The 72089-nt window shown below is 36.1% G+C and overlaps 1 protein-coding gene across 4 annotated transcripts; it reads right to left on the bottom strand.

Moving 5' to 3' along the window:
* Positions 1 to 22380: 22380 nt before the first annotated feature.
* On the bottom strand, positions 22381 to 44434 carry LOC114384277 (transmembrane E3 ubiquitin-protein ligase FLY1-like). 4 transcript variants are annotated; one of them, XR_003660646.1, is made up of 5 exons: positions 43809 to 44434; positions 43032 to 43104; positions 42852 to 42919; positions 42357 to 42500; positions 22381 to 22519 (listed from the first exon to the last, which is right to left on the bottom strand). XR_003660646.1 is itself a non-coding variant. In XM_028343939.1 (4 exons), the coding sequence occupies exons 1-4, from the start codon at positions 43968 to 43970 to the stop codon at positions 42486 to 42488; spliced, it is 318 nt and encodes a 105-aa protein (XP_028199740.1). In that variant the 5' UTR covers positions 43971 to 44430; the 3' UTR covers positions 42161 to 42485. The 4 variants fall into 4 exon arrangements, 1 of the variants encoding a protein (XP_028199740.1); XR_003660644.1 differs by lacking the exon at positions 22381 to 22519 and adding an exon at positions 25952 to 26314; XR_003660645.1 differs by lacking the exon at positions 22381 to 22519 and adding an exon at positions 26326 to 27369.
* Between the last annotated feature and the right edge of the window lie 27655 nt (positions 44435 to 72089).

The following is a 72089-nucleotide window of genomic DNA, read 5'->3' as shown; positions in this document are numbered from 1 at the left end:
TTCTCTCAAGTCTCAACTAAATGGAAACACAATTTCTAAATTTGATCATAACACATACATTGAATATACATGCAAGGTTTCCCTAGAAATGCTGAGAGGGATGATAAAATCCAATCACTATTGCTTTCAATTTTGTTATTAATGTCGGTTTATCCTCATCTATCCTTATATCCTATTTGGATCTTGTTCTTGGTATCTATGATTGTAAAATGATCACTTTGTTGTCAACTGTTCCGTGTTGTCGAACAGTGCATATATAGGGATGCTAGGATTATTCCAAGCCTTGAGCTATTTTAGATTGTGTCATACCCTAATTTCGTCCGGGGATTATTATTTGATGATATACAACCTTTGATTGGCCGCTTCGAGATACTTGGCACCCTTTGTTGCACAATATGTGAAGTCCCGAGACGTGCCGAAAATCAAAAGGAAGCAGGCTTACGCGATCCGTGAAAATTCCGTAATGTGACGGAAATCGAAAGGAGGTGTTTTTCGCAATCCGTGAGTTTTCGTAACTTCTTCGAAAGCTAAAAAAGAGTAAATACATAATCCGTAAGGATTCGTAACCCTGCAGAAGGAAAATAAGTATCGTTACAAAATTCGTAAAGTTTCATAACGTTACAGAAAAAGAATTACCAAAAAAGGTAAAGGGGGGTGCATTTAGTAAAAATGGGGGTATGAATAGCAATCAGGCCCACTTGGGCCTTCCAGATTCTTCCTCCTGAAGGCTGTTGCTTCTGGAGGAAGCAACCTTGCTCGCCTGGGCGAGCTGAGCTCGCCTGGGCAAGCTGGGTGGCAAGTTCCTCCCCTATTTTGCTATAAATAGGGGGAGGAATGAAGGGAGAACGGGTTCAGCCTTCTTGGCACTTCTGATTCTCTCGAAATTGCTGAGGAAAATTGTTTCCATGAAGAAAATCCAAGCCGAGGCGCTTCCGTAATGTTTCCGTGAGTAATTACGCGAAGATTTTCAGCTGTTCTTCGACATTCATCGTTCGTTCTTCGTTTTCTTCAGTCTTCAACTGGTAAGTACCCCAAACCGAGCTTTTCAATTCATTCTATGTACCCGTGGTGGTCCACATTTTGTTTCATGTATTTTTATTCTCGTTTTCATTCGCTTTCTATACCCCCTTTTGACGTGCTTCAGTCATTTATTTAAGTCAATTCTCGCCTAATCAAAAAATAAAATAAATTTCCACCGATCGTTTTAATCGTATCGTCCGTTAATTTCTGTTAAAATGAATTCCGACAGTTCGGTCGTGCCGTAACCACGTTGGAAATCAAAAAATAGGTAAAATAATAATATAATAATAAAAAATATCTTTTAGTAAAATGAAGCGAAAAAAATCAATCGGACGTTTTCTCTTTGGGATTTCTTATTCTTAATTGAATTGACTAATAACTAAAGTGAAACTAAGGCTGAAATCAACTTGCCTAGTCAAGCTCGTCCACAAAAAATAGGGTTTGAAAGTTTATCATTTCAGTTTTCCTTACCAAGTAAATGGATCATTTTAAGGTCCAACGCCTTAAAATGATCACTTTTCAAGTAAAAAGAATCACTTGATTCACTCTTAAGAAAGAACTACGCAGGTCTGATTTCCTCTCCAAAGGAAGGTACGTAGGAGCAAAAGCCCCGCTTTTGTCGACCTCAAAAAATAAAAAGAAATAAAAGTTAAGGTAACACAATTTCCACAATTCTAAAAAATAGGTTGTTGTCCTTTGAGACAAACGTAAGAGGTGCTAATACCTTCCTCAAACGTAAATACAACTCCCGAACTTAGAATTTTCATTTCGACCGGTTTCCTTCGGTTTTTCCGACGTTTCCCACAAATAAACGTTGGTGGCGACTCCGTGCATCTTTCCTCCTTTGGAAAGCGCATCCGTGAGCCTCGCCTTCGCTCGCCCGCAAAAGGGCACGTTGCGACAGTTGGCGACTCCACAGGGGACTATTTTTGTGAGTTAGGCCTATTTTAAGGAATTGTGGATTTGTGAAACTTTGTGTGTGCATTTGTTGAACTGTGTAAAATGTAAATAACTGTTGTCTATTTCGCATTCTTTACATTGCATTCTAAGCACCCACGGGTTTGAGTAAAAAAGGGGCCCTACACCCGGGTTTATGGGAATTTAAGGAGTGGAGGTGAATCTATCATCATGCTAGGTCTCCGACTTGCTTGATAATAGTGAAACCTCGTCTAGAGCTTTCTCTCTTTATAATGTGTTGTCGCTGGTATTCCAAACCGCCACAATATTATTATCTTGAGTGATGATACCTCTAGAAAACAGCCATGTGAGTTATGAATTGTTGGGGAGTAGTTATTAGAGACCCCTAGATATTGTCCTATAGGTTCCCAAAATAGGGGCAAAGAGCAAACACGCTTCGTGCCATTTATTCTCATGCATCTTTTTGGTAAATAGCACTAGTTTATAGTTTTGCTAGTGATGTTTGGTTTCTTTAGAGTAATACGTAACCCTTTTAATACTACGTTGAGGCGCCATCATGCCCAAAACGTAGCATTAAAATTGGGTCTCTGCGGTCTCGTATGTGTGAATTACCCCTTTATGTTGTTTTCTTTCCATTTCAGCATACGCATTGCATCATTCATGTCGAAGTCTTGATCCACCCCTTTTTTTAGGTAAATGATGGGGACAAATCAAAATGGCAAAAGGTTTTATCAAGTCAAGGTTAAAAGTCTAGATGTCACCAGCCTCAAAGAATTGGGACGATTGATGGGACCTCTCCAAAGGCAAGCCTTCCGCAAAGTGTATAGAAAGATTCTAGATTTGACCGCAGCGGAGGTATTTACGGAAGTCGTCGTATCCCTCGCCCAATACTATGACCAGCCATTGAGGTGCTTCACGTTTGGGGACTTCCAAATGGTACCGACTATTGAAGAGTTTGAGGAAATATTAGGATGCCCTCTTGGGGGGAGAAAACCGTATCTTTTCTCTGGGTTTCTTCCCTCCTTGAGCAAGATTGTAGCTGTGGTCGGGGATTTGGCAAAAGAGTTGGATCGCATGAAGCAAACTCGCAACGGCGTAGTAGGCTTGCCACGAAAATACTTGGAAGGCAAGGCAAGGGATATGGCGAGCCAAGAGAAGTGGGGCCCGTTTGCGGATATATTAGCTTGTTGATTTTTGGGGTTGTCCTCTTTCCGAACGTGGACGGTTTGGTGGACTTAGCCGCCATTAATTCTTTCCTCGCATATCACCATAGCAAGGAGTGTCCAGTGGTGGCTATCTTGGCAGATTTGTTTGACACCTTTGACCGGAGGTGTGAGAAAAACAGTGCACGGATTGTCTGTTATTTACCCGCTCTCTGTGTGTGGTTGGTTTCACACCTATTCCAACAAGACACAAGACACCCGTGTCTGCTTCAAAGTTATTGCTCATGCGCCAAAAAAGGAAGAGTCGATTGGGACCAACATTTGGCTGGGATAGGGGGCAGCGCAATCAATTGGTTTCCTCGTTGGAAGGAAGGCAAGGAAAGAGTTCTTTTCTCGTGTGGGGACTACCCTAATGTTCCATTGATAGGGACTAGGGGTTGTATTAATTATAATCCCGCACTCGCCATAAGACAGCTAGGGTACCCCATGAGGGGAGCGTCAACAAAAGAAAGTCTCTCGCCTTTCCTTGTGAGGGATCTAGGCGCGCAAAGTCTCAAGGTGATACAAAGAGTCCACAAGGCATGGAGAAGTCCGTTGAGGAAAGACAAGGAGCTTAGAGGAATCCGAAATGGCGTCATCGGGGGTTATCATGGATGGCTAAGAGTTCACACGCGAGGGTTAGATTGGCTCTCCAAGTTGAAAGTTATCAATGAGGAGAACTTCGAAGCTCCGGAGGAAAATGTAGAAGTCCGAGCTCTAAAATTAGAGCTAGGGAAGGCAAGACTCGCCAAGGAGAAGTTCAAATCAGCCGCTACACACATCCGGAAAGAGTGCACCGAGTTACAAGAGGAAAACGCGGCCACTGCAAGAGCCCTTGAACAAGAAACCAAAAGGGCCCACAAGGAGGAATATGGCCGAGAGAAATTCCGAGGAGCATTGTGGGGTAGAAACAATGAGCTCAAGCTCCGAAGAGAGGAAAGAGACCGGTCACGGGTGCATGGCATGATCTTAAAAGAAGAGTTAGCTGCTTGCGCAAGGTCCAAAAGGAGTTTGGCTCAACACTTGGAAGCCACGGAGCAAAGCATGCTAGCTACCATAGGGCAGTACAAGGAAGAATTGAACCAGTCTGTGACCCATGAACAAAAGCTAGCAGAGGATTTTGCACAAGTGTACGCCAAAAAAGAAGCAAGAGGGAGGGTGATTGATGCATTGCATCAAGAAGTGACTATGTGGATGGATAGGTTTGCCTTGACCTTGAATGGAAGTCAAGACCTCCCGTGTCTATTAGCCAAAGCAAAAGCCATGGCCGAAGTGTGTACGGCCCCCGAGGAGATTCATGGGCTAATCAATTACTGTCAACACATGATAGATTTGATGGCCCATATAATTAGAAACTGTTAGGTTCTCTTGTCAGCACCTCTGTATAATCTTGGCTAGATGAAAGCTTTGTTCTTTTTATAAAATGAGAAGTTTTGAACTCATTACGTTATCTAAAAAACCCTTGGGATGGATCCAAGTGCTCTGATCACTCATTTGCATATTCATGTTTTGGTGGCATACTCACCGTTGTTTATTTCTTTAGGAATTTCATCATAACTAAGAAAGCACAAAGGCACCCCTATAACACTCAATCCAGAAAAATGGATAATGAAGAGGGCGTGCAGGAACAAATGAAGGCCGATCCATCGGCCTTAAAAGATCAAATGGCTTCCATCTCGGAGGTCATGTCAAAACTCCAGAAAACTATAGAGGATAAAGCCACGGCAACCGCCTCCAGTACAATTAGGGAAGCGGAGCCGGTGCTGCAGCCCGCCTTAAATCTGGGCCGAGGCAGAAACACGGCAGTGTTTGGTCGAAGGTATAGCCCACAAGCTTATCCTTATGGCTTGCCTCCAGACTTCACTCCCCGTGCCACCCCGGAAGATTTAAGCCAAGCCCCTACTTTCGAGGGGCAACTCCCACCTTATGACGACTATCCCGGGCAAGACGATGAGGAAGGAGATACCCATCTCGCCCCCCTGCTCCACCTCAAAGATCCATCCCCCCATGAACTACCCCAACCAAACATAGTCCGTCATGTCCTGCCTTCACCCACACCTGTAAAAGAATCTGTTCCCTTCGCGAAAGATAAGGGAAAGATTGAGGCGCTTGAAGAGAGGTTAAGAGCAGTCGAGGGCCTCGGCAATTACCCTTTCTCGGATTTAGCGGACTAAGCGAGAGCATGAGTCCATTAAGGAATATGCCCAAAGATGGAGAGATCTCGCAGCCCAAGTCGTACCGCCCATGACGGAGAGGGAGATGATCACAATTATGGTAGATACGTTACCCACGTTCTACTATGAAAAGCTGATAGGCTACATGCCAGCTAACTTTGCGGATCTCGTCTTCGCCGGAGAAAGGATTGAATCCGGACTATGAAAAGGCAAGTTCGAATATGCTTCCAATGTGGCCCCCAACAACAACAGAAGAGCCCCAGTAGTGGGCGCGAGGAAAAAGGAAGGAGACGCCCACGCGGTCACCACCGCCCCGATGTGGATGAAAGCACCCCAAAATATCCAAAGCTCATACCAGCCCAATCCCCCAAATTTTTCAATCCGAGCCGGGAGTTTCCCCCCGACTCAAGTGAAAGGACCGCCCGCGGCAAAGAGAATGCCGGCCCAACGCACAGCTCCAGCCACGCCCCGGCCAGTCAACAATACGGCCCCCGGCACGAGCTATAATAATGCACAGAGCCCACTCCCGAAAGATAACTTCTCTCCATGGCATACTCTAAATTATGGCCTTCATTATTGGAGAATCATTTGGTGGTAGCCATACCCGGGAGGGTCTTCCAGCCACCCTACCCCAAGTGGTATGACCCGGGTGCCAAGTGTGCGTACCATAGTGGAGCTCCCGGACACAACATTGACTCCTGCCGCCCGTTCAAGTATAAAGTGTAGCACCTAATCAGTGCCGGCTGGCTATCGTTTCAAGAGGAAGGCCCAAATGTTAAAACTAACCCGCTAGCTAGTCATAGAAAGGCTAGCGTAAACGCCATCCAAGAAGGTGGGCCGTCGCGTGCAAGGAGATTTGGAGAGGTGGCTACTTTCAGACGCTTCATCTACCAATCGCTGCAAGCGGCGTGTATGGTCTCCCGTGGCGGAGGTGAAAGGGACGAATGTTTGTTTCACCTCGGGGAGTCGCACGACATGGAAACCTGTCCCGCGGTAGAAGAATTGCTTCAGCGGCTCATGGATTGCGGGCAGCTTGAAGTGTCCAAAGGAGGGAGGGAAGAACCACAAATTTGCATGCAGTCGGAAGAGAAGAAGGTTCCTCTAACCCCCAAGGCCCTAGTAATGTGTTTTACTAGGAAAGGGACCGGCTCCACACCCATATACCCCCGGACAGCGCCGAAGCCAATGCCATTTGCATATCAAAGTAATAAGGCCGTTCCGTGGAAGTATACCCCTCCCGCGTTCAGCGAAAGAGTTGCAACCGAAGTTGACTCCCTGTCAGCTAAGGTAACCAACATCACTGGCCTCAATGGCGTAACCTGCAGTGGTCGGGTGTTCGCTTCCCCTCACCCGGCGGAGTTGCCCTCCAAGGGGAAAGCGCCCATGGTCCAAGAGCCCACGGACGTAGCCACCCCCTCAAAAGAAGTAGATCCTCTAGTGGTAAGAGGGGCTGAAAAGAAAGAAGGTCTTCAAGGAAAAACAGTGACTTTGGAAGAGGCCCATGAGTTCCTCCGCCTCATCCAACAAAGCGAGTTTAAGGTAGTCGAGCAACTGAATAAAACTCCAGCAAGGATCTCTTTGCTTGAACTGCTCATAAATTCTGAGCCTCATCGTGCGCTGCTGATAAAGGTCCTCAATAATGCCCATGTAGCCCACGATATCTCAGTGGAGGGTTTTGAAGGCATCGTTAATCATATAACCACCAACAATTATATCGCGTTTGTGGAAGAAGAGATTCCCGTAGAGGGGAGAGGACACAACAAGGCTCTTCATGTGTCGGTAAAGTGTATGAACCATGTTGTCGCAAAGGTGCTTATCGACAATGGATCGAGTTTAAATGTAATGCCGAAGACCACTTTGGAAAAGCTTCCTTTTAGTGCGTCACGTTTAAAACCGAGCTCAATGGTGGTGCGAGCCTTTGATGGTACTCGGTGGGAAGTGATGGGGGAAATCGGCATTCCCATTCAGATAGGCCCCCACACTTGCAATGTGGTGTTTCAAGTAATGGATATAAATCCCGCCTATAGCTTCCTCTTGGGAAGACCTTGGATTCATGCGCTGGGAGTGGTCCCTTCAACGCTTCACCAGAAATTGAAGTTCGCAGTGGGTGGACTTTTAGTGATAGTGTCGGGTGAAGAGGATATGTTAGTAAGTTGCCCCTCCTCCGCACCATACGTAGAAGCGGCGGAAGAATCATTGGAAACGGCTTTCCAATCCTTCGAGGTGGTGAGCTGCGCCTCTGTGGAACCAAGTCCGTTGCTACCTTCTCTCTCCAACGCGGCCATAATGGTGGCACGTGTTATGCTCAGGAACAGATTTGAGCCCGGAATGGGTCTAGGCAAGGACGGCCTCGGGAATGCCGACGTGGTCGATATCAAGGGAAATTCGTACAAATATGGATTAGGGTATGAACCCGGGATGTCAGGGAGGAGGAATGTGCCGTCAAGACTTCGGGAGGATAGGGTATGGCCCGGCCGTATTAGCCAGTGTTTCACCAATGCTAGAATGGTGTCCGAGGAGGAGGTGGCCGCAATAGAAGAGGAGTTCCCTCAAGACCCACCAAATTTCGTGCAACCATGCCACCCCGATTCCTAAGTGGGGAACTGGCGCGTGATAAGCTAGTCAGAAGTCTATACCGCTGATTCAATGTAATTAGAACCTATAGATTTCCTTTCTCTTTTGTTTTGTGAAACCTACCTTATTAAATAAACAAAGAGATCTTGTTTCATCTGTTCTTGCAGTTCCACCTTTTCTCATATCATTTTGCATGTTTTTGTTTATTTTGTCTTGTTTGGTATAGATATGAGGGTCGATTCTTTGAGGATCCTAACGGCGAGGGTTTGACGATCGATTTCGACCGAGATGTAAGCCAAATGATGAATGAAGAAGAGGAAGAGGACGTCCTTTCACTAGAGTTGGAGAGGTTGATCGCTCAGGAAGAACGTGAAATGAAGCCTCACCTAGAAAAAACCGAATTGGTAAACTTGGGGACCACGGAGGAAAAGAAAGAAGTAAAGGTAGGAACCAGTATGACCGCGCCTATCCGACAAGGCTTGATAACCCTTCTTGAAGAGTATCAAGATGTCTTTGCATGGTCATATCAAGACATGCCCGGTCTGGATTCCGACATCGTGCAGCATAAGTTGCCTTTGAATCCTGGGTCTTCCCCGGTTAAGCAAAAGTTACGAAGAATGAGACCCGAGATGTCTTTAAAAATTAAAGAAGAAGTAAGGAAGCAATTTGATGCAGGGTTCTTAGTTGTAGCTCGGTACCCAGAGTGGGTGGCCAACATTGTCCCAGTCCCGAAAAAGGACGGCAAGGTTCAAATGTGTGTAGACTACCAGGACTTGAACCGAGCCAGTCCTAAAGACAATTTTCCCCTGCCACACATTGATATATTGGTAGATAATACAACCAAGTTCGCCCTTTTCTCATTTATGGATGGTTACTCGGGGTATAATCAAATAAAGATGGCACCCGAAGATGTAGAAAAGACCACTTTCGTCACTCTATGGGGGACATTCTGCTATAAAGTGATGGCCTTCGGGCTGAAAAATGCTAGGGCAACCTATCAGCGTGCCATGGTGGCGTTGTTCCATGACATGATGCATAAGGAAATAGAGGTCTACGTAGATGACATGATTGCCAAGTCTCGGACTGAGGACGAACACCTTGTCAATCTGCGTAAGCTGTTTGGAAGGTTGCAGAAATACCAACTAAAACTAAACCCAACCAAATGCACCTTCGGGGTAAAGTCGGGGAAGTTGCTAGGATTTATCGTAAGTCAGAAAGGGATAGAGATAGATCCCGAGAAAGTGAAGGCCATCCTTGAAATGCCGGAACCACGCACGGAGAAGCAGGTTCGGGGGGTCTTGGGCAGGTTGAATTATATCGCGAGATTTATCTCGCAACTCACCCCTACCTGTGAGCCCATTTTCAAGCTATTGCGTAAGAACCAGGCGGTTCTGTGGAATAGTGACTGCCAAGAGGCCTTCGAGAAGATCAAACAGAGTCTCGCGAACCCCCCGGTGCTCATGCCACCTGTAACAGGAAGACCTCTTTTCCTGTACATGACCGTGTTGGACGAGTCTATGGGGTGCGTGTTGGGTCAGCACGATGATTCTGGGAAAAAGGAGCAAGCCATCTACTATCTAAGCAAGAAGTTTACCGCATGTGAGATGAATTACTCAATGCTGGAAAGGACGTGTTGTGCTCTAGTATGGGCATCACATCGGCTTAGGCAGTACATGCTGAGCCATACCACGTGGCTTATCTCCAAAATGGATCCCGTGAAATACATCTTTGAGAAACCGGCCCTCACGGGACGAATCGCTAGGTGGCAGGTACTATTATCTGAATTCGATATCGTTTACGTCACCCAAAAGACGGTAAAGGGAAGCGCCTTGGCGGATTATTTGGCCCAGCAACCCCTCCAGGATTATCGGCCGGTGCACCCCGAGTTCCCAGATGAAGATATCATGGCCCTGTTCGAAGAGAAGCGGACGCACGAGGACATAGACAAATGGATTATTTGCTTCGATGAGGCATCTAACGCTTTGGGCCATGGAGTAGGGGCAATCCTTGTATCCCCGGATGATCAGTGTATTCCTTTCACGGCTAGGCTAGGTTTTGATTATACCAACAATAGGGTCAAGTACGAAGCATGCGCCCTCGGGGTTCAGGCGGCCATTGATTTTGATGTAAAACTACTCAAGGTGTATGGAGACTCAGCTTTGGTGATACGCCAGTTGAAAGGAGAATGGGAAACTAGGGATCCAAAGTTGATACCCTATCAAACTCACATCTTGAGGTTAGCCAAGTACTTTGACGACATTTCTTTCCACCATATACCTCGGGAAGAGAATCAAATGGCTGATGCATTAGCCACCCTGGCATCCATGTTTCAACTTGCCCCACACGGGGATCTGGCGTACATCGAATTCAAATCTCAGGGCAGGCCGACATATTGTTATGCAATCGAGCAAGAGCGGGATGGGAAACCGTGATATTTCAACATCAAACAATATGTCGAGAACAAAGAATACCCACCAGGGATTTCTGACAATGACAAAAGGACGTTGAGGAGATTGGCTACTGGTTTCTTTGTAAGTGGTACCATCTTGTACAAACGAAACCATGACATGACCTTCCTACGATGCATAGATGCCAAAGAGGCAAACTTCATGATTGAGGAGATCCATGAGGGTTCATTTGGGACACATGCCAATGGGCATGCTATGGCCAGAAAGATCCTTAGGGCCGGATATTACTGGCTCACTATGGAAAGCAATTGTTGCGCTCATGTAAGAAAGTGTCATAAATGTCAGGCGTACACGGACAATGTCAATGTTCCGCCACATCCTCTGAACGTTATGTCTGCTCCTTGGCCTTTTTCCATGTGGGGAATAGATGTCATTGGGGCCATCGAACCCAAAGCGTCGAATGGTCACCGCTTCATTCTTGTGGCGATAGATTACTTCACCAAGTGGGTCGAAGCGGCTTCTTATACTAATGTCACGAGAAGTGTGGTAGTCAGATTCATAAAGAAGGAGCTGATTTGTCGATACGGACTCCCTAGGAAGATCATTACTGACAATGGCACCAATCTGAACAACAAGATGATGCAGGAAATGTGCGAGGATTTCAAGATCCAGCATCATAACTCCACCCCTTATCGGCCAAAGATGAATGGGGCTGTAGAGGCTGCGAATAAAAATATTAAGAAGATTGTTGAGAAGATGACAGTGTTATACAAAGATTGGCATGAGATGTTGCCTTTCGCCCTGCACGGATATAGAACCTCGGTACGAACTTCTACTGGGGCAACGCCGTATTCCTTGGTTTATGGGATGGAAGCAGTGCTCCCATTTGAGGTAGAGGTTCCTTCTCAGAGGATAATAGCGGAGTCAAGCCTAGAAGAGTCAGAGTGGGCTCAACCACGCTACGACCAACTCAATCTTATTGAAGGTAAGCGTTTGACAGCCATGAGCCATGGGCGTCTATATCAACGAAGGATAAAGAACGCATTCGACAAGAAGGTACGCCCGCGTAAGTTCAACGAGGGGGACCTCGTGCTGAAGACAATGTCCCACGCTGTTAAGGATAATCGAGGCAAGTGGGCCCCGAATTATGAAGGACCTTTCATGGTGAAAAAAGCTTTTTCTGGGGGTGCTCTGATACTCACCCACATGGATGGCGAGGAGCTGCCCTCGCCCGTGAACTCTGATGTAGTTAAACGATATTACGCTTGAAGTCTGGGGCAATCGAGAGGACCGTTGCATGTTGTTTTTTTATTTATGAGTTTCTTTCGTTCTTTTTGGTTTCCTCTAGGGATTCACATTCACTGTATTTGTCTCGTTTCTTTGAAAAGAAAAGATGGGTGAGGTTTCAGTCCTCCCTTTGGTTTCAAACCTTATGTTTTAGTTTGTTATAAACTGGGCCCTCTTCGCTCGGTTCATGGGGTGCCCCAAACGCTTATTTAAAATTGAATCTAACTAGCCTTCGCTAAGAAAATCATCGCATTAGGAACATTCATACATGCACATACACATGCATATCTTGTGGTAACAGGGGCAGAATCATCTTAGGCCACGGTCAGATGTCGAGACAAGTTGACGGCGGAAATCAACCAAGGTAAGACGATGACCGGTCACGATTGGCCACATATTGTTTGTCACCTACTTGCAGGTACTTAGGGATGGAGGCAAATGGAGGATAGGGTCACGGCCGACCGTCGTCTCTTCCCGACACTTGACAAGCAGAGAACGTCGCTGCAAGGCAGCCCAGTATCCTTTGAATTCACAGTATTTATTACTATTATTTGTTTTAAATAAAGTAATCGACACCTGATTCTAACTTAAGTATGCTCGAGTAGGCAAACGCTAACCTGTAAGGGGGGGGGGGGGAGGCATGGTTAATGTTTCCCCCCCCCCCCCCCCCCGCAAAAAAAAAGGGTACAGGTTAGCTCGCCTGGGCGAGCAACCCCTGTACGAAAACATAAAGGGTTGGAGGAGGAACGTTTTCTTCACCCAAAACTTTTCCCCCTCACTTCAAAAACCCCCAAGCTCACGGGAATTACGAGAACAGCAGCTCCCAAGCTTCCATTGTTGAGTTTTTGCTTCCCTTTTCACGCTTTAATTCACTCCCCACAAGTAAGTGCAATTTCCCTTGGTTATTTGGCTCTCCATTGATGTGTTTTGGTGCTTTAGTTGCTCATTTTTTGCAAAATTCGTGAAGCAATTCGCATCTGAATCCATGCTTGTTTTGTTGAGTTGAGGGTTTGTGTGAGAAGGCATTAGGCCTATGTTGTATTCTGAAGCAATGGGGCATGCCACATTGTCCCCATTCTCTTGCAATTTATGTTCAAACGTGCACCCACCAAGTGCTCGATGAAATGCCCCAATGATATATGGATATGATTTTGCAAAATTGGGATGGTGGGACTATTTTACGTATGTAGAGACAGCATAGGAAAGTCAAAATAGGTGCCCAAATGCAATTTCAAGCTTAGGAACCCAAACTTTTTAGCTTCAATGCAAGAAGACATACTCATGGCTAGGAATCCAAAATTTGGTTTTAGAATTAGAAAAGCATGAAAATTAGGACTTGCTTGTGAGAGTTTTTATTTGAATTTGGGCTGCCCCATGTTTGATACTTTGCACCTAAGTAACGTGGGAAATGCTTTTCAATGGCACGTAGATATATGTGTAAATATAAGGGGCATGAAATTCCTTGTCGAGTGTGAATGATTATCTTCCTAAATGAATGTATGATAGCATGGAATTCCCTTTTGAATGCAAGTGTGTGCAGGATGTAATTAGCTTTCCAATATGTGTAACATCCCATTTTCCGTAAGCTAATTTAAAAAAATAATTTTTATTTATAAATAAATAGAGTTTTAGAAAAATGATGAGATTCTATAAATAAATAAATAAGGAGATATAATTATTAATTAAAATAATGATTTGAGAGAAAATAAAAAAGGTATTTTATTTATTTGTTTGATAGAGAATAAAATAGAGTTTATTTTTATAAAATAATAAATAAATAAATAAATAGAGTAAACCTAACTATAAATAGTGTTAGGTCAGTTTTGACACTGACGCTGTCTCTTCTTTCCTTCATTTTCGTTTTTTTCCTTCTCCTCTCAAAATCCTTTCTTTTTCCCGCAGTCCACCAAACCTGTCTCAGAAAAATGACGATCTCGGACTTATTCACCGTTTGATCGTCGTGAAATTTGAGCACTACGTTCGAAACCCAATTCCGAGCATTCTGACCGTTGGGAATTTCGATATCATGTCTGAACTGAGAAAAATACCCTTCACATTGTAGCCTTTTTCTTTCCCGCAGAAACCCATAGCTGTCTTGGTAAAACTACGATCCTTGTTTCGTTAACCGTTGGATTATTGTGAAATTTGGATATGTTGTTCGAAATTTAATTACGCACGCTTTGACCGTTGGGATTTGCGAGATGATGTTCGTGGAGAGAGCAAAAGGAATCTCATGAAGATAGTCCAAATGGAGGCTTCAATCCCTTCTACGTTTCTTTGACGTTTGGGAACTTTATCGGAGTAGTCGGAGGAGAAACTGGAGGAATCTTAGGGAACCACTAGAGATGCTGCTATCGCTATCGGAATACACGTGAGTCCGCTTAGAGGTAAGGGATGAGTTATTTACAATTGGGAATTAGTGAGAACATGTGTAGGGATCCTTAGAGATATCAATTGGAATAAGTTTTGGGGTGTTTTTGCAATTTTCATTTTATCCTTATAATTATTACAGTGAATTATATATGTTTGACAGACCAATTTTTGTGAAATTGATATGCTATTGTGTTGAGTGTGAACCCTATAAATCGAGTACTTTTTCTAATTAATATGAATTGATGAAATAAAGTAAGGAGAAATTTAGAGAGAGATATTGATTTTTGTATTTTCTCTTTTTCTTGTTGTTTAGGTTTTTATAGATAATTTAAAAAGTTAATATCATAATTGAAATTGACCAAGTGTTCATATAATTATTTAGAATTTGTGCATTGAAAGCTTACTTTGTAATTTGTGATTCAATATGATGTATGCTAGCTTATATATATAGAGAGGTAGTTATTTATATAAATAATTTATGTAAATAATATTGTAGAGTGTTATAGTATGATTCCAAAAATTATTAAGTGTTGGAGTTTGAGAATATTATGGTCAAATTTGATGAACATGTGCATGTTGTACCTTATGAATATCATTAGGAATGTTATGAGATGGTTGATGTGATGTTATGAGATGTTAAAGTGTGGACATGATATTCGATTGTAAATAAGTGAATGTGTTTAACACTTGATGTTACATTAATTATATCGTGAGCTATGAATTATACAATAACCCGACCAGTGTTTATGCGCAGTGTTAAAGAGAAAAAGTGTAGGTTCCTAGTTAGGAACCAGTGTTAAATTGTAACGCAATTGTGTTAAACATGTTTGAAACATGAGTGTGAGGTCGTGGTATTCTATAATTCATGAGCAGTGCTTATAAATGAAATATGTGATGAATTGTGGAATAATATGTTGCCTTGATATTATAATATTGTTATTGAGATTGAGTAAAAGTGTAAAGTAGAACAGGTGTTGAATTGTGTGATACGTGAAAACATGTGATGGTGGATTGTGACATTATGAGATGTGAAATTGTGAATGAGTTTTGGTTGTGAATAAGTGTGTGATTAATTCTTGATGTGACATTATTTGTGTTGTAAGCTGTGAATTGTACAATAACCCGACCAGTTTTATCTTGAGAAAAGTGTAAATGCGCAGTGTTAAAGAGAAAGTGTAGGTTTCCTATTTAGGAACCAGTGTTAAAGAGAAAGTGTAGGTTCCTATTTAGGAACTAGTGTTAAATTGTAGCGCAATATGTTGTACGTGTTTAAGACACAAGTGTGAGGTCATGGGTATTGTATAATTCACTAGCAGTGTTTGTGTGCTAAAATGATTTAAAGGGTTGGACCTGAATCAGGAGGGAGAGGCCCTAACGGACTCTTCGGAGTGTAGGCCTTGGGGGTCATCGGGTTTGAGTGCTTCTTTAAGCCTATGCTGATCCCATATGGTTGGAGCATTCTCGCAAAACATCGTGACCCTGACTGGTCTCCCTATGATCTTACTTAGTGAGAGTGACCTGACAAACCCATTGTGTGGTGTGTCTTGTTATGTACTCCTAAGCGCCCCAGGGTGGTTTTTCACTGACATGGTACCACATTGCATGTAGGCTTGAGTCTTAGCATAATTGTCTCATGCGCTTGCTAATTGTTTATTATGAAATTGAGGTGTTATTATGTCTTGATTAGAACGTGTGATTCTTGTGTAAGGTGATTGATGGATGAAAAGTGTGATTGATGGATGAAAAGTGAATTTTGAATGACAAAGTGATGAAATAATGTGAGATATGCTAAGTAAATTGTATTTGGCTACTATATGTTGTTTTGTTTCTCTCTAGTAGTTAGAAATGTGATAACTCACTCCCGGTTTGCTGTTTGTGTTTGGATCCTGTGATGATCTTGAACCTTGTGCTCGGGGGAGCAGATAGCTAGGTGAAGTGCTTAAAGGAACCTTGTGCTGAAGGACGTTGGGACACAATGCTTTGATAGGATGTGACAGTGGGACATAAGTTTTATATTAATTGCATAATGTTAGTCTATTTTATTTTATCTCACTGATTTAACAAAATATTTTTGTAAATTTTGACGGTCTTGTTTCGAGCCGAATATATTTTTAATAAGTTTTAATTGATAATAGTGAAGTGAATGTGAACCTTTTACCCGTGTGAATTTGGTTACCGATATTTTTTTATATATTTTATTTATTTATATGTCGGGGTAGAGGGTGTCACAATATGCATATAAATAAATGTGAGTGAAACAATAAAAATTTGTATGATATATATTTCAAATATATGTAAGTATTTTGTAATGGCAAATGTGTAGGATATGAATTAGGTGGGAATTTTGACGCAATGCCTTGAGCGTGAGAATGTATGTTCTTTTCAAATGCATATATGTGTGTGACAATTAGAATGTGTTGGATGGCCTCTATGTTGATATAAATGGTAGGATATTCCACACGTACGCGTGTGCATAAATAGATTACATGAGTTCGTTCTAAAATCAGAGGGATTAGCATGACATTTTTTGCGTTAAGATAAGCATTATCTTGTAAAACTGACTTCTAAATGTTTGTTCTTGCAGGAAATGGCCCCAAGGAAGCTTGCCTCAAAGAGATCCAGGAAGGATAAAGCGGGTGAAGGAACCAGTTCCGCTCCCAAATATGACAGCCACCGTTTTAGGAGCGCTGAGCACCAGCAGCGCTTCGAGGCCATCAAGGGATGGTCATTTCTCCGGGAGCGACGCGTCCAGCTCAGGGACGACGAGTATACCGACTTCCAGGAGGAGATAGTTCACCGGCGGTGAGCATCCCTGGTTACCCCCATGGCCAAGTTCGACCTAGACATAGTCCTCGAATTTTATGCCAATGCTTGGCCTACAGAGGAGGGCGTGCGAGATATGCGATCCTGGGTGAGGGGTCAGTGGATCCCGTTCGATGCGGATGCTCTCAGCCAGTTCCTGGGATACCCTTTAGTGCTAGAGGAGGGCCAGGAATGCGAGTATGGCCTGAGGAGGAACCGGTCCGACGGGTTTGATGAGGAAGCCATCGCCCAGTTGCTATGTATACCGAGGCAGGATTTTGCCCGGACTGCTGCTGGAAGACGAGTGCGGATCATGCGCACCAACATGACCACCCTGACTCAGATCTGGATGACTTTGCTGCTCAGCAACATCCAGCCCAGCAATCATAATTCCGACCTCCCCCTGCCGAAGTGTCAGCTGGTGTACGCCATCCTGACACGGATGAGCATTCACATGGCTCAGTTAATCGCTGATGCCATCTATCTATTTGCAGGTATGGCGCCTACCAGACACCTTCTGGACCCGGATAAGTCCAACAGGTCCCTGGGATTTCCCGCTTTGATCACAGGACTCTGCCAGTCGTTCGGAGTCCCCGTCGCACCTAGCAAGGTAATTCGGCCGCCCATCACCCGAGCTTTTATTGAGAAGTATTGCACGCAGAGACAGGCCCAGGGGGATGCCCCGCAGGCCGCAGATGCGCCGCCACCTCATCAGGCTGGCCCAACTGGATCATTTGATACAGAGCAGTATTTGCGGCATTTGGTTCGCTAGCAGGCGGCCAACCACCGGGCGCATGTACAGACCCATGATTGTCTTTACCAGTTGAGCCTCAGCCTGTAGAGCCAGGGTTTTACTTCTTTTCTGTGCCCTACTCCGGATCAGTTCAGGGCAGAGGTCGCATGGCCCGGAGATTGGCCTGAGGCCCGGGCAGGAGAAGCACCAGCAGAGGCACCAGCAGGGGCTCCCGACGAGGCAGATGAGGCCCGCGAGGACGAGGAGATGACCAATTTACTTGATTTCTTAGGAGGGAACGGAGCCACATGATTGGGAGATCCCTAGATCCGTATTTCTTTTTTGTTTCCATTTTTTCCTATTACCTATCATCTTATTTTTTGTTTAACTGAGGGACTAACGTTTGTTTCGTTTTGATTGACTTTTGTTTTGTACATACATATCGTTTGAGTCGTTACGTTAGTACTTGTTTCGTTGTTGTCAATAGTGTCTGTTGAAATTTCGGAATCGCGTAGAATTTTTCATTTAGGAACGTCATCCTGAAAATAAAATGAACCAAAATCATGATAAAAAAGAGAGAAGTGTAGTGAATAAAATGTCTGCGTATATAAAGAAAAAGGAAAATGTGCATAGAAGGGTTTTTATAAAAATACGTGTAGAGAAATTCTTGTGTGTGTGAACAACGAGTGTATATAAAGAAACTTTTGTATGAACCATAGGTGTGCGTTGGAGAAAAACGAAAAAGATCTTTGAATGTAAATAGGGTTTGATCGTGTGATGTAAAGAGAGAGAGAGTTCCAATGCATATACAGAAAGAGTTTGTTATGTACAAGAGTGTAGATATACAAAGAAAATTTCTTCATAGAGGACCATAGGTGTATAATTTTGTGAATATATTTAAATGAAACAAAAAGGAAAAAGAAAGAAAGACCGCGAAGGTCGACATGTTATAGTTAAGGAGTATAAATCATTCGTAAAGAGCAAACGTATCTTCTGGAAACAAGGGACTGACGCTAAGAGTTTATTTTCCGGAATAACCGAGATAAGAATGGATGAATTCATTGAACTGATGGAAGAACATAACTTAGAAACGTTGGATCTGTTTGTGTAAATTCCCAACCGTAGTATCACAATGCCATAAATGGGATGCTTGAGTGCCCACCTGGCTGTAGCCATGACTAATTTTGCACATTATTTTCAAATCATCATTGTCACGCGTGCCTTATGGAGTGATATGGGAGTTCGGTCCGAGACCGATACCTTGACACCCAAATTTGTTTTGCCCCAGATATCAAGATTGGGTTCCCACGATAAAGGACCCCATTGAAACACAACCTTAGACTTTTTGAACCTTGGCCTATCAAAAGAATCCTTATTCTTTCCCCCGAAGCAAAGGACAGCAGAATCTCCTCAAGGGAGAGCAAATAGAATGCTAAAACCCGATTTCCCAAAGAAAGGAAAGGAGGAAGTGAAAAAAAGAAAGAAAAAGAACAAGAAAAAAGAAAGAAAAGAAGGATCCCCGATCGAAGGTCAAAAGGAAGTGAAAATGGGAAAGATCGGAGGCGAACAGAATAATTCTCGATCCATGAAAGAAAGAGAATGGAAAATCTTCAGGCCAGATAAATTTTCGGCAAGATAAGTGACTGTCGGCAAAGGAAAACCCATTTTTGGTGTCTCTTCCTTTCAAATTGCCATTCAAAGTCATTCTTGACTGGCGATATCCCACCCCACATGAACAAAGAGGAAAAGACCAAAACACTCAGCTTTCTCTCCAAAAAACACTACCCTCGAGAAAATCCTATTGATCCGTGATCGTACGTGTGATCTCTGATTCGATAGGAAATCGTGTGCAAAATAAAGTCATGGTGCAGTTATGGTTTGGGAATAGGGTGAAACACTTGCCTGTGTGAGTTTTATACACTATGAGTGATTTATTTTCAGCTTAGCCCGATGTTTCCCCTGCATGTTCATTTAAAAACTAAATGTTGACATCCTGCCCTTCATTCTCGGTTACAAGGAAGATTACCCTTGGCACAAGTATATTGTTTCTCTAAGATATGGTGCTCTCGCGAAGGATTTATTTTTCTTTGCAAAAAGCATGTTTGCCTTTTAGGTGGAAAAACCCGGTGGACCGTTTGGTCCTGCCAACAAACTTTTTTCGGAGCCCCATGAATTTATTGCCTAGCGTTGTTCATGTGTCCTCCACCTTCGAGTATGGAGCCCCACGAAGTTATTGCGTAGCGCTGTTCGCCAATTCTCCATTCTCCACTTTTTTCGGAGCCCCATGAATTTATTGCCTAGCGCTGTTCATGTGTCCTCCACCTTCGAGTCTGGAGCCCCGCGAAGTTATTGCGTAGCGCTGTTCGCCAATTCTCCATTCTCCACTTTTTTCGGAGCCCCATGAATTTATTGCCTAGCGCTGTTCATGTGTCCTCCACCTTCAAGTCTGGAGCCCCGCGAAGTTATTGCGTAGCGCTGCTCGCCAATTCTCCATTCTCCACTTTTTTCGGAGCCCCATGAATTTATTGCCTAGCACTGTTCATGTGTCCTCCACCATCGAGTCTGGAGCCCCGCGAAGTTATTGCGTAGCGCTGTTCGCCAATTCTCCATTCTCCACTTTTTTCGGAGCCCCATGAATTTATTGCCTAGCGCTGTTCATGTGTCCTCCACCTTCGAGTCTGGAGCCCCGCGAAGTTATTGCGTAGCGCTGTACGCCAATTCTCCATTCTCCACTTTTTTCAGAGCCCCATGAATCTATTGCCTAGCGCTGTTCATGTGTCCTCCGTTATCAAGCGCGAAGCCTCCGGTGACTGGGAAATATGTTTTTCTGTTATTTTTCAGATCGGTTCCTTCGCCAAACCTGTGTATATGTGTATATGTATATTATATTCGTTGTTCCTGTTGTTGTTTGTATTTTGTTTTGTGTTATGCAGAAAAAAAGAAGGAGTAGAGATGAGAGTCGTCATCACGGAAAGGGCAGGACGAACAAAATCAGTGTCTTATCTTTGCTTTCCTCTTATCTCCGATGAGAGGTAAGTAAAGAGGAGCAACTGTCATACCCTAATTTCGTCTGGGGATTATTATTTGATGATATACAACCTTTGATTAGCCGCTTCGAGATACTTGGCACCCTTTGTTGCACAATATGTGAAGTCCCGAGACGTGCCGAAAATCAAAAGGAAGCAGGCTTACGCAATCCGTGAAAATTCCGTAATGTGACGAAAATCGAAAGGAGGTGCTTTTCGCAATCCGTGAGTTTTCGTAACTTCTTCGAAAGCTAAAAAAGAGTAAATATATAATCCGTAAGGATTCGTAACCTTGCGGAAGGAAAATAAGTATCGTTATGAAATTCGTAAAGTTTCGTAACGTTACGGAAAAAGAATTACCAAAAAAGGTAAAGGAGGGTGCATTTAGTAAAAAGGGGGGTATGAATAGCAATCAAGCCCACTTGGGCCTTCCAGATTCTTCCTCCAGAAGGCTGTTGCTTCTGGAGGAAGCAACCTTGCTCGCCTGGGCGAGCTGAGCTCGCCTGGGCAAGCTGGGTGGCAAGCTCCTCCCCTATTTTGCTATAAATAGGGGGAGGAATGAAGGGAGAAGGGGTTCAGCCTTCTTGGCACTTCTGATTCTCTCGAAATTGCTAAGGAAAATTGTTTCCATGAAGAAAATCCAAGCCGAGGCGCTTTCGTAACGTTTCCGTGAGTAATTACGCGAAGATTTTCAGCCGTTCTTCGACATTCATCGTTCGTTCTTCGTTTTCTTCAGTCTTCAACTGGTAAGTACCCCAAACCGAGCTTTTCAATTCATTCTATGTACCCGTGGTGGTCCACATTTTGTTTCATGTATTTTTATTCTCGTTTTCATTCGCTTTCTATACCCCCTTTTGACGTGCTTCAGTCATTTATTTAAGTCAATTCTCGCCTAATCAAAAAATAAAATAAATTTCCACCGATCGTTTTAATCGTATCGTCCGTTAATTTCTGTTAAAATGAATTCCGACCGTTCGGTCGTGCCGTAACCACGTTGGAAATCAAAAAAGAGGTAAAATAATAATATAATAATAAAAAATATCTTTTAGTAAAATGAAGCGAAAAAATCAATCGGACGTTTTCTCTTTGGGATTTCTCATTCTTAATTGAATTGACTAATAACTAAAGTGAAACTAAGGCTAAAATCAACTTGCCTAGTCAAGCTCGTCCACAAAAAATAGGGTTTGAAAGTTTATCATTTCAGTTTTCCTTACCAACTAAATGGATCATTTTAAGGTCCAACGCCTTAAAATGATCACTTTTCAAGTAAAAAGAATCACTTGATTCACTCTTAAGAAAGAACTACGCAGGTCTGATTTCCTCTCCAAAGGAGGGTACGTAGGAGCAAAAGCCCCGCTTTTGTAGACCTCAAAAAATAAAAAGAAATAAAAGTTAAGGTAACACAATTTCCATAATTCTAAAAAATAGGCTGTTGTCCTTTGAGACAAATGTAAGAGGTGCTAATATCTTCCTCAAACGTAAATACAACTCCCGAACTTAGAATTTTCATTTCGACCGGTTTCCTTCGGTTTTTCCGACGTTTCCCACAAATAAACGTTGGTGGCGACTCCACGCATCTTTCCTCCTTTGGAAAGCGCACCCGTGAGCCTCGTCTTCCCTCGCCCGCAAAAGGGCATGTTGCGACAGATTGGAATTGTAATAGATAATGTCAATTGACAGCTGCATATTCTATTCTTTTATAGGAATAGTAAGCGTGGAGAATGTGACACCCTCTACCCCGATATACATATTTATATAATAACATACATGAAAATACAACATTACATAAAATTGGATTTTATTCAATGAACATAACAGAGTTCACGTGGGTAAAAGATTCACATTCACATCACTATTACGAATAAAACTTGTTAGAAATATTTTCGGCTCAAAACATCATGCATTTAAAACAAAAGTTCATGCCCCAATATCACATCCTATCACAACATTGTATTCCATCGTCTTCTAGCACGAGGTTCTCCATAGCTATGCACCTAACCATCTGCTCTCATGAATACAAGGTTCAAGATCATCACAGGATCCAAACATAAACAGTGCACAGAAAGTGAGTTATCACATTCCTAACTATTAGAAAGAAATAGAACAACATAGATATACATATCATATAAATGAAATACAACTTACTTAAACACAACACATGTCATTCAACCCCTTATCGCGTGACATCACATCTCAACACTACACGTCTCACACATTTTCACATCATTCACGTACTCAAGAATCAAAATACAATATCACTCAACCAGTCAATATCGATTAATACACGGGCATTATGAACAAATGTACTAAGGCTCAATCCTATATGCAATATGATACCATGTCAGTGAAAAATCTCGTCGGGCGCCTAGGAGTACATGATAAGATAGATCAGATACTAGTAAGGCAGGTCACTCTCATTAGGTAAAATCATACGGAGGCCAGTCAGGGTCACTTAGTTTTGCGAGCACGCTCCAATCATATGGGATCAACATAGGCTTCAAGGAACATTCCAACCAAGTGTATTTACCCCCAAGGCCTACACTCCGAAGAGTCTATCAGGGTCTTTCCCTCTTGATTCAAGTCCAACCCAAAAAACATGTTAACACACAGACTTTATCTATGAACTTTACAAAACACACGTCTCCTCAATAGTTCTCAAAATAATTTTATCTCGTCGCGCTTGTGATTAAACTCGTCGGGTCCCCACAGTGATTCTCATCACAATACTCATCACGCATTAACTCGTCGCACTTAAAAGGTCTTACAGTCATGTGATTGTATAGTTCATAGGTCATAACTCAATGCACACAACATCTTAATACACATGTATATTACAATTCAATATATACTCAATTTATCGCATACACTCAATCTCAATCACAATGGTATAATTCAAAAGCAACATGTTATCACACGTCATGAATCATATACACATCACATAATATTAATATATACATGGCACACACATAGGCTTTATCTAGGAACTATGCAATACACACAACTATTCAATTGTTCTCACGGTGAATCACATCACAATACTCGTCGAGCAAAAACTCATCGCCCTTAAATGGTCTTACAATTGTGTGATTGCACACTTCATATCTCACAACTCAATACATACAATATCTCAAAATTGATCACATATTCAATCTATCACTTACTTATATTTTCAATCACAATTTCACGATCCCAATATAATAATTTATCATGCTAATCTAGTAAAATCTTGTCCAAAATACAAACAAATTATACAAAAATGTTTCTCGAAACATGGGTAGTAAAACCCTCAAACAATTTCACATAATCATATCAAAATCAAAAGAAGAATTACAACACAACAAACATCCCAAATAAATTCACATCCCCTAAGGATCCCTACACATGTTGATTCTAACCCCAATTGCGATAAACTCATCCCTCACCTCTAAGTGGGATCACGTGTGTAGTCTGATAGTAATAGCGGTATCTGTAGCAATTTCCTAAGATTCTCCAAGCTTTTCCTCTGATTGCTCTGCTAGGGTTTCTAAGCGTTAAATAAAAGGAGAAGGGATTAGAGCCTTCATTGTACTATTTGTGTGCGATGAACATTTCTCCCTCCACAGACATTATTATCCAAATCCCAATGGTAGAGATGTGAGGAAATGAATTTTGAACCCAGTGTCCAACTTTCATGACAATCCAAGGGTTAACGAGTCTGTGATATTAGTTCTACTGGGATAGGTTTGGGTGCATGTGGGAAAACAAAAAAGAGCTTAGTGCGAGGAACATTTCTCACACCACAGACATTATCTTTCAGATTCCAACTACAAGAATATGCCAAAATGAGTTTTGAACCTGGTGTTCAAATTTCACAATGATCCAACAATTAACAAGCCTGGGATCGTAGTTTTACTAAGATAGGTTTGAGTGTATGCGAGAAAAAGATAAGGTTTTGGGAGAGGGAGAAGAGAAAATGAATTTGAGAGGAAGAGAGAGTGTAGAGACGTATTGTAAATGTAAACTGATGTAGTATGTCTATTTATAGGGTACTCTCAACCTATTATTTACTCTATTTTTCTTTATTTATTTATTTTATAAAAGGAACTATTTTATTCCCTATCAAATGAATAAATAAAATATTTTTTTTATTTTCCTTCAAACTATTATTTTGATAAAATTATTTCTTCGTATTTATTTAATTATAAAAACCTCATTATTTTTCTAAAACTCTATTTATTTTTAAATAAAACACCTTTCAATTTATTTTATGAAAACGGGGTGTTACAGAGAATGAGTGAGAAAGAGAGAAAACCCATAGAGTTGGAATGCAAAATTGTGTTGGAATTTTGTGATTATTACATTTATACTAACATCCATGGGTATCAAATTGAGTTAACTTGTTAACTCATTTGAGTATATGAGTCCAACTTGTTAACTCGTCTAAGTATATGAGTCCACATGCACGATGTAGGTTAACTCATTTTTTGGCAGACTTGGGCAAACTGGTGCTTACTCACAAGTTTAAGATCGAGTCAACAAGTTTGCTGGATAAAAAAAATTAACCCAATGTGTGTTTTGGGTCCAACAAATCCTCATTCCCTTTTGCATCTTGATCCAGAAACAAAGGCGGCCTTCCATTCGTTGGTTTGCATTGCATCGCGAGCGTTGCATCATCAGTTACCAATGAGGTTGAATTTCGTGGGTGGGTCATGGAAAGAAGGCGGTGTTTAGGGTATTAGTTCTAGAAGAAAAAAGTACCTAGGGTCATGTGTGGATCAGATCACATCTCAGCACTGTGGTTTTTGGTTTAATAGGAAGATCTGGTCATGTGTGGCATTTTGGTTTTGGACTAGCAGGTTGCCTTAGGCTATTTAAAAACTCACTTTCATATGATTTAAGTAGTGTCACGTGGGTTCTGTAAAATTTTTGCCTCTGAAGAAGACTATTAATCACGTAAACTACAACTCAAATACTCATCTCTTCTCCATTAACTTAGCAGCCTGTTCTTTTAAGGCTTGGTTGCATATAGCTTCATTTTTTATATGAAGTAGACTTTTACAAATTTATGAATAACTTTACCAAGCTCCAACGAGTCTATGTAGACTCTTGAGTTTGACAACCTTGCTAATATCACAATTTACAAGCCTATTGAACAGGAGAATATTGTACGACAATATTTGTATCTTTTCAAGTACATTGTTCTAAATCTGATTGAAAAATACACAAAGAACTAAATGATTCTCAATATGTTACAGTACAATTTGAACTTCTAAATTTTAGCATAATTGCATATCCTCTAGTATTATAGTCAGATCAGTTTTCAAATGACTCTGAAGTGGTCATTGTCACATACATAACCTGGAAGTTGACTTATGACATCTTATGTTGCATGAATATCAACTATTTTTTTAAACAGAGGATAATAAGTAATGACATTCCTATTGAGTTATGTACATCTACAGAAAGCAACTCTTCTATATATCATACAATTTCAGTTCAATGTGTTATCATTTATATGAGCCAAATTGTATTGCTCCTTTATATGTTCCAATACAATATTCTGGTCCCTCATGTCAATATTTTATGTTCTGGTTTACAGTTGCAACTACATTCATTCGAATATAAAGAAAAATTTGACTTCATCCTTCCCTCGCTATGGGCATTCAGGCATAGTTGAGGCTGCACGAGAGCTTTTTATGCAAATTGAAGGAAATCCTGAAGGGCCTGGTAAAAAATACTTCAACTTTTTTATACTGACGGTTCTTTCTTCTGTAGAGTTGGTCCAATCAAACTGTTTGTTCTTCCTCTTTCCTGCTTTCTATGATAAACACTTTGGTTATTGTAAAGTGAAATAGTCACCATTGAATGGTTATATAATTAAGTAAACCATCTTACTTTTTATCAATTCCCAAAATAAATCTTAAATTGTATTTAATTTAAAAACATTTGACTTCATTACATAAACTTCTTTTTTTACAACAATTGTTTTTCAAAGTGGAAATGCAGACTCGGAATCCTATGGACTTCTTTCTAAATTACTGGGATTTGGTTGTGAATGCTTTGGGTATAATGTCTGCATAGTTGGGCATTCGCTTGGGGGTGTTATAGCTGCATTGCTTGGACTGCAAGTATGACATTTCTCACTTAAATAGGATTATTTAGTTACTGATCTATCTTCCTTAGTAAACATAATTTGCTATTTTGATTGCATCAAGAACTAGGTATTCATCAAAAGATTATTCTGAAAAATATACATATATACACACACAAAACAAATATTCCTTGCTTCCTTAGAAAATGCAAATTGTAGATGCAAATATGAAGCTAGCTTGAGGTCACAAGAAGTGGATTGAAATGTGGCCTTTAAAAAATATTGCTTGCTATAACTAGAAGGATATTTGAAAATAAGGTCAATTCTATGTATCCCAGACCACTAGTACCACCCAACGCTTGGTGGGCATAATGACTTAAAACATCTTTTACATAATGGATACAACTTTCATTTTCATCCAACCATGTACATAGCTAAAAGATTCATGTGTACAAAATGGTTACTAGAATTTCATGAAAGATCCTACATTGATACCCATTGCAACTATTTGATATTCTCATTATAAGCTTCTCTAGTTGATCCAAAAGTGCTTTTGCAAGTTCTAGAGCAAGATTTTTGTGCCTCTAATCTTGCTTCAAGGAGTTTTGCCATCAATGTGTTTTCCTTTACTCCCTTGGGCAATTTGGTAGAAGACTCAGACTTGTCAAAATCTGAAACAGACAACTTTGATTTCCACAGTCTTTCAGGACTACCATTAACTGTAACTGCAGACTGGACATAAGAGTCTTCCTTGAAAATACTCTCAGGATAAACTTTATCACCTACAGATGTCAAAATTCTTACAGACAAATTAGTTGCTGTGAAGCTGACAATTGTTAAGTTTTGTAGCAAGAATTAATGCCTAAGTTTTCGAACAAAGTAATATTGATATATATAATTAATCATATTACATATTATTTGTTATTGTAATTAATCTAGTTATGCCAAGAGTTTTTTATCTTTATTGTTTAACAATTAATTTTGGTTGCAGGTACAAGTTTTTCGCTAAGTTTATGAAACTAAAGGTTGTTTTAGCCCGCAGTGTACTTGGACTCAACAATTTTGAATAATATATCACTGCCATCACTGCACTCCTTCTTTGTGTTAGTGAGCATATTTTGAGGTATGTATCTCGTTGTGTCACTTGTCTGCTTGTTACATGTTTGTTGATATATGAGTATTGGTTTATATCAAAGTTATGTACATTGCAAGTGAACCTTAGTTTTCCATTTAAGATTCAATACAATGGGATAAGGCCACACCATTTTATGAAAAAAGTGATAATTTCATGTATATGTCATAACCTAGCCGGTATCATGGTACACAAAACATGGATCAAAGTTGGATGAAAGCATCATGCATAAGTGATGAGTATGAGGAAGGGGTTGAAAATTTATTGAAGTTTGTGCAACAAAATGCACAAATAATGGGTGGAAAGTATTTTTGTCCATGGTAAATTGCCATACATGCCTACAGTCAATTAGAGTGACCCGCTTGATGTAGGAATCGGAGATCGTATAGAGGACATGATACATGATCTTAGACAAGAAGGTTTTTAGGAAGCACGTGCACCTTATTATGATAAATTACAATGTGATTCTAATAAGACTTTGTATTTGGGATGCACAACCTTCACTTAGTTATCACCAGTGTTAGCTTTGGTCAACTTGAAGGTGGAGTGACAAAAGCTTCACTGAATTGCTTATGTTAGTCAAGAAAATGCTTCCCAAAGATAACACATTACCCAAAAGTTATTACGAGGCGAAGAAGATATTATGTCTTGTGGGTATGGAGTACTAGAAAATACATGCATGCCCTAATGATTGCATTTTATACAGAAATCAGTTTGTCGAAATGCGCAACTGCCCCACGTGCAGGGTATCACGGTACAAAGTGAAGGATGATGAATCTAGTGATGATGCAACCACATGTAATGGTCGTCCAACAAAAGTGTGCTGGTATCTTCCAATAATTCCAAGGTTTCAATGAATGTTTGCTAATGGACATGATGAAAAAAAACCTAACATGGCATGCAGATTGTAGAATAAGTAATGGCTTGCATTGATATCCCATTGATTCTCTTCAATGAAAGACAATTGATCATTTGTATCTTGATTTTGGTTAGGATCCAATAAATCCAAGGCTTGGTCTTGCTTTAGACGGAATGAATCCTTTTGGAAACTTAAGCACCAACCACAGTTCATGGCCTGTTTTGTTGATGATTTACAACCTTCCTCCTTAGTTGTGCATGAAGCGAAAATACATTATGATGTGTATGATGATAGCAAGTATAAGACTAAGGAAATGATATTGATGTGTATCTTACTCCATTGATCAAAGACATAAGAAAACTATGGGTAGATGGGGTTGATGTGTATGACGCAAATCTCCAGGAGACGTTCAGGTTACATGTAATGGTATTTTGCACCACCAATGACTTTCTAGCATATGGGAGTTTCAGTGGATATAGTGTTAAAGGACACCATGCATGTCTTATCTGTGAGAAAAAGACATCTTACATCAAACTGAAACATGGCAAGAATACAATATATACTAGGCATATCAGGTTGTGTGGACCCATTTTTTTAGGGTGGATGTATCCGGTTGAGCGGTACATGAAGGTGTTAAAAGGTTATGCAAAGAATTAATACCAACCAGAGGCAAGCATTGTTGAAAGGTATGTCATTGAAGAAGCTATTGAGTTTTGTTCAAAGTACATGGAAACAACCAAGCCTGTTGGCCTTCCTCAAAGTCATCATGAGTCCAGACATGGAGGTAGGGGTACACAAGGATACAATCTTGTGACAATGGGTTGGCAAGAGGTCTCACAAGTGCATCTATATATATTAAATAACACAACAGAGGTTCTTCCGTATATAGAAACACACAAACAAAATCTGACAGTTACTCATCCAAAAATGAACATCATGAGGGTGTTGCAAGAGCATAATATAACTGTCATTAACTGGTTTAGACAAACCATCTTCGGTGATGAAAGTGCTTCGAAAACATTAAGACTATTAGTTGTTGGGCCAAATATCAATGTTCCCACTTGGAAGGGTTATGATATCAACAACTATTCCTTCTACACAATGTCATAGGACGACAAAAGTACCATGCAGAATAGTGGGTGAGTGTTGAGGCTGATTTGGAACACTTTACTAGTGCATCAGATAAAAACTCGATTCGAGCATCCATGGCTTACTTTGGCGTCATTAAAGAAATCTGGGAACTTGATTACAATGAATTTAGAGTTTGTATGTTCAAGTGTCAATGGGTTAATGGAATTACTAGTATGCATCAAGACGAATTAGGATTTACTCTTGTAAACCTTCGTAAGGTGGCTAACAAGGACAACCCTTTCATCATGGCAAAACAAGCAAGACATGTCTTTTACATCCAAGATTCGTGTGACTCAACATGGTCAGTAGTTCTACAAGGAAAAAGTAATAGTATCAGTCACCAAAATGATACTTTGACCCTTCATATTGGTGAAAGTCCTAGTTTCTCCCCACAAATGCCTTCAGTAAATGAAGAACATGAGGTGGATGATGTACATGCAATTCATGATGATCATGATGAAGGTTTATGGGAGAACATTTTGACGTAACTACTCATTATGAAAGTAATGTATATCATATTACATTAATTGAAGGGATTTTTATAATTTCATTTTGTACAATTTATTATATATATGCTATTTGTAATTGATGTACATTAATGAGTTTATTTTTTTAAAATAGGGTGATGGCAACACCCCCAAGGTCACCTTCGCATTTAGATGATCCTTTAGAGACTACGTCTAGGAGGAGTAAGCAATCCACCCAGCTGAGAAGCTTGACTGTTAGGACCATGGATTAGCCAAAGCTTGCGGTTAACATCAATCCTGCCACTAGGAGAGGATCAGGCCCACATAAAGAAAAGTTCCACAGCTATTTGGGGGTGGTCGCTCGAGAAAAGATTCCAATTATTCATTATAATTAGAAAGTTGTCCCCAAATATCTAAATGAGCTAATATGGGATGACATTTTGGTATGTTCACTTAATTAGCCCTTTGTATTTCATTTTGTTAAATTTAACTACAAAACATTGTCATTGACAAACTGGTGTACTGTCTTTTTTTATTGCAGAGAAAATTTGATATCTCAGAAGCTTCAAATGCCAAGAAGAAGGTTATATTGACGGTCGCCACTAGATGGAGGCAATTTAAGTCTTCACTCACCACTAAATACATTTATTGTGACAATAAGGGTGAAGATAAACAACATCCTTTTGCTAAATATGGTCTTGATCCAAAGACTTGGGAGGAATTTGCAAAAAGTCGCCTTACCCCTAATTTGCAGGTTTGATCTGGATGGGTTTTTCTTCACATTTCCATTCATGTCGATGGTGTTTTTTAAATATTTTGTTGACTTTGTTTATAATTTTTCCCAAGGTATATGAAAAAGGGCACATGAAATTCAAAAATTCAATGACTACCCCCACCTACTGTCTTGTGGGGGTTATGATTTGCTTGAAAAGAATTTGATGGAGGAGAAAAGAATGCAATAAATACTGAGGATTCAACAATGATCCTCGACCCTCCATCCCCCATTGCAAGACATTTTAAGTGGAAGATGGCTTGCACAAAGCGATATGGACAGATGACATCTAAGGTGGCCTGAGAAATATCTGATAAAATAGTAAGTTCTCATTAATGGTTATTAGCAACTTATTTATTTTTGATATAATTCCAATGAACTAACATTATGACGATATCCATGTTGTGCTTCTTACAATACTCTTTAGAATAAAAAATGAGATAGGGAAGCTTTGTTCCCCATGGACGTCACGACATATTGAATACTGTCATTGGAAGACTGGAGCATCCAGGTCGTGTTTGTGTGGCAGGGACTGGTGTGACAATCAATCAATACTTTGGACATGCATCACGTGCCTCCAACAATCCTTGTACATCAATCAGCCAACAACAATTCCTTGAAATGATTGGAAACATGAAGGATGAGTTAAGGAAAGAAGTAGACGGGGAACACAAGAAGAGTCTAGAGAAAATCAAACAAGAGGTTAAGGAGGCCATCACACTTGAGTTATCCCAAAAGTCATCGCAATACTCACGCTCGATTGAGGCCTATATACAACTATTAGCTGCACGTGTAAGCACTAAGGGGAGTTGTCCCAAAAGTCATCGCAACAACTATTTTTACGACAAGAACGCTCTGGTCCCTTTTCCAATGTTAGAGATTTAGTATGTCTGGTAGGCCATTGACACATTCATTGGATGGTTGATACATATTGTAAAAACTGTATCCTATGAGGTATTTTTTCCTTTCAAACATATTAAATGAATGTTACATTGTTAAAAAAAATTGTAACATTAGGTTAATTGTTGTTTTCATTAACCATATAGGATTCAGACATTCATGAGCCGAAACCGATTGGAGTTGTCAAAGGTTCCAATAAAGTGGCTGGTGTTGATCCGATGGGTGAATTGATGTGAAACTTGTATGATGTTTACCAAAAGCCTGTTGACTTGTCATGGGATGGGACAAAATTTGGGATTCCTAATATAAAAGCATCATTCTTCATCACCCATTCTGATGTAATTGAAATTATATCAGGTGACAAATGTTTGAACATGTCTATACTGCAGTTGTGGATGATGTAAGTAAATTCAATTACAAGGTTTATTTTTTATTAACTAAGAAACAATATTCCATATGATATATGATTGTGGATATTCATGTGAAATGTTCCAAATAGGTTTATGGATGACTGGAGTACAACCTTAGGTCATGGTTCAGTGTATGGTTTCATTGAGCCTTAGTCTATACACAATGCAAAGGATAGACATCATGAATGTCAACATTAAATTCAAACATGGGTGAAGGAATCACAACGGGAGGTGTACTTAGGAGCTTACTTCAGTAATTTAAATTTATGTAGTACATTTCCAATAATATTTGCCTTATATGTACCTAATTATTGATGTGAACTTCATGGCACATTGGCTGCTTCTTATTATGTGTCCTAAGGACAATATTGTTGTTTGGTTTTGTTCTTTGCGTAAGAAACCTAATATTAACATCAAAGTTTCAACTAATAGGTTATATTTTAAATTATAACTCATTTATTGTATTATGAAGTAAGAAACGTAAGTAGATTTTTGGTCTTATATAGCTTTCTTTTTTTTTTGTAACCAGTGCAATAAAGACATTAAACACTACTTTGGAAGGTAAATCAGATCAACCCGCACCTTGGTGGATTGAAGTAAAGGTTAGTCATTTAATCAATGGTTCTTTAGGATTAGTGACATTTAGTAACTTTGTAACCATAACATGTTAAATATATTTCAAATTGAATTTAGAGTCATGTTCAAATCGAAGGCTATGAGTGTGGATATTATGTCATGCATTGAATGTGAAACATAGTCAACGAGGGTGTGAAGAATGAATGGAGCAGGATCAAGTTTCAATTGTTTGTTTGGTATCACTTTCTAATTCACTTTTTCATCTAGGTGACTAATTTGTATTTTTTTTAATGTTGTAGTGGTTTTCTTATGGAACAACATTAGACACCAAGACCATAACAACACTTCACAGGAAATGGGCAACATATTTTTTACAAGTTAAAAGCAATGCATTTAGAAAGCTTTAGATGATATAGGGAACCAATATGGTGTATTTCATGTTTACTATAAACATTATAAACAACTTTGTTTAACAGTTTCTTTAATTTAGATAATATATATATATATATATTTACAATTTGTTTGCACTAAAGCTATTGGACAAAGCAGTTGCATACTGAGTGTGAGGGTTATTTTGTGTCTTCTTCCTTCTTTCTACAACTGATAAAACAATCAAATTTTGGAAGTTATGAAATGAATGATCCCTTTTAGTAGTTTTTTAGTGTTTTCATTTATCAAGTCATTGATAAATTGTGCACAAGGTCGAACTTCTGAAGAAGTAAGGGTTATTTTGTGCCTTGTTCCTTCTTTCTACAACATTGGCCTACTGCTTACCAACATATTTCTGGCCAAGCCATATAACTCATTTCTCTTTTCTGTGTGTCATCTATGGCTCAACTCAGTTGTCACCCAAGTCCTTTTCATATCAAACGAGGTATTGCCTTTGGTGTACCTCTATCCCATTACAGCGTCGTTCACCTTTTCTTTTTTGTGTACTTTGAGTTGACTTGAAGCCTTAGTCTTAAACTTATATGATTCCTTGACTTCTGTTGTGGTATTGACTTGTGTGTTCATATGAATAATTTGATTGATCCATCATCCCCTACGTCATTCATTACTATTTTCCCTCATCTGAAAATTGAACAGGTTCAAGAAAAGAAGGTCATTGACTTTGGATTTCCACCAGAAGGCCTACCATCACTAAGATTACCCTTGGTCAAGTTAATGTATTTGGTGTTGATTCTTGTTAAAATGGATTTAAGATGTTGATTGTAGTATGATAATCCATTTGTTTAAAGTTTAATCCTTTGGTGCTTAAGTCTTCGCATGTTCAAAAAGTGTGACATGGTTCCTGATCTTTCTGATATATGCAGGGAAAATTATCTGTCTTTCTAGTCCACCTGGAGTAGGCAAAACAAGTATTGGTCGTTCAATTACACGTGCCTTGAACCGTAAGTTCTTTCGATTCTCTGTGGGAGGATTAGCTGATGTGGCTGAAATCAAGGTAGCTAAAGTCTTGGTTTCCTTGTCACAGTTGAATTATATAAACAAGTTTAATGGTAACATATGTGGTAATCTTTTGAATCATTAATATTTAATCATATAGGGTCATCACCGAACCTATATTGGTGTTATGCCAAGGAAGATGGTTCAATGCCTTAAGAATGTGGGCACAACCAACCCTCTTGTTTTGATTGATGAGATTGACAAAGTAATACATCTCTAAATGGTTCAATTTTTTTGCCGAGTAATTTTTTTTCCTGATTTCCTATTTTGTTCTCTCTTGGTATGGATTGTCATGACCCTAATAAATATAATGCTTGCATTTCAGTTTCATTAAATTTACCATGGTTTATAATCTTGTAAATATTCAAGGAAAAAATTATGATTTTAGTACTATTATCTTTTTATTCAATTGTTAGTTGGGCAGAGGACATGTTAGTGATCCAGCAAGTGCTTTGTTAGAGCTTCTGGATCCAGATTAGAATGCTAATTTTCTGGACCACTATCTTGATGTCACCATTGATCTATCAAAGGTATTTATTTGATAATTTGGAGCCTTAATAGTGAGGTTGTGATATAGTCAACATTTTTGTTTGGTTATTAGTTGTGTTCATTGTTGATAGGTAGTTCTTAGGATGGTCAAGTAATTCTTGAACGTATTGTTTTTCTCGGTGCAGGTTCTTTTTGTTTGCACTACAAATTTTGTGGAAATGATACCTAATCCCCTGTTGGATAGAATGGAGGATGTTGCTATTGCTAGGTATATTACTGATGAGAAAATGCACATTGCTAGAGATTATCTGGAGAAGACAACTCGTGAAGCTTGTGGAATAGAGCCTAAACAAGTATTTATCTTTGCTACCTGTTTTGCAATCACTTCTCCTGCAAAGAATGGGATGTTCAAAGTCTTAACATAGTGTTATTGCAAGAATAATGATGCCAGCTTTTTTTGCCTTTCTTGCTGAAAATATTGACGTTAAAAGCTACCTTACTTCAGGGCCGGCTTAAGGCCTAAGCAGCCCAAACAAGGGCTTTAGGCCCCCCAAAAAAGACCCCAAATTTTTTTTAGTACTAATATACCTCAAAAAAAATTATTGTAAAATTATATTTGAAAATAAATTTTAATTAAAATATTATAAGTAAATGTTAATCTTTTTATTGGTATCGTAAGTTACAATTAATGAGTAACAACTCTTCAACAATATCATTGCTTTGTTTAGAAAAAAGAGGTTTAATAGTTAATAGCTAAAGAAATCCAAAAGCTTTTCTTTTATTTCTATTATCTTTATTATCTTCCTATTCAATTCTAATTTTGTCTTTTTTTCTCACTGTCTCTCATACTTCTTTGTCTTCTTACCTACTTCTTCAGTTTACTTGATTATTGCTTCACTTTGACACATTAGCCAATAGCTCCTCAATGCATATTTGTTTATTTTCATCTCTTATGTGCATATGTCTCTATTTGGAGGGTAGAGGAAACAATTGACCTTTATTCCTTTTTAGTGTGTCAATATCAGGTAAAAGCCAAAAATAGAACTTACTGTACTCAAATTTTCTTTTGTTGATAATTATTACATACTTACATGTTCCTTTATCAAATTATAATTGCCTTTTCTATTGAAAAGTGTTAATTTAATAATCTAAAATCTTACATATACAACAATAGTCTCATTATTGTATTGACAAATGACAAGTTTTATATATATAATATATTATTAAGCTTCTACCCCAAATCCTGATGAATTACGAGATTGATCTCAAAATAGGTTTATTTTTTATTGTTTTATTAATGAATAATGATTAATCTCAAAATAATTTATGCAGGTTTAACAAAAAGGTTGAAATTTGGAAATTAAGTTTAAGCACTTACCAACAAAGAGAAAGAGACTTGAGACTTCAAGATACTACGATCAAGTTCATTTTCTTGACAATTAGAATCAGGTTTTATTGTTTTAGCTCATTCTTATTTTATATACTCATCTTTGTAGTGTTTTATATATTATAATTTTAATTTCATACAAAAATATATATAATAAGTATGTCAACTAGAAAATATGAATCAGGCAATTCAAAACTTCAGAAAAAGAGAAGAGTCGAGGCTTTAATTGCATTACAAAAAGGAGCTATTGATAAATTTATAAAAATAGATGAGAAAAATGAATTAGAAAATACAGGTGGGTGCTCTTTGAATGAACGAGATAATAATTTAGATATAGGTGAAAGCAACAATAAAGAAGTAGTTAGTGATGAGAATAATTATAATTCTGATTCTCAAACTCATGATAATGAGGAGGAGATTGGGAGACTAGATGATTCTACTTTTGAAAATATATATGATCCAAGCCAATAGAAGAATATTGATATGAATTTGAGAGATTTATTAGTAGAAAAAGGCCCTATTAAAGTTACTAATATGGATTTCCTAAAGGATAAATATTCTAGGCACTTTTCTTCATCAAATTACATTCAAGAATTGCCTAATGGAGAGAAACATGAAAGAAAATGGCTAATTTATTCTAGAGATTTGGATAGAGTTTTTTGTTTATGTTGCAAATTATTTAATGTTGTTTCTTGTACAAGTAAACTAGCTAACGAAGATAGTAAAGATTGGAGAAATCTTAGTGCTAAGTTGAAGAGTCATGAAATAACGAATGAGCATATTACTAACATGAATGCATGGATTGATTTGAAAATGAGATTGGTAAAAAATAAAACAATAGACAAACATGTTCAAGAACAAATAAATAAAGATAGAGAACGTTGGAGAAATGTGTTGTTAAGAATTATTGCAGTTGTTAAAACCCTTGGTAAAAATAACTTAGCCTTCCGTGGAAAAAATGAAAAGATCTACCAAGAAGCTAATGCAAATATTTTAAGTCTAATTGAAATGATTGCAGAATTTGATCCAATCATGCAAGAACATATTCGTCGAATTAAAGACGATGAAATTCATAACCATTACCTTGGGCATAATATACATAATGAGTTGATAAATCTGTTAGTAGGCGAAATCAAAATAAAAATTATAAAAAAAATTAAGGATGTGAAATATTATGCAATCATACTTGACTGTACTCTAGATCTATATAAGTCATCAAGAGCAAATGTCTTTTGTATTAAGGTATGTGGATATTTCATCAACTCCAATACAAGTTAATGAGTATTTTTTTAGAATTTTTAAAAGTAGATGATACAAGTGGAAAAGGTCTTTTTGATGCTATTATATATAAATTAAAAATTGTTGGACTTTATATTAATGACCTTAGGGGACAAGGATATGATAATGGATCTAATATGAAAGGAAAACATCAGGGTGTGCAGAAAAGATTCCTTGATATTAATCCTAGATCATTTTATACTCCTTGTGGTTGTCATAGTTAAAACTTAGTACTTTGTGATATGGGTAACTATTGTCCTAAATCTAAATCTTTCTTTGGTGTGCTACAACGTGTATACACTTTATTTCCTTCTTCTAACAAAAGGTCGAAAATTTTACAAAATCATATACATAACTTAACTCTTAAATCATTGTCACAAACATGTTGGGAAAGTTGTATTGAAAGTCTGAAAGCTGTAAGATTTCAAACTTTACAAATAAGAGATGTTTTATTTGAATTAGCTAAAGCAAGTGATGATCCTAAAATAAAAAGTGAAGTTGATTGTTTAGCAAATTATGAGCTTGAAAACTTTGAATTTTTGTTAGGCATGACTATTTGGTATGACATTTTATATGCAGTTAACTTAGTAGGAATTTACAATCAAAAAGCATGTGCATTGATGAAGCTATTGAACAATTAAAAGGTCTTCTTTCATTTTTTGAAAAGTATAGAGAAAATGGATTTGAAAATGCATTGATTTCTACCAAGGAAATTGCTTTTGAAATGGATATAGAGCCTAAGTTTCGTGAAAAACATATTAGTTGTAGAAAGAAACAATTTGATGAAAATGTTGAGGATGAAATTGTAAAATTTCTTTAAGAATCATTTAGAATTGATTACTTTTTGTACATCGTAGATAAAGCGATTACCACACTTCAAAGTAGATTTGAACAATTTAAAATATATGAAGATATTTTTTGTTTTTTATTTAGTGTTAAAAAATTAAAGTTACTAGATTGTACACTTTTGAAAGAGAAATGCCTAAACCTTGAAAAATCCTTGAAACATGATAATTTGTTGGATGTTGATGGATTAGATTTATTTTCAGAATTAAATATCTTAAAGGAAATTATAGGATTGGAAAATGATAAACCAATTGACATTCTTAATTATATAAAAAGAATAATTTATTTTCCAAATGCGTATATAGCTTATAGAATAATGTTAACGATACCAATATCAATTGCTTCAATTAAAAGGAGTTTTTCAAAGCTAAAAATAATAAAAACTTACTTAAGATCAACAATGTCTCAACAAAGATTGAACGGATTGGCGTTATTGTCTATTGAAAAAAAAATGTTAAATGAAATTAATTATGACAATTTAATCGATAATTTTGCATCACAAAAAGTCCAAAAAAATTAATTTTAAATAAAACAATGATAATTTTAATAAACTATTTTATGAGTAAATAAGAGGCTTCATTCTTAAATTTGTTTTAGGCCTCTCAAGTCCTTGAGTCGCACTTATCCTGCTTCAGGTGGAAGTGACCAATGCTGCTATTCTTGCCCTAATAGAAAACTAATGCCGAGCAATAGGGGTTAGGAATCTTCAAAAGCACATTAAAAAATTTACCGAAAGGTCTATTAATTTGTTTTTTTAGGTCAATATAGTCAACTTTTAGTTACCGACGATGAAAAGGCTATGTTGTATATGGTTGAAAACACAACCACTCATGATTTGATGTTTTCAATAGTTTTGGTTGCATTAGTTCATCACTATATCTGAATTTGAATACTAAATGATTTAGTTAGCATTGTTAAAAATGTTTTGTTTGCAGAACGGCAGATAGCGCTACAACTCATGGGGCAAGGGGAAATGATTGATGCTATTGTGGAACCAATAAAAGAAAATGTAGACTCTGATGAATTAGGTCAAAATAAAATTCAAACTAAGAACTCCGAGTTGGTGGAGGGTAGTGATCCTGAAAAAGAGGGTGAAACCTCTGATAAAGATGACAAGGTGCAAATAGATCTATCATCTAATGAATCTCAATGTCTCGAGGTAAGTTAGCTCACTGGAAGTACAATCAAATATTTTCTTTTATAAAAAAACAATCTTTTCTTTGATATATAAGAGCTATGTAGATGCATTTTAGTGTTTTACCTGCTCTTCTTTGACCACAGTGAAACCTTGTGATTTTGTCCAAAAGTTTTTAACTAGTAAAAAACTATGTATACAAAGTTGGAAGTGACTCTTACGGGGAAAATTCTTCCCATTGGTGGGGTATGTTGAGAATACCCTCTATAGGGATATTATTGTTCATAACTTGTGGATGCAGAAACGTGTGCATCTTTAGATGTCATTGGTTTTCAAGTTATTCAAATTTTTGTTTTGAAGTTGTTACATTTGTTTCAACAATGAAGGGGTATTTCCTTGATGAGTTGGCCCCCTACTTTCAGTATCTATTTACTAACTAAATTACATTAAGAATAAAAAAAAAAAAACTCCTCAATAATGGTTGCCCAGCCCAACAGATTATTCCTCGGAAGCTACCCTTTAATATTTTTGTGTTGTGAATTCTTTTTTGTACATTATATCTGAAACTGTCAATAATGAAATGCTGTGAAATTTGCAGGTTAAAGAGAAAACCATAGCCGCAAGAAGGAGTGAAGTTAAGACTTATATTCCCTTCAGCTAACAGGAGAGATTTTGATGAGCTAGCACCTAATGTGAAAGAAGGTCTTGATGTTCATTTTGTTGATGACTACATGCAGATATTTAATTTGGATTTGGGTGATAAGCAATCTCAGAATATAAAGTAAGTCATTAATGTTCTGTAGGATCTTCAGATGAAACTTGATTCTTTGTTGAGCTGGGAACAAGCTAAATTTGGTACTATATTAATTTAGTACCAATGGTTTTGGGAGTTGTTCTATTCATCTCTTGGGCTCAAGGTCTTGTTCTATTATTCCCATTTTTCAGAAATTCCAATTGTAATACCATGTATATTTATATTTGAGGGATTTTTTTAAAAAAAATTACATTTTTTTGCTAAGGCAGGGCCATGGAGTGTTGTTCACAAGGAAGAATATTCTAATACATACAATAATACAAAACAACTTTTCAAATTCATTTTTTTTACACATAGGGCGGGGATGAAGAGTCATTCTCAGTAGACTTACTCCACTTAATACCTATATATGTGTATGTCTCTCTCTGTCTGTATTATATGTGTATTTGTGTTGTGTTGTGTCTCAAACTCTAGCTTCATTTTTTATTTTTTATTATTACTACGGAAGGGGCTAGGGATATGGAGAAAAGGATGTCAATAATACATTGTTTGTTCTTACAAGAAAGGGATGTCTCAAACTCTCTTTGTGTTGTGTTGTTTGTTCTTACATTGTTTGTGACGAGAAACAAAGAAGACAGGGCTGCCGATTGAATTTCTTTATAAAAAAAACACTAATGCTTTCTAGGACAGTTTTCTACACATACCATCTTAGAAAAGATTGTTTCCATTTTTTAAAAAATTATAAATTCTAAGACGATTTTAGGTTAAAATCATCTTAGAAATTGTAATTTCTAAGACGGTGTTCCTATAAAAAACCATCTTAAATACAAGTATTTTTTATAAAAAAAAATTATTCTAAGATGGTTTAGTTAAAAAACCGTCATAGACCTATGCCTATACAAAGACGGTAAGAGATTCGTTGTGAAAAGTATTCACTTTCCACAACATACTGTCTTTGTATTGCTAAACTGACATTGTATCCAATTTTTTAGTAGTGTCACTACTAGAAAAAAGTGTTTCTAAGACGGTCAAATACGAGATATAATGACGTTTTTCGATCGTCCTAGAAAGTGACGTCGTCGAAGCTTAAAAATTTCAACGACAGGTCCCAAAGCATAGTCTTTGAAAGTACGCAATTTTCTAAGACAGTGCTTACCTCAGCAACATCTTTAAAAGTAGGCATTCTAAGACGTTGCTAATGTAAGCATCGTCTTAGAATGCGTACTTTCAAAGACGTTGCTGAGATAAGCACCGTCCTTGAATTAAATATTATTTTTAATTATTTATATTTTTTCTGGTTGATATCCCATTAGAAAAAATATAAATAATTAAAAATAATATATATTAGCATGATTGTAATTAAAATCAATGGTAAAATTTATTTAATAAATATTTAAATGATAGATTAAATAAAAATAAGAGGTTTATGTATTATTTATATTTAATCTATCATTTAAATATTAATTATTAAATTAAATTTTAATATTAATTACAATAGATTAAGAAAATAAATAATACTATCATATAGGAGTTATAGTGTTATACATAGTATCTGCAAACAAATCAATCAAATTTCAAATACACACTATAAAGAATCAACAAAGTAATTTTTTTTCTCAAAGAGAAACAATCTTTCTGTTTCAACAAGGACGTACAGCAACTCATGTATATCTGATTTGAAAACATCTTTGCTGAATTATATACTAATAATTTAATGATTATATACTATATTATAAGTTTATATATATATATATATATATATATATATATATATATATATATATTAATAATTTAATACTGTTGTTATTCAATAAAAAATCATTGTTGATAAATTTTTTGATGTAAGTATCGTAAAAATAAACAAAGTTAACATTTGTTTCCTAATCAATGTGTTAAATGGTTTGTGTTTTGTGTTTTATTACCAGCAGCCTCAATGGATTTAATTTCGAAACATGATGTAAATTTCAGGAATTAGTATAAAACACAGGAAATAATGCATGATAACTATCACCATTGATTCCAAGTTCCAACAATATTTTTCAGAAAGAATATCAGTAATTAGCCTAAATGCTGAACTTGTGAGAGAAAAAGGCAAAGATAATCATTGGCAACATCGGTAAAAAAGTTGTAGACAAGACACCACAAATCCATTTAAGCAGAGAAATAATAAAATCCTATAGAACTTACTTTATCATCTTTTTCTGTATTATGACTCAGCCAAGCATAAGTCTCTCTAAAATCGTCAAAAACATGAAGTCCATCATGTGAATGTGATGTTAGAACAGTAGAAGGGGCTGAATAAGCTTCTGCTGCCGTCTATACACTATGAACCTACATGAGAGATCAAGATAGTGAGGAACTTATTTATAACATACACAGTAGCATGAAAGGACATCACAATTTAAACTATTCATGAAAAATCCAACATACAATTTATATATTTAAATACATTTATTAATTTGAATATTTACAAATGAGAAACAATAAGGAAGAAATGATGGCTATTAGCATGGTATAGATGGTACAAGGACACAAACCTTAAAAGACAAAATAACACCAGGCCTTTCAACCTTTTTTCTTTAATTTTCTTTTCTTTCAAAACAAGTGCTCAATAATTAATCTCCCTCTTTCATTATTTATATGATGTTTAGAAATATTGGAGATCTCACAATTTATACTCACTTTTCTGCATCTGCATCTGATCATATGTATTTGATCATTATGCTCTGTCCCTTTGCCTTTGTTATGCTCTGTCCAATGATAGCAGATTAAAAACACATAATGCATAGACCAAAACTATGATTAAAATAAAATAGAAAACCACTGATACACTTATTACTTAAGTTAATAAAGAATACAAACCTTTGTAAGTTCCTGTTATGTTCCATTGTGAAAATGGACCTAAGTTGCTCTCCTCCTTTCTTGTAAATAGCCCCTAAGAGAAGTGACATATCAATAACATTCAAATAAGTGAGTTCTCCTTCAGTCAGATTTTGACTCAATCATAACAATCCCAATTTGTCAATTCAAATAATTTTTAATCATAAATCGGTGTTTAGGAGAGTTATATGGCAGTAAAGTTAAAGGCAAATGCCTTACAATTAACTTGGGAAAAAATTTCATCGTTGGACACCTTAAGAGTTACACACGAAAGATAAACTCAAATATATGACTATTTTCTGTTATGAGAGAAACACCCTGTAAACCACTCAAAAAAGCATAACTAAAGTACAAATTGACATAGATTTCTATAAATAAAATGCAGCACTTTCCTAATTCTTTTCTTCGCCTATTCTCTCCCAACGCCATGAATAAATTCTGAACAAAGTAAATGAACGCCTGTGACTCTTCTCCCTAGGTTCAAACATTCTAAACAAAACATGTTCGATTAATGTCAGCTCTAACAAAACCAAACTTTAAATTTCCTACTTCTAGTGTCTAGTCTACTTCCACAAATCACAACTGCACAAAGCAATAGCAGCTAGTGCAATCCCTAACTAACCACAATCAAAATGCAGCCACCAAATCATCAACATTACAACAACAACAACAAAAAATTCAAATTCATGTGCATCACATTCTTCGATTACCATCACGGTCATCAAAAAACTGAAATTTAAGACAAGTTCCTAAACAAACCTCATCATTCCAAGACCCAGTCCTTTCTCTCAAGGGTCTGAGACCTGCCACTGGATTAACCAACAGTAGAATCACGCACCACCAAAATGCAACCCACAACAAAATTCTAAGCCCCCCTCTTCCTCTTACACAAAAAAGCTTCAATCTTTCAGCGGCAACCATATGAAATCCCCAACTCCTTGTTCGTACAGAGGTAGGTTATCCCGAACTCGCTGTGGTCCAGTTCGCGGCCCAACTCATAGTGGGCCTCGATCTCGCGGCCCGTCGGGGACTTCAGAATCGTGAGCTTCGACCCGTTCGCGGCGGCAACGATGGCGTTAAAACCGTAATCGATTGCGAAGTGATTTTGCTTTTTTCCTTTTTCGCCTTGTGCCGCCACACAACTGGCTGTCTCGTGGCTGGCATGTGGACCATGAGGAGCTTGCGTTCATCCGCGAGCCGCATAATTTGTTTATGAAAAGGGAAGAGGAGATGCTGGAGGAGGTGGAGAGCTTTGGATATTAGATTGGGAAAATGGAAGAGGAGAGAAGAAAGATGCGGAACGGACGCAAAATATGTTTGTGAAATATGAACGAGCACAATTTTTTTTTTAATTATTCAAAGACGATCATTATAATAAGACCGCCTTTGTATCACCATATTTTTAAGACGGACTTAATACACCCATCTTTATCTCAGCATGCTTGCTTATTAAAGGCGGTTACTTTAATAGCCGTCATTGTCAACTTTGCGAAAATTACAATAATGTCACCGCTATTATTTCTACAACGTGTTACATTTGACTGTCATAAAATGACATTATTGTAGTAGTGTGTGATGGTGCCTGTTGAGTTTAGATCTAGTGAGGTCACTAGCAATGCTTGGATGCAGTAGTATGTAGATGGCATGGCAGCGCCACCAGGACATACCAAGGGAATGAGTGGCATCAAGGAGAGAGCATTAACTTTTATTTCTTCAAAACTTAATTTTAAATTACTATTATGCTCTTAATATAAATTACTAAAATAAAAGAGATGTGTGAGTTTTTTTGTCCCAATATTTTGATGTAGGTTGTTAACCTACTCCAATTGAACAAGAGGTGAGAATATGTTAACAAATCTCATGTATATAGTTTATATATAACCGCTACATTAATCATTCAACTTTATAATAATAGTCAGGTTTATCTGAATTTAATGTTTTTATTGTATTTAATAAAAAACTAAGTGGTAACCTTAATGTTATTTATATATATAATTTTGATAATTTGAATATTAATGAAGGATATGTGTATATATATTATTTTATTTATGATATATTTTATATAAAAAAATTAATAATTAAGGATGGAAATTAAATAATAATTATTATGTATATATATAAGTATACTTAAATTTTATTTAAGTTTATTCAAATTTTAAATACTATAATTATAATATACTATTAGCTTTTATTACCAATAATTAGTTTTCACATGAAAATATATTTAATATTTAATATTTTATTTTATTAAAATCCTAGATATCTCACACATATATAAATACATGTATATAATAATAAAAAAACACTGAATGTTATATTAATACATAAAATATTTTATTAACCAATTCAAAAATTCAAGAATATTTTTTTGAAAGGAAAAAAATATGACATAATTAAAAAATTAAAAAATTATAAATTATAAACACACAAAATTCAAGTATATATAATAGTAACAAAAATTAATACTATGATTTAAACTATTATAAGTATATATTTACCATAAATTTTTAAATTAAATTTTCATATAATTAAGTATTGCATCACTATTATTAATTGAAAAAATAACAAATTAAAATAAGTTTTATCAGGCTTAATTATTTTTAAATCCACATCTACTCAATTAAAAATATAATTAATTATCTACATCAATTTTAATATAATTATGATAATTGCTACTAAATATTTTAGAAATTAATTTTATTAATGTACATTTTATTTTTATAAAAGTACTAAAGATAAATTAAAAAGATATAATTTAGATCGAACTTGTACATTGGATGAGTTTAAAATCTAGTATCTATATCTATACTATGTAGTAAACTTCCCTTACAGTTTTTCTAACCGTTAGATCAATCACTCAACTTTACAATAGCAGTCACGGATTTCATTGAGTTTAGTGTTCTTAAATATATTTAATAAAGAATTAAGTTATTGACATTAATGTTATTTACATATATAATTTTGATAATTAAATATTTATTTACATTTTGTTTAAATAATACTACTAAATACACATAATAATAAGTACAAATATAAAAGATATATAATGTAGTCAAACCCATAAATCGCGTAGACATAAAATTTAGTGACTAGTAAGAAGAACTAACACTACTACAAAATTGGCTTTCTACATCGGTTAAAATCGTGTTTCTACATCGATTTTCATGCGTCATTGTAGTCAGTGTCGTTGAAACAGCCACGTCTTTCTACATCGGTTGAATGACCGTCTTAGAATGACGTGGTTCAAAGACGGGTCTCAAGTCACACTCGTCTTAGAATTCTGACCATTCTACATCGGTTATCAGGACAATCGATGTAGAATGTCCGGAGTTCTACATCGGCTTTCCTTATCACCGATATAGAATGTCTGATGTTCAACATCGTTTGTAGCTGCCAAACGTCTAGATTGCTACCATCGTTAAGCATGCTACATCGGTTTTGGATAATAATCGATGTAGAATATCCACCAATACTACATCGATGGACCTAATAACCGATGTAGAATTATTGTTTTTTTTTTCATTTTTCTTCATAAATGACAATATCAATGCAAATATAATTAAATTTTTCAAAATTGAAAGACATACAAGACAGAAAGCACAGGCGATTGCATGGGTCGCATTTTCATGCATATTTTAATATGATTTATGTACATATTAATAATAAGTTTGTATATACACCCAAAGTTTATCAATATAATACACAACCATAAATTACTAATATATATTAATTCTTCATTAGAAGCATAGTCACAATTATTGTTCGTTGTCTCTTTTCAAAAATGTGTTTTACTAGAACTTTTTATTTATTCTATAATTATGATAATTACTTGTTCAAATGAAAAAAAAAAAGTGTTTAATTATTTGTATTCATTCCTATTTGTTTAACAACTATAATTTTAATTTTAATACTAGTATAATTTAATTTTTTATTATAATTCATTTTTTCCATATTGTTCATTAGTATGTAATATACACTTATATAAAAATATTAATTAATGTTAAAATGTTTTTTTCTAGAGAAGTGTTTTTACTAAAAGAGTTAAATAGTCATTATAATTTTATTTAAATATTTAGGTGAAATATTAATGCTACCCCGTGTGTATTAATAAAACTAGTAAGACAAGAAAAAAAATGGTAGATGAAATAGATAGTGTAACTTGTTAGGAAGACTATATACGAATAAAAGTATAAAAAATACATATTAAGTTTTAAAAAATATATGAATAAAATCATAAAATATAATATTTTATTTGTTTTTCACTTAGCAAGTTTTACAATTTACAAAAATATTGTTTGTATGTATTTGTGGAAGTGGAGGTAGACGGATGAAAAAAAATTTCTTAAAACAGATAGACGTGTAAATTATAGAAGACTATATAATAATAAAATAATAAAAATATATAAAAAAAAAAGAGAAAAAGAATTATAAACGAACTGTGTAAAACATTTTATAATATCAATACATAGATATTAAACTAAAAAAATACATATAAATTTTATGATTTATAAAAATGTTGTATGTGTGTATTTGTAGGAGCACATGATAAGACGAGAAAAAAAATCTTAGAGAAAATAAACGCATGTAACTTTTAAGAAATACTATACACAAATATAAAAATAGAAATATAAATAAATGCATATAAATTTTATAATCTATAAAAAAATATCGCCCGTTTTTGTGTGCAGATGAAAAAAAGATACATATGAGCCATTAGATTGATTATTTGGAAAAGGCAATCAATGACTAGGATGCAAAAGGAAAAAGGCAGAAAAATTGTCAATAAAGTCATAATGGGAAATACCAAAAACCAAGATACGCGACATTTGTTAAATACTCATTGTTCTCAAAGGCTTGTTGTTGTTGTCGAGGACCTAAAAAGATTTTGAAAATAAATTAAAACTAAATCAAATCAAATTGTGTAAATTAAAATTAGTTCTCTGTGTCTAGTTAGGTAAATAAATTTGAAGAGGATCGATATAATCTTGAAACTGAGAATAGCAATCGCCTAGAGCAAACCATCACTACTATAAAGCACACTAACTCGGTGATGAAGCTGATGAACTCAAAGACGCATTCCTGAACTCGGAGGTGTCCCTACACCTCCCCACGCATGAATGATGCATCCTCGAACGGTTGGTGCGGACAAGCAGAGGCACTGCAATGACTAAGTGCCGTGGTTGATGGCGAGCTAGGAGGCATGACGCGGAAGCAGTATAGTGAATGTGACAGTGGTGGGAGGCAGTGAGAGAACAAAGGGAAGACTAGCGATTAGGATTAGGAAGATTAAGGATTGAAGTGTCATTTTGGAAAACAAAAAATTAAAAATGAAAATAATAAATAAAATATCAAATTTTCTAAAAGGTCCTTGATAAGGAAATAATAATTAAAGGCTTTGGTAAGGAAATAATAATTAAAGGTTTTGAAAATCAGGTCATTGAATGGGTGTTGTCATCAATTCAAGGTTTAATGGTCTAACTATGATTAAACCGTAATTAAATCACTAATAATTAAATAATAATTTTAAATTTTTAATATGATATATCATGCAATTTAAAAAAATAATTAATTTTAAAACAAAAATAAAAATAAAATATTAGACTGTGAGTGGAGTGGAGAACATGGAAGGTGGAGAAAGAAAGAAATAAATAAAGATTGTTATATTTTTGTGAAACTTAATTATGGATAAGGTAGTTTTTTAATACATGTGTCACATTTTTATGGAGAGACAAGGTTGGTTGGGGACACATGTAGGTTTTTTTTTGTACTGCTGAACACACTCTTTCTCATCAAAATTCTCAAAATACACTACTCTGATAATTATTTCTCGAAGTGCACTACTTTTGTTTCTTTTAGGGGAGTCGAGTTTGGCCACCCCGACTTCCCTTCCTGTTCTTTTGTTTTTTTTTAATTAAAATATTTTTAAAATTAAATATTATTATATAAAAATATTTTTAATTACTTTTAAAATTATTTAATTACTAAATTATTTTTTTAATATTGATTAAATTAACTTTTTTACTAACAAAAATATTCATATAAAGAAAAATATAAAAATTAGATAAAATTATAGTATAATTTTTTATTTATGTTATATGTAATTGTGTAGTTAAGTTTATGTTTTGTTAATTTTTTCATGTTCTTATAATTAAAAATAAATAAAATTAGTTAGTGGTATTAAAATAAAGTAAAAAAATATCGCGAAAAAATATATGACACATCTGTCTTATAAAGTAAACAAAATACTCAAATTACAGTAACTGAAATGATAAAAAGAGCCAAAAAAATTACAATTATAACGTAAACATAACAAAACTAATGATGATCTGAAATATGTTGTGCAGAATACTTGTCTTCTTCTATTTGGATTACTGGTTTGCTAAAAATAGCCAAAATTTCTATTGTGTATAATCGTTTCCAATAATTGGATTGTGCTAACACCTTTAGCACGTCTTCATCATTTTTCAATTCCGTTATCTCATATTCAATCAAATTTTTTGAATATTTAGAATGACATGGTTGTCAAAAGAACAATCGTCTAACCAATTGTGATCCGTGAATTCCATTAGGGGGAACCCCTATAGGTGCAACTTGCTTAATTAAATCCTTGAGTTTCTCCATGCCACATCTCGAAGGAATGCCAAATCTTATTGGATTAGTTCCAGTAAAGGAGTAACCCAAAAATTCACCTTGACGTGATATGTTCCACTTCCCGTTGTAATGCATATATAATTACATCATGAGTAGGAGTGATGGTTGATTGACATAGGTTGAGTATAGCATCTGGTGTTCTAATAATGGTACATAATAATTCTATAGGGCCAACACACGAGTATTGCTCATTGCACATTAACATTGTGTAAACATCATCATCATTTTTCAATTGTAGAGATTGAAAAAAATATTGCTAACCTGCATCTATGAATGGTTGTCGGTAGTAGATTTCATCCAGTAATTGATCGTTGGTTAGTTGAAGGGTGTTGTGCATTCTACGCTTGAGTGTGTAAAAAGAACAGTCATTAGGAACTCGCATTGGTGTTGGAGTGAGACTTTAAAAATAAACACCAATTTGGTTGTGAGTGATTGATCCATTTGGAAAAATGAAAGCTAATCTGGAGTTAGCAATGGTCTGACTACTTGTTTCTCGCAAAAATGACATAGTAATAAGATTGAATTTGGTTTGTGAAATTATGTTGTGTGAGATTGTGTGTTTGTATTGTGTGTGTTGTGTTATTTATAGATGTATGAGTATTCTGCCACGTTGATGTGTATTGGAATGCAATATTTCTTTTTTTGTAGTAAGTGATGTAACATATGTCCATTATAATTTCAGAGTGAATAAAGAGATTATGGGTTGTCCATCTCATGTCAGTTTTGCACACATCTCTAAAAATTAAATGTCTCACCTGCAAAACTGACATGAAATGGACAACTTATAATGCAGAGTATTGTCAATTTGTACTGTGATTTTCCCCATGTAATTAAAACAACAGACGTTTATGATGATTTTCAGAGTGAACAAAGAGATTATGAGTTATCCATTTCATGTCAGTTTTGTAGGTGAGACATTTAATTTTTAGAGACGTGTGCAAATTGCAGAGTGTTGTAAATTTGGACTGTGATTTTTCCCTTGTAATCAAAGCAGTAAACGTCCATGATTATTTTCAGAGTGAACAAAGAGATTATGAGTTGTCCATTTCATGTCGATTTTGTCGATGAGACATTTAATTTTTAGAAACAGTGTAGTGTAAATGGCAAAGTATTGTGAATTTTGACGGTTATTTTACCATGTCAACTACTGCAGTAAAAGTGGGTAAACTGAAAATTGCTAATTTAAATTTAAAGGAAAAATTATTTCAATATGTAAAGTGATAACTGAAGACGGACATAAGACATTACATGAAAATCTCAAAGAAGAAATAACTTAGACATGAATGATTCGTAGATTACCAATCCGGTTTGAATATAGGTTCGTGGGATGGAGACAAGTTACTTCCTTCGGGCCCGAAAAAGAAGTCAGTATCACTATCATGGTTTTTGATCCAACAAGTCTCGTATTCATCTGATAAGTCCTCAAGATTAGAGTTGAGCCATGTTGGTTTCCTGATAGGTTATTATTGTGACAGATTATGGCAAATAACTCCACAAATGGTAGTGATGGGTTGTTGTAAAAAATGTTGAATATTTGTTGAACATCAGCATCATCTCGCAGAATGAAAGATGTGTGCATATAACGTGGTCCTAACTCAAATATAGGGCACCAAAAGTGGAGATGTTGGATATGTTGTTCTGGGTTAATGTTTAGTTTTTGGTGAACAAGTTCAAGCAATTGTGTAAAGTTTATGACCTTGTTGACCATGAAAGTTTTTGTGTTGCTACTAACGAAGGTGGTGCCCTCATTAGTATTGCAAATTTGGCCGCCGTAGTAAACACAAACATATGCAGTTAGGTGACACATTATGGTAGGGATTGAGATGAAAATTTGAAATTGTTACGAATGTCTTTAGCTGTAGTGGTATTTATAGAATTTGGTTATAGTTGGGTGAGTCACTAGTTAACTGGGCATTTAGATGAATGGATAAATGAACACTTAAGCATATTTACAAGGGTCCATAATGTGCAAATTGCAGAGTGAAAAAAAACAATTCAGTGAAAAAAAACTAAGTTGTCCACGTCATGTCAGTTTTACTGGTGCGACATTAATTTTTTAGAGATGTGTGCAAATTGCTGAGTGTTGTCAATTTCAACTGTGATTTATCCCTGGTAATTGATGGAGCAGAAGTCCATTATAATTATCAGAGTGAAAAAAAATTGAGTTGTCCATGTCATGTCAGTTTTACTGGTGCGACATTTATTTTTTTAGAGACGTGTGCAAATTGCCGAGTGTTGTCAATTTTGACTATGATTTATCTCTCATAATTGATGGAGTAGAAGTCCATTATAATTATCAGAGTGAAAAAAAATTGAGTTATCCATGTCATGTCAGTTTTACTGGTGCGACATATATTTTTTAAGAGTCGTGTGCAAATTGTCGAGTGTTGTCAATTTTGAATGTGATTTATCTCTGGTAATTGATGGAGCAAAAGTCCATTGTAATTATCAGAGTGAAAAAAAAAATGAGTTGTCCATGTCATGTCATTTTTACTGGTGCGACATTTATTTTTTTTAGAGACGTGTGCAAATTGCCGAGTGTTGTCAATTTCGACTGTGATTTATCCATGGTAATTGATCCAGCAGAAGTCCATTATAATTTCAGAGTAAAAAACAAATTGATTTCTGCAAATTGCAGAATGTGTTACGAACATTTGTTTTTTTGGATTTTTTGACGTTATTACCATGAAAAAAGTGTCCAAATCATAGTTTTTTTTATTTTGTGCTTGTATTTTGAGGTGATATCCCATGGAATTGGTGCACGATATAATTTTTTTTTGGATTCTTTGACGTTCAAACCATGTAAAAAGTGTGTCACGAATATCATTGAAGTGTTGGACATAATTTGAAAAAAAATGCAAAACATGGGTACTTAAGAATAGATGCAAGGGTCCAAATCATAGTTTTTTTTTTATTTTGTGTTTGTATTTTGAGATGATATCCCATGGAACTGGTGCACGATATAATTTTTTTTGGATTCTTTAAAGTTCAAACCATGTAAAAAGTGTGTCATGAATATCATTAAAATGTTGGACATAATTTGAAAAAAATGCAGAACATGGGTACTTAAGAATAGTTGCAAGGGACCAAATCATAGTTTTTTTTTTTTATTTTGTGCTTGTATTTTGAGGTGATATCCCATGGAATTGGTGCACGATATAATTTTTTTTTTGGATTCTTTGATGTTCAAACCATGTAAAAAGTGTGTCACGAATATCATTGAAGTGTTGGACATAATTTGAAAAAAAATGCAGAACATGGGTACTTAAGCATAGTTGTAAGGGTCCAAATCATAGTTTTTTTTATTTTGTGCTTGTATTTTGAGGTGATATCCCATGGAACTGGTGCACGATATAATTTTTTTTGGATTCTTTGACGTTCAAACCATAAAGTGTGTCACGAATATCATTGAAGTGTTGGACATAATTTGAAAAAATGCAGAACATGGGTACTTAAGATTAGTTGCAAGGGTCCAAATCATAGTTTTTTTTTTATTTTGTGCTTGTATTTTGAGGTGATATCCCATGGAACTGGAGCACGATATAATTTTTTTTATTCTTTGACATTCAAACCATGTAAAAAGTGTGTCATGAATATCATTAAAATGTTGGACATAATTTGAAAAAAATGTAGAACATGGGTACTTAAGCATAGTTGTCAGGGTCCAAATCATAGTTTTTTTTTTATTTTGTGCCTGTATTTTGAGGTGATATCCCATGGAACTGGTGCATGATATAACTTTTTTTGGATTCTTTGACGTTCAAAACATAGAAAAAGTTTGTCACAAATATCATTAATGTGTTTGACATAATTTAAAAAAAAATGCAGAACATGAGTACTTAACCATAGTTGCAAGGGTTCAAATCATAGTTTTTTTTGGTTTTGTGCTTCTATTTTGAGGTGTTATTCCATGGAACTGGTGCACGATATAATTTTTTTTGGATTCTTTGACGTTCAAAACATAGAAAAAGTGTGTCACAAATATCATTAATGTATTCGACATAATTTGAAAAAAATACAGAACATGGGCACTTAAGCATAGTTGCAAGGATTCAAATCATATTTGATGATGCCGTTACAGGGGTACTTATCCCATTATCACAACATTTTATACTTCAATGACCAAGACGATGATCATTCCCACAAGGTGGTGGACGTCAATTACGTCGTGGATTTCTTCTTTCCAGTATGATTGGTTCTCCCACGTCATGATGATGTTGTTGTTCTATGTTAGTATTTTCAATGTTGGTTGTTGCAGCTGAAGAACTTTGACCTTGTTCTCCAAACGAATGTGGTGCATCGAACTGTTATAAAGTAGCTAAATATGATGCCGCTGAAATAAATCGCTCATCCATTTATGGGTGGTTGCGGTGACTGACTCGCCAATGTAGCCAAAAGTTTGATGAACAGGTGAATGAGTAGAATATATTGACTGAGGATGTGAAATTTCAAAATGTGTTTGTTCAACACTAGGCCTTGCAACATTATGGGTAATTGTTGTGAGTGGATCATGTAGTTTTTGGGCAATAGACAAGAACAAAGTAGTGTTTTTCCTATATCATTCCATGTACGCTAGTGTATGTGTCACTATTCCTTCAATCCATTGCCCAGCTAAAACATCACTGTGTTTGTTTTTCCAGATATTAATCCACTCTGCATGGTATTCCATCCAATCAATGTAATGATTGCCTCGCATGTCAATTTGGTGAAGTAGATCAAGATTCATGGGGTCAATAGAGATATCTTGTTGTAGTCCAAACTGTAGCTTCACCCAATTTGTTTGATGTCATTCGACAATCGAGAAACAAATAATTGCAGTACATGCAGACCAAATCTTCGTGTCTCTATATGCACGTCTGGGTAGGTGTTCTTCAAATCCTCTATATAGGACCCAAGAAAACTGAAATATATGCCAACAAGGCAACATGTTAGTATGTATGTACATATTTAAGGTGCAGACCATGATAGTATTATACCTCATGACTCTCCATATGATCTATACGAGACCTATATCCGACCAAGTCACCATGAGGTGTGGTCCTATATTCTAATCTACCACCACTCCATCTGAAATGTAAAACATACAAAATCAGTATTCATTGTAATGTTATAATACACGTCATTGAAATAAAAATTTACATTTCGCTATATGTAAATAACCTTTTAGCTAGTGGAAAAGTTGTTTCGGGTCGTGGGACTCTCGGTGCAATAAAAGACATGTGGTACCAAGTCCATGACTGCAATAGTATGGCATAACCACTCATAGCTTTACCAACCTCCGATGATGCTCGACATGGTTCTCTATACAGGTTTGCTAAACAAGCCGAACCCCAAATATATTTTTTTGTGTTGTTCAAATCACGTAATAGGTTCAAATACATTAAATGAACTCTATTTCTAGATTTATCAGGAATTAAAGCACCGCCAATCATGTACATTATGTAAGCTCTACACCTGCATTGTAGTTGGTGCGTTGTTGGTTCTTCAGACAATGGTGCGGGCAACATGCTTAGCAACCATGTCAGCTTCAGTGAAGCTCCTTTACGTGCATTTCGGGAGGGACTTCCCCTAGTAACTCGTGGCATAACTCATCCCAATGTAAGAAGCTAGGTTCAGCCACAACATGACCATCGACTCTAATGCCTAGATGAAGTGCAACATCTTCGAGTGTGATGGTGCACTCTCCCCATGGCAGGTGAAATGTATGTGTTTCAGGCCTCCATTGTTCAACCAATGCAGTGATCAATGCACAATCAGTTTTACACTGTTTGATTAGTGCAATATGTTGGAACCCGATACACGATAATAATGGTATAATTTGTGGTTCTGGTTCAGGTATTGTATGGTAATAGGAAGTGATTAAGTCATTAATCGTAGTACGTGAACGATGAACGTGTTGATGATGCAATAGAGGTTTATGATCCATGAAAATGATGTCAAATGGTAAATCGAATACAGATGATATAAAATTTGAAGTTGGGTGATGCAAATGTGGTATTGACATGCACCTCCCATCTATTTATCGTTTAAACTGTGTTCAATTTTGCAAGCACAAATACACTTAAGGTAATTGTAATGCCTCGAGATTCCAAAGCACATTTATAATTTGTCTCGTTGTAAGGCCTCGAGATTCCAAAAGCATGTTAACACGACTGTTGTACTGTGACGCATCGAAATTCTAATTCACATGAATCAATGACATTTTCATGCACATTGTTCACCCGCATGCGTACGTTAACCGCATTAACTTGGTTCTCAATAATTCGCATGTCCTCAACATTACACTTAATGTAACTGTAATGCCTCGAGATTACAAAGCTCATTTATAATTTGTCTCGTTGTAAGGCCTCGAGATTCCAAAGCACGTTAACACAATTGTGGTAGTATGACGCATCGAGATTCTAATTCACGTGAACCATGCACCCGTGATTGATTGCATATATAAACGTACCACGTCACGCAACACTTTGCACAGTTGCATCAAATCAAATTGTGAGAGAAAACAAAGAGGGCAAGCAATAAGGTCATAGCCTATTTGTGTGTACGTTTATATCAATGGTGAAATCATTCAAAGTTCAAGTGCAAATGCAATTTTCAGAGGTGACAAGACAAAGTCGTTACTCTTGAATCCAACAATGACACTGTCAAATATAATCACCGCAATACAGTCATCAATTACAGATAATGGTGTTACGCCTATAATTAATGCCCTTTGGTATCGTTGTCTTGTATATGAATTCAATGGTGAAGTTCAATATAGGGCAATTCAAATTATTGACGAAGAAGGTGTTTTGTGCATGTTTCATACATTTGTCAATATGACAAGTGTAATATGTATGGAACTTAAAGTTGATGTTCATAATTCATTATCACTTACTCAAGTCTATGACCTAAGTTGGGCCGACATGGAGTAGAAGCTGGACAATTCCCTGAAATTAGAATGAATAATTTAACGTATTTTGTTGTTGCATTGCATTGAAGTTTTTCTCAGTCTTTATTATGTAGTTGTAGTTGTAGTTGTTGCATGCATGGAAGTTGTTATTTTCGATTTACTTCAGTAATAATAGTCTACACATGCATGATTTCAGATATATGGAGCAATGTCTCACGTAACCCTCACATGCACCAACAACCCCATTAAAGTGTAGTGTTGCACATTGTTCACTCGCATGCGTACGTTTATCCCATTAACATGTTTCTAAACAATCCGTGTGACCTTGGCATGTGATGCGGAACACTGCGGTCAACTCGTGTCCCTATTTCATTTCATCTCGGTTAGACACGTTTTATTTCAGCTCTACTATTCGACAATGATGATCTCAGAGGCGATGGAAACAATTCTCCAAAATCCACAATTGAATTCTACTGAATTCTATGTTTTTATTGACCTTATTTCTCAACCACAACCATCGTCTCCACAACCCTCATGTCCACAACTACAACTACCGCCTCCACAACAGTTACCGTACAACAACATAGACCTCAATAATCCAGTATCTTCATACAACAACCTTGAATCACAAGACCCCTTTCACATTTATACTTCATACACACAAATGTTATCTGAGAATGGTTCTTTTTTTCATGGCCAACAAACATCCTTTGACCAAAAAAACCATCCTTCATCCCCCTTTACGCCACCTTCACAAATACCACAAACGCAAACATCAAACCGAGATGAACATTCCATTGCTAACGAAGATTCCATTATACGATTTCATGATGAAAACATGGATGATTTTAGGGAGGATGAGGATCAACAGTTCTTTGATCACATCAATCACCAAAGCGATGACCAAACCAATGACGAGGGTGTTGGCAAACCAACAACACCTCCGTCACCTCCATTGCAATATCACCAACCTAGGTGTCCAGTAGACTTGAACTTTGGCCACCTACCACATTGCATTGATCGACACCATTTTGTTCATCAGCAACACAATGTACCACCACCAATCAGTATACTCGAGGTTGGCATGACTTTCGATGACAAAGCACAATGTATTCGAGCAGTCAAAGAATACAACATCAGAAATCATTTTGATTGCAGAACAATTTACTCTAACCAGAGAAGGCTAAACTTTGTCTGCAAGTTACATGAAAATGGTTGTACATGGAGCTTGGGCGCATGCAATTCAAAGAGGCATAACAAATGGATTATCAAGAGTATCATAGATCATCACACTTGTCTCGTGCCGATGCTCAGACAAGATCATCGTCAACTTGACAAACACGTCATAGCACAAATCATCTAACCAATTGTCAAAACAAACCCAACCGTCTCCATTAAGATGTTGATTACAGAGATCAAAATGTTCATGAATTATACCTCATCCTACAAGAAGACATGGTTAGTAAAGCAAAGAGCGTTGGAGATGATCCATGGAAACTGAGAAGAATCATATGCCAAACTGCCAAAACTTTTCGGAGCTTTGCAATCTTATGTTCCCAGGATTGTGGTCGCTGCTCAAACAGAATCCTTGTATGAGGGGGGAGAAATAGTACCGGGCAAAAGATTGTTTAAACGTGTCTTTTGGTCATTCGGTCCATGCATTAATGGTTTTTCAAATTACAAACCCATAGTACAAGTAGATGATACATGTCTTTACGGGAAGAAGTATACTAGCACACTGTTGATAGCTACCGCACAAGATGGAGCTAACCATATCTTCCCGATTGCCTACGCCATTGTAGAAGGGAAGACAACTTTAGCTTGGGGTTTTTTCTAAAGAATTTGAGAAGACATGTTACTCCGCAAATTAACATTTCTCTTATTATTTCAGACCAACACTCCTGAATTATAAGTGCCTACAACAACCCAAGTAACTTATGGGTCCAGGACACATCCCATTTCTTTTGCCTGCACCACATTGCACAAAACTTTCTTCACGGTAACTCAAACTGCAAACATTTAAAGAAATCACTCATATTGGCTGGTGAGAATCTATTTTATTTATTCGCTATAATTTTCTTTCAATCAAATTTTATAACATAATAGATTGATTGAATATTTACAGGTTGCGCATACATGGAGAAGATGCACTGGTGACATCTTGGGGATATTCGTGCGAATAAGCCAAGTGTAGTTGAATGGCTTAATCAATTACCCAAACAAAAATGGGTACAATGCTTCGATGAGGGGAAGCGTTGTGGACATATGACTACCAATTTGTCGAAGTCTGTTAATTCCATGTTCAAAAACACAAGACATTTGTCGGTGTCATCGTTGGTTGAGGAGACGTATTTCAAGGCCGCACAACTCTTTGCTAATAGAGGTCGACAAACTCAGGCAATGATCAACTCCGGCTCACAGTATTCTGAACTCATCTTTGATGCAATGAATAGCGGTCAACAAGAATCTAATACACACATTGTAAATGAATTCGACAGACACAATCACACTTTTATTATAACAGAGACTCAATCCCCACTTGAAACACCCAAACCACCTTGAAGGTTTAGAGTAATGTTACAATCCCAAAAGTGTGATTGTGGTGAATATTAGGCTAAACACTTACCGTGTTCTCACGTCATGGCTGCCTGTAAATTTGTTAATGTTGATCCCATGACCTATGTGTCGATGTTATTCACTTTACAACATATTTTGCACATCTACGATAACTCCTTTGGTTTATTGCCACACGAATCAATGTGGCAAGAATATGAAAGAGATCAGTGGGGTCCTGATCCAAGAAGAAAGAGGACTGCAAAGGGTCGTCCCGTTTCAACTTGCATTCCTACTGAGATGGACGAAGACGAAAATGAATGAGCAAGTAGAAAAAAATGTGGACTTTGCCGGCGACATGATCATAGCAGAAACAATTGTCCTAATATATCCTCATCTTAAGTTTTTCTTTAGCCAGATGTCATTGTTTAAATATTTTATTGATAATGCAATATAATATTCTTCTATAAATAAATTGTTAAAAGCTTTAGTTTTATCATTTTTAATTAAATCTAATGACATAAACAAACTAATTATATTTAGTAAAATAATTAAATTTAATATTTAAAATTTTTACTTAAATAAATATATTATTATACAAAATTCAGATTTTAAAACAAATATTCAACCAAAAATATCTTAAATAAATTAAATAATGTAAAAAAATAATTAAATTCTATAATATCATTTTGTTAATAAAAAAATTAATTTAGTCTATATTAAAAAAATAATTTAGTAATTAAATAATTTTAAAAGTAATTAAAAATATTTTTATATAATATAATATTTAATTTTTTTAAAAAAAAAGCAAAAGAATACGAAGGGAAGTCTGGGTGGCCAAACCCAACTCCTGTAAAAGAAGCAAAAGTAGTGCACTTTGAGGAATAATTCTCAAAGTTGTGTACTTTGAGAATTTTGATGGAAAAGAGTGTATAACGGTAAAAAAAACCAACCACACATGTATGGTACAAGTGATTTCGGTCTTTACCGAATATCATAAAATAGCAAGGTCATTTTCTTTTTGTAAGCAAAAGAAATGCAAACATGCAAAAAGGAGATTCAAGCCATTTCAACTAGGTTGGCACCCTTTCACCCCCTTCCAAGCACAAACATCCTGAATCCATTACAACCAAAATAGAAAAGGATTGAACAATACCAACCAAAAGGAATGTACAAAAGTGCCATAGGCCACTAATCTATCACCACAAGCATTTCGTTCTCTTAATTTAAAGGGTTCGACTAGAATATGCATATCTTTAGTAAGATGAATGCAGTTTTTCCACCTCTTCTTTAAACGCCAAAGGACCATTAGCTCATTTTTAAAAGCTTGAATGACCAAAAGAGAATCATATTCTAGCCAAAGTCTCTACCACCCCTTTTTGTGAGTGATCTCAATAGCCAACGCCGCTGCCATAGTCTCAGCAAAAAAAGCATTTTGGAAGCCAACATGAGAGGAAAACCCCCCTAGGAAATCAACCCTGTGATTCCTAAAAGTTGCTCCGCTACCTATAAGCCTCGGAGCACCTTTGGCCGTGCCATTAGTATTACATTTGAAAAATAATTTTAAAAGGGTGTGAGATAAATTATCTTGCACCATTTACAACAATTTTGAAGGAAATAAAAAAACTTAATAAATATTTTTTATTTGATTTTCTAGAAATGAGTAACAATTTTTGGCAAAATTATAACACAAAGCAAAATGTGTTGTCTTCTACTAATTTTAGGGGATGTATTTAGTGCTTTTCATTCATATATTATCATTATTTTTTAATAAATAATCTTCATATTTTTCAACATATTGACAATTAAATTTCGCTCTTATAAACTATGTGTCAATTGGCATTACTCATTATTTGGACTTTTTAAAGAAAATCCTAAAGCAGTTTGTTATAAATCACTATAATTTCCTATCACTGGACAAATCTTAGCGAGTATTTATGGCACACAGTAATTTTACTAGATTCTTTTTTATTTTGGGAAGAGTTAATTTTAAATATTTTTTTACTATAGTATTAACAAAACATGTTCAAGAATATAGAAGGGAAAATTCTAAGTTTGATTTGGTTCAATTTTTATTGGCAAGTGAAGTTTGATTTTATAGACAATGTGAACAAAAAGAGAGAACTAGTTCGAGTTAAAAGAGATTTAGTATACCAAAATGGTGTGTTATGGTTGACATATATAACCTTGTCCTTGAAGCATGTGGTGTGTTGGAGATCTAACATCGACTAACTATGCCTAAATAGTGTATAAGTGAAGTGTTAATTTATCTTATAAGTTGGTTTTGTTAGGTTGCCTATAGTACCAAAATCTATCATAACGAGTGTTCTTGGACTTAATTGGACCACTCATTATTAGGCTTGTTGAGAATCTAAGGGAGATAAAATACTGAGAAATCTCCATCAATGGATCACGAGCATACAAAATAAGTGAGTTTAACACCATCTTTAACTCAAAATCTTAATGTTACCAAACTTCTCCATTTCTACTCAATGTAAGACTTCACTTTCACTAATGGACTTACCAAGGAATTCCCATGCTTGGATCCACCGTCAATTCCATTATACTCGCATGAGCCAATCACCTAGTTGAACCATCAAATCTAATACCAATGTTAGGTATGGAGGGTTCACTAACCTCTGGTCAACCCATCTTACCTTGGATTTTGATGATTACAAAGATATAAATTATTGATGGACTAGTGAGTTATTGTTAATTGAACATGATCCACTATATAAAAGAGCTAACATGTTATTAAATCATTCTCTACAGATCCAATAAGTATGCGTCCACCCATATATTAGCGTCCAACACGTTAAATTGATCACATCCACTTATTGCAAAAACCAATGTTTACACATTGAGTTATTTTTATTTGCATCCACTGGAATTAAATTACTTATACACTTTATTTTATATCTTTATAAGCGACGACCAACAAAGAATGAAAGGACTATGTTAGCCACAAAGGGAAGTGCACAAAGTTGCTTTTTAAATTTCATATTTGCCTCTCTTTATTTGAATTGCTACATTTGAATTTAAGGAAATGACAAAATAGAAAAGAATAAAAGAAATTTTCAGAATATTCCCGTAAGAGAAGCACATGCAGTTGTCTTTACTTTGATTTGTTTCCTCTCTAATTAGTGCATGCCATATTGCATCGCCTCCAGCTATGAGACAATGGTCATTTCAAGACTCAGTGTTGATCCCATAACAAATCCTTTACTAAATCTATAAAAATCATATCATGCTCAGGAATCAAGGGAGATACATCAAGTGAAAATGAGCAAAGTTCTCTAAAACGAAACTCTGTTAAAATTAGTGGACAATACACTTGCACTTAATTAGTTCATCCTTTGCTAAGCAAAGTTTATTTGTATTTGAGCTTTATTGTGTATTCACTCTTCAAGTGTTATTGAATCATTGTATTCATTCAAAATTTTATTTGTGAAAGTCAAGAGTAACTTAGTGAAAAATAATACTTGGTTGTTCTTAGATTCAGAGGGAGTCTGAGGATGTGCTAGTAGTGACCTAGAGAATACTTGTGTAGCCAGGAGTGATGAGATAGAATACTTGTTTATAATCAAGTTATGATTAGTTGAACCTTTTACAATTTTGTAAAGGAGAACTAGACATAACTTTGTTTGAGTGGACCAGTATAAATTAAGTATTCTTACTTCTCTCTTAAGATATTTATTTAAGTATTCTTTTAAGGTAATCTTGACACACTTTTTCACCAAGTGTTTATTTGAAAACTTATGAAAACCTTGTTTACATTTATTGGACAATACAACTAGTTTTGTGTTTTCAAATCTATTGATGAGAAAGCCTTTTTATGGAAATATATTATCTTTGACCCCCCTTCTAGTGTGAGTTTTGATATTTCAACCAATCGTTGAAAAATCGAGGAGATAAAACACCGAAGAGATCTTCACCGGTGAGTCACAAGCACACCACATAAGTGAACTAAACATTACACTTTAACTCAAAACATTAAGACATAATGTTTATAGATTTGTATCACTTATATGTTACTCAACTTGTCTATTTCTAATTTAATGTGGGATTTCCCTTTTACAGTTGAAGTTTAACAAGACTTTTATTGAACCACATGTAAATGTGAGTCTTCAAAATTGATTTTGTGATCTAACCTAAATTATAAGATTTTTAATTAACAAAATTAAAAACTTAAAACTAAAGTCTTTGAATGTGACATCATCTACCCTAACATACATATAAATAGGAAAAACATATAAAAATATGGAATTTAATTAAATCAATGTTATTCAAATTACTTAAACCAATTCATGTGGGTGAAATGGTGACATTCACTATACTGTTACCAAATAGAACTTATTAAAAATATCTCCAGCTCAAAACAAGGTCGTCCAAGTTTACAAAAGAACTCAATTTAAACATCAAAATAAAATAAAGTAAAATACATGTTTGGAACATCATGCAATTAAAACAGAAACACATGCCACAATGTCACATCCTATCAGATTGTTGTGTCTCGACGTCCTCTAGCATGAGGTTCTTTAAAGCCATTCAACTAACCATCTTCTCTCATGAACACAAGGTTCGAGATCATCACAAGATCTAAACACAAACAACACACAGGGAGTGAGTTATCACATTTCTAATTAAGATGCAGATAAACAAAGACGAAATTAAAATACATTATAGAATTATTTATAACATAACTCAACTTACTACAATCCATGTCACTTTACCACTTTATCATTTAAAATTCATCATAGAAATCACCAATCACATTATACATGAATCACACACTCACAAATTTCATAATAAACAATTCATAGGCGTTATGCAACAATTATACTAAGACTCAAGTCTATATGAAATGTGGTACCATGTCAGTAAAAAACCACGCTGGGATGCTTAGGAGTACATAACAAGACACGTCACACAATGGGTATGTCAGGTCACTCTCACTAAGTAAAATCATAAGGTGATTAGTCAGGATCACTCTATTTTGCGAGAATGCTCCAACCATATGGGATCAACATAGGCTTAAAGGAACACTCAAACCGAGTGTCTTTACCCCCAAGGCCTAGACTCCGAAGAATCCATTAGGGTCGCACCTTCCTGATTTAGGTCCAACCCCTAACATAACTTTTGCATGCAGACATTGCTCATGAATTATACAATACTCATGACTTCACACTCATGTTTCAAACACGTTTAACACATTGCGCTAGAATTTAACACTTTAGGTTCCTAACTTGGAACCCTACACTTTCCCTTTAACACTTTGTGCATAAACACTTTTCTCAAGGTAAACACCAATGGGGTTATTTTATAATTCACAGCTCACAACATAGGTATTGTCACATCAAGTATATTAACCACACACTTATTCACAACCATATCTCATGTTCACAATTTAACATCTCATAACATCACAATCCACCATCACATGTTTATGTCTAATTCACAAACTAACACATGTTCAACTTTGCACTTATACTTAATCTCAATAACAATGTTATGATCTCAAAGTAACATGTTATCTCACAATTCATCACATATTCAATTTATCACTTACACACAATTTCAATCGCAATTTCATGATCCCAATATAAAAATCTCGCAATTATAATCATACATGAAGAATTACAATGCAATAAACATCCCAAAATAAACTCCAATTTGATCCCCTAAGGATCCCTTCATATGCTTATTCTAACCTCAATTGCAATAAACTCATCCATTACCTCTAAGTGGACTCGCATGTGTAGCCCGACAGCGATAACAACATCTCTAGTGGTTCCCTGAGATTTCTCAAGCTTTTCCTCTGATTACTCTGTTAGGGTTTTCAAGCGTTAGAGAGAAGGAGAATGAATTGAAGCCTTCATTTCACTATGTGAGAGTAATTGATCTCACCATAGACATTATTTCGCAAATCCCAATGGTGGGGATGTGCAAAAATGTATTTCGAACTGGATGTTCAAATTTCACGATGATCCAACGGTTAACGAGTCTGAGATTGTAGCTTTACTGAGATAGGTTTGGGTGTATGCGGAAAAAACAAATAGTTACGTGCGAGGGACATTCCCATCATTGCAGACATTATTTCGTAAATCCCAACGGTGGATATATGCATAAATGAATTCTGAACCATGTTCAAATTTCATGATGATCCAACTGTTTATGAGTCTGGGATTACCATTTTACTAAGAGATATTTGGATGTATGCAGAAAAAAAAAAAGAAGGTTTTGGAAGAGAAAGAAGAGAAAACGAAGTTGAGAGAAAAGTGTAAGATCTATTATAACTGTAAAAATTGACTTAGTATGTCTCTATCTACCGTGAGAATACTATGGGTCTATTAGTTATCCTATTTTATTTTATTTTATCATCTTATAAAAAGAAACTATATTTTACTACCTATCAAATGAATAAATAAAATTATTTTTTTTAAGAACATATATTTATTTTATTTATCTTAAAATTATTATTTTAATTAATAAAACTATTTTTTTATTTATTTAATTATACAAATTTTATTATTTTTCAAGATTCTATTATTTTTAAATAAAACTTTTTTTTAATTTACTTTATGAAAAAAATGGAATGTTACCCTGAACGGGCCAACGTATCAAGAAAATTATAAAATATAAGTTGCTCCATAGAAGGATTCCGTGAGAAACGCCCATGTAGAAACTGGTTGCTTTCACCTAAGAATTGAGAAATATTAGTATCTACCAACCTTACCAAATGAGAAAGGACAGTGCAAAAAGTTCTTTTCTGGCACGTGGATATGCGCTTAGGACGAATTACCTAATTTCTTCTATATGAAAAGGGAATGGTTCAAGTAGAATCACCATGGTGGCCAAAAAGTCCAAGATTGAGATTGGCATGGTGGTCTCTTCTAGAAAACGAATTCCTCATCACACAGTAGTATCTTATAATAAAGTATTCACTACCTGATCAATTTGTATTATCCCTTAACTTCCACGCCACCACTTCAGCAATGACTAGTCCCAAGATTGTTGTAATGCTTCCCAATTCGTATTCCAATCATTGGTCTTCAGCTATGTTGGGGGAGCAGAACCATGAAAAGCCGACTCAAACAAACTTGCTACTTAGTGGGTGATTGGGGGTGGCGGTGAACTGTCCAAAATCGATTTTTTTTTTTTTTCCCGCTGTGCCTTTGCAGCAACACCTTACCTACTTCCAAATTTTCAAGTAAAATATGTGATTCTTTATCTCCTTCCGCTAAACCAAACACATTATTAATTAATGACGGTTGCAGTGATAAAATTTTCTGTACAAATATATGAACTCAAAAAATAGTATTTTCCAAAAACATTTTTTTACTGTAGAACCTAGAGCGCAAACACTATTATCCATGATGTAAATACTCAACTAGTTACTAAGCATTAAGAAATTTCTTTTAAAAAAAAATTACACCTACACTTCTGTTATTGTTTTAAAAATTGTACGCAAATTCTTGTTATTTTAATATTTACAATAGAAAGGTAGACATGGTAATGTTTTTCAAATAAAAAATATGGTGTGATACGCAAAGAATGTCGATGTAATTTTTCAAACAATTGATGAACAGTGTGAAAAGAAACTTGATAAAACCACATAGTGTCAGACAGTGTAATTTACTCCTTTAAAAGAAGTTATGGCCAAACAAAATTCCAAATACTTTTATAAAAAAAATTCAACCACATTCATATAAGGATAGGAGTTTGGGCTCGTTCGCTTAAAATGAGAAAAGTGCTTGTAAAAAAATATTTTTTAAGAATATTTTTTAATAAGTAGATAAAATTTATTTCTTACAAAAATAAAAAAATTATTATTATTATTTAAAAAACAATTTAAATAAACACAAAAAATAAAAACTATTTATTTTTTTAAAAAACCATTCTTTAACAAATAAATTTAAACAAACGAATCCAAATCTATTCGGGATTGAGAGATTCTTGACTACATGTGCCAAACGCATTTTAACTGAAATCCACCAATTTAACATAAAATGCACGTTTCCACTTGCGTAATTCGGCGGTCCAAAGTGGGTAACGAGTATAGTAAAGTAACGACAGTGGAGGAAAGCCTTTTGTTTCAAATATTTATCTTCACCTACCACAACTCCTAAGCACCTTATTCTTGATGTGCTTCCGATAATGACTCGTATAGAGTGATGCACGTTGTTTAAATTTGTGGATGAAGACCTTTTTCTTATTCGGTTTGATTCATCGATCAATTTTGGTTTGATATGTCTTAGATCTTTTCTAGTTCTTTTGGGGAAGGTGTTCATATTTCCAAACCAGAGAAGAAGTGTTTTGTACTCATTTCCTTTGTGAAGAGAATTAAGAGCCCACTTTATAACCTACTTACTCTTCAAACACTTTCTCATTCATTAGTTAAAATATATCATAATATTAAGAGAAAGAATAATTAAATATAATATGAACCTCACAAAATTTTATCATTTTCAATAAATTTCAATCAATAAAAGAGTTTGTATTCAAAATGGTGTGTCTGAAAGTGTGTTTTTAGCATTTTTTTTTCTGGTGTTATTATTAGTTGTTGATGGATTGGAAAGTGTACCAATTGATCTCAAGTAGTAAACTTAGAATGGAAGTTCGAGTATCGAATGCACATGAACTTTGTTTGTACTCAGGTAGATGAATATTTTATTAATAAAAGAAGTTAAAGAAAATTGACTTGAAAAGGTTATGAAAAAAACAATAATTTAAATTGACAAAAAATTAAATCAAACAAGAGAAGAAAGTAAACAAGAATTTAAATTGATTAATTAAAGACAGAAAACACTACTACAAATTTTACATATAACATCGGACCTTTAACATCGGTTATTCACATAACCGATGTTAACAAAAGCGCGATGACATTTTTGTAAATAAGTAGACTTAGTTAACATCGGTTTTGGAAAAACCGATGTTAGTATGCCGTTGTTAACATCGGTTTTGCAAAAACCGATGTTATGGAGTCGATGTTAACATCGGTTTTATTATAACCGATGTTACGTAGTTGATGTTAACATCGGTTATTTTTAAAAAATTGATGTTGTTATCATTATATATTAAACTTCGGAAATTGCACAACCAGCGCGCTTGAACCCTATCGTTCTTCTTCTTTCTCCTTCTGCCTGAGATCGTCTTTGTGTCAAAGTCGCTTGCGCTTCCGTGACTGCAACCACATTGTGGAGATCGTGTTTGTGGAGATCGTCTTTGCCACTTATCCATTGAGGTACGTTCTTTCGTTTTAACATTAGGCGTTCGTCGTTTTAACATTTGCTCACTTTCGCAGGTCGAAGAAAAGTAGGAAAGGAAAGAGTCCCGGAAAGGGTACTCTCAGGGCGTTATTGTTGTTTCTCCTTCTGCCTGAGTTCGTGTTTGTCGCAAATTGGGCTGTGCTTCCGTGACTGCAACCACATTGTCGAGTTCGCGTTTGTGGAGTTCGTGTCTGCGCTTCCATCGAAGGTATGTCTCTGTTGTATGTTAATGATGAAAATCCATTGTTCAATGGTTTGTCTCTGTTGTGATGTTTCGAAACCCTAGTTAGGCACAAAGGGTTAATCATAACTGAATCTGTAGTAATTTAGGACCATATGTAACTGCCTTAAGCAATTATTGCAGAATAAATTATGGAGTAACAGCAGGGGGGGTTAGGTAGTTTTTAGTGGGTTTTCAGGAAGGGAGAGACGAGGCTGTCAAATTTACATAGAGGGTTTCAGGGATAAAGCTTTGATTTACACAGAGGGTTTCAGGGACAAAGCTTTGATTTACATATTGAATTTCATCCAAGTTTTTGACAAGTCATTGTTACTTCCATCAATATTGATATTGTATCATGCTTAATTATATGCATTTGCTTATTCTGATCATTGTGTGTTGTGTGATTATTTCTTCCATGCAGGTACATGATTCCTATTTGTTGTGAGAGTGAAATGATGGGCAGCAGCACCAACTGAGGTGAGTTTATATTTCCTTTTTTTTGTCTTTATCTTTGTTAGTTTGTTATATATTTTTTATTTTATATGTTTGAGTTTTAAATGTGTAAAAAATAGAAATAGCCTTCCCTGCCATTGATAGAGTTTTCTGGTTCCATTTGGATAATTTAGCTTCATATTTTTTTATCAGTGGTGTTAAAACTGAATTAATCAAAGTAGTCTTCCCTGCCATTGATAGAGTTTTCTGATTCCATTTGGATAATTTGGCTTCATATTTTTTTATCAGTGGTTCCCACACCATACAGCTAGATGGTTTAGCCCCAATAGGGATCCCCAAGTAGTAGAAGGGTGTCACCATATGCCTACAATTCAAAAACTGAGCTGCACCATGAACCCAACTGGTATCATCTCCAAATATCCCCACATAAGTCTTTGAGAAATTAATCTTCAATCCAGATGCCATTTCAAAACCCCTAAGCATTGCCTTCAACACAATTATGTTGTCCCATGAAACTTCACCCACAAACACTGTATTATCTGCATATTGCAGAATATTTACAGGCTATTTCTGCTTCCCAACCAAGTAGCTTCTGAACAAATCTTTGTTTGTTGCCACCCTCATCATACCAGTCAAGCCTTCTGCTACAATATTAAAAAGCATAGGGGCTAAAGGATCCCCTTGTCTCAGTCCTCTAGAGGGGGAAAATTCCTTTGTAGGGCTGCCATTTATTAAGACTGATACAGTGGCTGATTGCATACAAGCATTGATCCAATTTCTCCATTTAAGGCAAAAACCCATCCTATCCAGCATATACTCCAGAAATGACCATGAAACCGAGTCATAGGCCTTTTCAAAGTCCACTTTGAAAACCAATGTTGGCTTCTTACACCTTTTAGCTTCCTCTACTACCTCATTGAGAATCAAAGCTCCATGAAGGATGTGTCTATCCTTTATAAAAGCCGATTGCCTTTCATCAATAAGGTCAACCATCACTTTGCTAAGTCTGTATGCCAATAATTTGGCTATTACTTTTTACATACAACCAATGAGGGAGATGGATCTATAGTCATTAAACGTCTGGGGGTTGTGTGATTTAGGTATTAAGGCCAGAAAGGATGCATTACTGCCCTTAGGGAAGCTTCCATTAACATAAAATTCATCCACGAATCTCCTAAATTTTGGTTTTAAGACCCCCCAAAACTCCTTTATGAAATTAAAGTTGAATCCATCCGGCCCAGGACATTTCTCTCCTCCACAACTCCACACAGCTTCCATAAGTTCATGATCTGTAAAAGGGGCAATCATCTCCTCCCTTTGCATGTGAGTAATCCTGTTGAATTGGACCCCATCCAAGGTAGGTCTGTTTAAGCTTTCCTCAGTGAATCTACTAGCAAAAAATTTAACAGCTTTTTCCTTAACCACTTTAGGTTGCTGAACCCAAACATCATCAATGAAGATGCCTTGAATCGCATTATAATGTCTTTTGAAGTTTATGGTTTTATGAAAGAATGTTGTATTACTATCACCTTCTTTAAGCCATTTAATCCTTGCTTTCTGCCTCAGACTATATTTAAGTACAGTAGTAATAGAAACAAGGATATATGATGAGAATCATTAGACTGTATTTAAGTTACCATTTTACCTTTCATTTGATGAATTTGTTACATCATTCTCTAGGTTTTCTTCAATATCCTGATTATCTCCTATTGTAGTAAAATTTTCAGAAAATGACAAAATTCAAATTGATCAGAAGCCACAAAGAATTAATACATTAATTCAAATTAAATATGAATGCCACAAAGAAACACGTTTTAGGGCACATTCAAAAAGGGTCCTTTCATGCTGAATCTACTACATTTCTCTGCTGCATTTAGGAAAGACAACATGGGAAAGGAATTATGTCAAGGAAGAATTATGCTTGCATTTTCTTTGCTGCATTTTCTATCAACATCCCTTATGAACCTGCTGAATATCCAAGTGTCCGGGACCCCCAACCCCTCTGCTATTAGCTCCAATATCTCACATGCCAGCTCCCTCACTGCTTCTGTGTATGCACTCAATGTAGAGCTGCCATGTGCAACAAGAGCAATCACACAATAGTTAGTACTTAGTTTTTACATTACACTACTTTTTGTTTTCAAACCAAAACCATTGCTCAGACAAGTGGCTGGCATGGCAATTATGACACACTTTACTGCTCCTACCATAGCTATAGAGCTAGCTAACTAGTTGTGAAAGTGAAGTGTTGCAGCAGAATGGCTTTAATTTGACCTCAATCTGGATCTGATTCACTCACTGACTACTACTCTGTGCATATGTTCTTTTACTGCTTTCATCTCCATTTATAACATCTTTTTCAAAAATACGAATGGCTTTTTTATTTAATTTTCTAAACACTAAATTATGCTGCCATAGTATTTTCAGATTCCATTGGGAGCGATTTTAGCCATTGTTGATTCTGTGGTCATTGCTGTTTCGAAATTCAAACTGGTCCTGCGGTCATTGCTAGAAAGTCAATTGTGCTGAAGCCTTGAACTCAGGTATTTATATGTTTCATTCGAAAACTAATTTGAAATTGTTGTTGTATGCATTACTGGTATATTTGTAACTTATGGTATGCCTCTCTACATGACCTTTCTTTCATGGGACTGATATCTTGATGCCTCTCTACATAACCTTTTTTTTACTGGACTGATATCTTTTAAGTATTGACTGTGATTTTGGCTCTCAGAACTTGTTAATTGTTAGTGTTGAATGTTTTTGTATTTTTATCTTTTTTTTTTTTGCTCAGCAAAAATAGATATGTATTAGATAGATGAAATAGTACCAGAGGTACTGTGAGTACAGATATATTTTGAACATAACTGGTAAGCGGTCTTTGATGAGTCTCCAGGTAAAAATCTTTGCCTTAGGTGGTATCTTAAGCTTCCACAGAAACACAAAGCTCCCATCCACTGGATCCCCCCTTATTTCCTCCATCAGAAACTTGTAAG

Source organism: Glycine soja, chromosome 14 (assembly GCF_004193775.1).
Source record: "Glycine soja cultivar W05 chromosome 14, ASM419377v2, whole genome shotgun sequence".
In the NCBI taxonomy this organism is placed as follows: domain Eukaryota; kingdom Viridiplantae; phylum Streptophyta; class Magnoliopsida; order Fabales; family Fabaceae; genus Glycine; species Glycine soja.
Note: the sequence above shows the minus strand (reverse complement) of the source record. Positions and strands in the feature narration are given on the sequence as shown.

Coding starts and splice junctions, on each gene's coding strand:
- LOC114384277 (XM_028343939.1), bottom strand. CDS start 43,970: ATGGTTGCCGCTGAAAGATTGAAGCTTTTTTGTGTAAGAGGAAGAGGG. Junction 43,105..43,808: donor CTGGGTCTTGGAATGATGAG/GTTTGTTTAGGA, acceptor CACTTCTCTTAG/GGGCTATTTACAAGAAAGGA. Junction 42,920..43,031: donor CATAACAGGAACTTACAAAG/GTTTGTATTCTT, acceptor ATCATTGGACAG/AGCATAACAAAGGCAAAGGG.